The 72,089-nt window shown below is 36.8% G+C and overlaps 1 protein-coding gene across 6 annotated transcripts; it reads left to right on the forward strand.

The window, feature by feature from the left end:
• The first annotated feature begins 9,719 nt into the window (after positions 1 to 9,719).
• LOC148658529 (Fc receptor-like protein 5) lies at positions 9,720 to 46,777 on the forward strand. 6 transcript variants are annotated; one of them, XM_088639813.1, is made up of 18 exons: positions 9,722 to 10,046; positions 21,938 to 21,973; positions 24,281 to 24,571; positions 25,801 to 26,094; positions 26,624 to 26,917; positions 28,512 to 28,805; positions 30,862 to 31,155; positions 31,629 to 31,925; positions 32,053 to 32,346; positions 32,622 to 32,918; positions 33,112 to 33,411; positions 37,854 to 37,955; positions 38,234 to 38,299; positions 38,384 to 38,446; positions 38,815 to 38,901; positions 39,302 to 39,346; positions 43,363 to 43,407; positions 46,397 to 46,777. In XM_088639813.1, the coding sequence occupies exons 1-18, from the start codon at positions 10,016 to 10,018 to the stop codon at positions 46,435 to 46,437; spliced, it is 3,171 nt and encodes a 1,056-aa protein (XP_088495939.1). In that variant the 5' UTR covers positions 9,722 to 10,015; the 3' UTR covers positions 46,438 to 46,777. The 6 variants fall into 6 exon arrangements, with proteins under 6 accessions (XP_088495945.1, XP_088495942.1, XP_088495939.1 ...); XM_088639814.1 differs by having other exon boundaries at positions 9,724 to 10,046; positions 38,815 to 38,865; XM_088639819.1 differs by lacking the exon at positions 30,862 to 31,155 and having other exon boundaries at positions 9,720 to 10,046.
• The last annotated feature ends 25,312 nt before the right edge of the window (positions 46,778 to 72,089 follow it).

A 72,089-nucleotide genomic window follows, 5' to 3' on the forward strand; every position in this document is an offset into this window, starting at 1 on the left:
ATAATTAACCATATTAATTTTAAGTGCTTAATGTAAAATCTTGTAAAAATATATTTTCATTGTTCAAATATACATTAAGTCTGACTATCATATAATAAGTTAAATACAAAACTAAAGAAAAAATAGGGTTAAATATAATTCAAAATATTTTGCTAACAATGTTAACTGTTTATGAATAATAAAATGTATTAACTAAGGAGTAGGATGGCACAGTTGTTAGTATGTTTTTTGTTTTGTTTCTTTTTCATAAATACAACAGTAGTACCTGATGTCTCAGTGGCTTTCAAAATTAAATTATGCATGCAAACCTGTGAACTAGAAAGATAACTAAGATATCCATCCATTTATAATGGTGGCAAAGTGGTTAGCATTGCTATCTTGCAGCACTGGGGTCCTAGGTTCAATTCCTGCCATCCTGTGTGTGTGGGGTTTACATGTTCTCTCTGGGTTACATGGTTTTTCTCCATGTGTGATATGACTCCCTCTCGCACTCCAAAACATACTGGTAAGTTAATTGGTTTATGGGAAAACTGGCCCTGATGTGTGTGTGTTAGTGTCTGTCTGTCCTGTGATGGACTGGCGCTATGTTTACATAGATACTGAAATAAGGATTGTATTTTAGATTATGTGTAGTTGCTGGCATTGAACTGTGTGTTGGATGCACATGAATTGAAGGAATGGGCAAACATAGCTGATGCGGATCCACAGAGCCAGCATATTAAGATGTTTATAATTAGAGGCAATTTGCTTAAATAACTAGGTATGGATACTGATGTGCAAGAGAGGTGGAAAGGCTGTTTCCTTAAGCCAGCACTATAAAATGTTTTATTCTCAGTGAGATGCTGCCATTTCATAGTGGGTTTCTAACACTGTGTATAGTTCCATCCACACAGTGCCTTTACTTCCATCCATTTCTAATCTCTTTATCCAGTACAGAGGATTTGAAGCCTATCCCAGTAAGCGACGGACACAAGGCAGAATACACCCTGGACATAGCGCCAGTCCATCACAGGACAGACAGACACAAACACACACACACCAGGGCCAGTTTAAATCTAACCTCAGAACCTTTCTTTTCAGAAGACTTAGTGTCTATATCTGCTTCATTTTCTAATTTTGGTAGCACCTCTAACTGCTTGTCTTTCTTATATGCATTTACTTTGTAATCTGTGGTCCTTTTATCTGTTTTTATATCTACTGTATTGCTTTGAGATGCCACTTTTAAAGGTGATATATAAAATAAAGTTTTTTATTATTGTTATAGGGAAACATGATCAGATTTTCCCTGGTTCAGAAAAAAAGATCTAAAGTATACTAGTTTGTCACTCTTCTCATTCCCTTTGCTAAATGACTTTTCATACTAATCTGATCAATCTAACTGCCAGTTTTCTGTGCTTTCTCTATCCTGCTAGATTTGCAATTATTCTGAAAATTTTCATCTTGAAATAACTCATTTCTAAATACCTTTTTCACTGTTAACATCTTGCAGCAACTCTGCAACAAAATATACACTCTGACAGTTCATCCTGCTACCAACATTAAATAAAACAAATCTTAAGATTTCTATATTTATGTCTTTATTTAGTGGTTTCATTTGTGACAAAGGCTAAACTTTCTTGGAAAAATGTCTTTTATGTGTTGCGGAAAAAACTGACTTGCTTTAACAAAATATGTTTACAAATCCTTTGACCTGGCATTTTTGTAGTTAGAAATTATGGAACGTTCTGTTAAAAGCAAGGGAGTTTTTATGTCCGTTGCAGTTCTTTTGCAACCTGAATATAATTATATCGTTATTAATTTCTTGAGATACGCGATTCCATATTATATTCCCTTTTAATCAAATTCTAAAAGTATGCTTGTTGACTCCGGTATCGCGTTAGTTAAAGACTTCGATGCTTAAAATGTTTAGGGAGAAATGGAATACTGGTGTGTATGTTTTCTTTAAAGTACCGAGACCAGCCATATACTGTATGTTTAAGTTCCAAAATTAATATCGTTTATGGACTTCACACGCGTTGCAGTATGCTCCTATTCTTTTTATGCTCAGGCACTAAGTAAAAGGAGATGCTTCATATTGCTTGACTAATTTTAAAAACTAAGTTATAAATGCAGACGCTCCCTCGGTGCGCTGCTCTGGTGCGCCGGCTCTTACACAGTGCCTGTCTGCCGTAAGCGTTACAATATACATACCCAACACTGCTTGTACCCATCTGTCATGCAAATAAAACACCTTGAATTGAATTGAATTGAGGGGAGAGGGGGGGAATACTAAAGCCAATACTGGCTCAATACCCTCAATGGGCTTTGACGTGCTAATGCGTTGGTTTAACAGTCCGGGTGTGGCAGGCTTCCAATGTCAACTCGACTCGATTGGAAGACAATGAACGTATTTTAGCCCTAAATGAATTAATAGCAAACATGGTTTACATAAAATACATTTTTCCTAGAAAGTTTATAATAATACGATCTATAGTTGAAATCTGAGCCTACTTTAAAAATAAAGGAAAAGCATTTTCAGAGAGCAATCACGCTGTGTTTATGTAGAAAAAGCGATTAGGTTTATGAGCAATCTAATTACCTATTCGCTTAAAACGCTATATAAAATAAAGTTTATTTAGAGATGAATGATCAGTGTCGCAGTTTAAATAATGGGAGTCAGGGAACTAACACACAGCGCCACCAGATTTAATAACGCAATAAAAACGCTATAAAATAATGTGACTAGGCACAGAAAAAGTGTACAGCAAAGTACAATAATAAATGCTGACCATGACTTTAGAAGCATAAATTACCTTACACTCAATTTAAACACAAGCTGTCTTTCTGTATGAACCTCTAAGCTGGTTCATACAGAAAATGTAGAAATGCATTAGCCTGATTATGATTAAAAAACATATATAATTAAACAGGCGTTTGCGATTTAAATCAGAACACGATTTAAATCAATATAAATGTTTATATTGTAACGCATACTGTCCAGCCTCCATTTCTCTATAAAAATTTACTCTGTTGCACACACACACACAATAGAAGCAGGAACCGCTGTCAGAAGGGAAGATATGTTCAAAATATCGCAAATATCGATCATGTTGCGATATTTTGAAATATAAAAGTCAATTGATTGTCCATAATATCGCTTTGTTATGTTTGTTAAAAGGAAAGTCCAGCACCAGTCGGATTCGAACACACAACCTGCCCGTTGGTAGTCACACACCTAGACCAGTCGGCTACAAGACAGCTCGCATGAATAGGCAGGCGAAACAGCCCTACACAGCCCTGTCGCAGCACACGAATACCGTTATTAAATTCTTTAGATACACGATTCCATATTATATTCCCTTTTAATCAAATTCTAAAAGTATGCTTGTTGACTCCGGTATCACGTTAGTTAAAGACTTCGAAGCTTACAATGTTTAGGGAGAAATGGAATACTGGTGTGTATTTTTTTCTTTAAAGTAACAAGACCAGCTATATACTGTATGTTTATGTTCCAAAATTAATATCGTTTATGGCCTTCACACGCGTTACAGTATGCTCCTATTCTTTTTATGCTCAGCTACTAAGATTTCCCTTCAGAGGTAAAATTCAATATCTACAACAGGCACAGTAAAAACATTTACAGTAAGTCTTTCTACGACAGACCAACGGACCACGAGTGCCCCTGTCGGTCAACCAATCACGCACCGCGGTACCCCGTGTCATCTTACCTGTGGTACGTGTCTGTACCGCTCACTTTGAATGGCTGCATCTGTAGCTATGATCTATGATATGAACATTAGCAATTATGTTTTAAGATGAAAGATAACCCTTGGTAATTTGTATTTTGTAGAGCCTCCTTGGTCGATTGGACCAATTCAAATAACAATGAAACAAGCCAATAAATATGAAGGGATGGCATATTTTTAATACATTAGTTAAGAAACCCACTTGGCTGAGGAAATGATAGCATTGGCCAAGGGTCAGTGCTGCCACAATCGGCCTCACTTCCAAGGACTAAACCAGGGTATATCATGTAATGCTGAAGGTTGGGGTAGAGGGAGAGGTACTGGAAAAGATGTGCATAGAGCTCAATGTAGCAAGGGAGTACACATAATGGGTAAGTTGAGAACATCCCTGTGCAGGTAGCGAACAACTCCAATAGGGCTAGGTGAGGTTGGTGTCAGTGAGGCAGGCAGAGTCGGAATCCAAAGATGCACAGAAGATTGTCAACAAGATTGTAACTCGCGAAGGGAGACGGTGCATACGAATCCTCCGGAGGAACCCATCCTGTTAAATGGACAGCCCATCCAGGCCCTCATAGATTCCGGGAGCGCTCTCTGTTTGGTGACCCCTGATGTAGTGCGACCACACCAGGTTGAAAAAAACCACAAAATCACCGTAGGCTACATTCATGGGGAACAACGAAAACACTCGGTAGCGCGTCTACGGCTCCGTCTCAGAAGGCAGACGGTAGTTATTACAGCTGCCGTAGTACAGGGGCTGCCACACCCCCTCAGTCTCGGAAGAAATGTTCCTGTGTTCAGCGAGCTGTACTCTTTGACCAGCTCTAAAACTAACTAAGGCTTGGTAAAGAAACCAAAGCACCAACAAAATTCCAAGCCAGAGGTAGGCATTTGCGCCTTGGGAAAATGCAAAAGAAAAGGGGGCGCTACCCAAACTAAACTTAATGCGTCTACCTCTGCGCTCCCGAGATCTGAGCAAACCAGGCCGTCTACGGTACAAACAGACCCCCTTGACAACTGGGAGATGGGCATCCTCACAGCTGAGGACCCTACCCTGGCCCATGCCCGAGACCAGGTGAAGGAATTGAAAGGGCAACCAGTGGAGGCTCGCCAGGGATGTCCGAATTCTTTTATTATAAAGAACGACCTCTTATACCAATGCAATGGTCCCAAACAGGAGCGTCAGGACAGACCAAATCACGAATAAGCAAATTCAGTATTTTAAAATACAAGTTAAATATTTATCTTTTGCTGTTTGATATGTTGTTTTTAAGAACAACTCCTAGCAACCCAATATATTAAATTGTCCCTCAAATTTATTATTTTTCTTTGCGGGTAATACTGCTTATTAATGTAGTACTACTGTATGAGTTCATGTTATATACAATTTAAGCTGATTTAAGTAGTTCGTAGAACTGAATAATGGCTAATTAATGTATTTTATTGTGAAAGGAAATATCTATTTCACTAGCTGCATTCTGATTTCTGCATATTTTTAGAAGGTTTATGATTGACAGGAGATGTTTCATAACTTTGGAAAGCTAGAAACTCAGTTCTATTACCACTCAAACAATCTTAGTCCCATAATCCTGGAAATACAACAGAAGATAAAAAGAGAGTTGAAATAATGCTTCCACTATATTTTTACACTGAACTGTGCCTCACTTCAGCTAAATACACTCTATTCATTTATTATTTGACTAAAAAGAAATTTACAAACATTCTGTAGGAAGAAAATAAAACTACAGAGCTTAGTTCGAAGCTGCAATTCTGAGAAACTAAAACCATTGTAACCACAAATGCCTGTACAGCATGGTGGCAGAATAGTTAGCATTGCCTCCTCACAGTGCTGGAGCCCTGGGTGTGATTCTGGACGTAGTGTGGTTTGTATGTTCTACTTGTTTTTGCTGGGTGTTCCATTTTTCTCCCACAAGTCAAAGACATCATTTTAGGCTTCCCCTTGACCTTGAATTAATTGAACCAGTTAGAAAATAGCTAGTTATATTATTTTAATTCCAATGTGGATAACAATAGGACACTTAGTGTAACACTAAAATCATATGAATCCTATCATTAGGTTTGATTGTAAAAAAAGGACACATCTTTGAAAAAGTAAAAACAAAACAAAGCATGCCACATCATTCTGTTGTAAAGCAAAGATCTCTCTTTCCAACATAGGTAACAAATGACTTCTTTTGGGGACATTATATCTCAAATAAAACTACACCACTAGACTAATAATATTATTGCATGTTCAATTAACTTGGAAAACAGATTTTGATACTAGTGAATCGCCTTCACAATGATTTCTAAAGGTTAACTTCGCATGATAGGTTCACTTTTCACATGGTTTCAGAAACCTGTGGTTTCCTACACTTACAGACCACTCTAAAAGTAACATCTTCAGACAGCAGTCTTCATTTCCTGTTTGATTCATTTTGTTTATGTATAGATGCATCAAATTAAACAACAGCAAAAGATAATAAAAGTGAAAAACAACCTAATTACTCCCACTAAACGTGTTCTACAATCTGCTACAGCAAGTCTGGTACCATTTCATCAACTCCTGTTCATTTCTAAACTGACTCTCTATCAACCAGCCAGAATTATTTTCTATTTATTACAAACCCACTGATTCACACACCTGCCTCCAACTACTACTAAACACGAAAAACTCTTTCCCTTTTACACAATTCTTCAGATTTTGTCAATCATGCAATGATGAAAAGGCCTTCCACAATTAAGCCTTTAAAAAGTCCTTCTTTATTGACAGGACCCTTACCTAAGACCACAGAAAATAGTCACAGAAAATCAACACAAAATCACACCCACACCCAGAACTGGAATCACTGGTGCTTTCCTTCAACCCCTTACATCCTTCCTATTATTAGGATCAACAATATTAACCTCTCTATTTTATAGGATGAAACCACAACTAGAATCATCTCCCTGGATCCCCCTGTCATCTCATACTGCTGAACACCTAATATGCACAAACTTCATTTCCACAGTCCCTGTAACCTCCCATCCACTATCTGCATCAGGCACCTCTTGCTGTAACAAAAGTCACAGCCTCACCTGCAAGTATGTATACAGTATCACACATACAGTATACAGTACTCAGTGCCTCATACTTCAAATTCACCCATTGAATTTCATGTGTATCGGTAATGTGGTCAGTTATTTACTGACTTTTTGCAGAAAATTCTCTGTCATTTACATCAGTGAGACAGAAAGAAGACTGGCTGACTGTTTCAGGGAACATGTCTGAGAAATGAGGATCAAAGATCTCTCTAAACCTACAATTCCCCTGTCAGGGGGAATGTTCTATGTTCTAACCACTTCTTCCAATTCAGTGTTGCAGGCAAGCCAGAGCCTGTCCCAGCAAGCAAAAGGAGCAAGGCAGGATACACCCTGGAAAGAATGCCAGTCCAACAGACCTACTGTAAAGCCAATTTTCCCAGAAGCCAATTAAACTCCTAGTAAGTTTTTGGACCGGAGCACCCAGAGGAAACCAACACAAACATAGAGAGAAAATACAATCTGCATGCAGCATACTGCCTCAAAGGACCATATAAAGGGTAATTTTAATTAGGGGTTAAAGGATGCGGATGTGGTTAAAGGACCACATACATTTTCAAGTCTTTTCCTTTCAGTCTTACAAAATAACTCTAATACTGCACATGGGTTATACAAATTTATTTTGTATAATAGTCTCATGGTCTCCTCAAACAGCATTTTTTATATTTTTAATATTATGGTAGCCTTAGCACAGAAACGATAGCATTTAACCTAGGTTTTTATCTTTCTTTTCAGCACAGCAAAGTCATGTCATGATCAAAGTGTAACAAGTTGTTGTGGCAGAGATCCAAAGACTGGCTGAAATCTCAATCACCACTAGGTGATCTGGTAGAGCTTTGCCTTATTTACTTGTAGCATTCTCACTTCCAACTAGTTTAGGTGCAGATGGTAGCGTGAGCGTTTACTGCAAAAACACCTGCTGCAATAATAAATAATTCGAGCTGAACTTTCAGTTGAACCACAGAACTTGTTCCTCATTTCCTACTCAGACGCATCAGATGCATCACCTGAAAATACGTTCTGGTTCTTGGTGTTTAGAATCCAAAAAGCTTTAGCATATACAGTAGGAGCAACTGTGGAATTAAATGAAAAGAAAAGAAATGATCCTCAACCTTTAAAGTGCCACATTTAGAATAGTTTTGGTTACAATAACACAACACGTTTATGTCCTTAAAGATATAAAAAAGAGCAACAGAGCAACAAGAATGATCAAAAGATTGTAATATATAAAGAGATTAAAATAATTATATCTATTTCCTCTAGAACACAGGTCTAAACTACCAAATAAACAAGAGCCTAATGAAGTCCTCTCACTTTTTAAAAGTTTCTGGAAATCCATATAATTGGAGGTACGACTGAGTGCTGAAAAGAGGGTTTGGGATTTTCGAAAATCAAGCTTGATCATATATATATACATACAATACTTTACATTCCACTTAATAATAGATGCTATGGATTGTAGCCTTATTTGGCATGGAGTGCCATTCTCAGTGACCGCCTGCATTGTCTCTAACATACACTTGGACCATTTCATTGTGGTTATAACCCATAGGTTAGTATGGTTGACACCCCAGCTGGACGTACCGAAACAGAATCTTTTAAAACTGTCAGGTCCAGGATAACAGACACACCAGGTGATGTTATATGTTGTTACAGTATATAAAAGACATAAATGCAAAGCAAGCCAAACAAAATACAGGGCTATTTCCCTTTAGAGCTGCTTATTAGTCTTTTTCAGGTACCTCTGTATCACAGCGGGCAACTAATCTGCTTCCTGGGATCAAAATCAAACAAATGTAAAACTCCTGTCTCTCACTAAGACTACTCATAGAAATATCCAGCACATCCTTGAGACTCACAGTTCCACAGTTCCATAATTGTTCATTCTCCCCCTGGTGGAGCTGGTTTATATCCAGATGCAGAAAAGCATCTAGCAGACAATTTCAGCTAGCAAATTTTCAGGAGACTGAAGGGCAGCAGCTTGTTTGTACAGTTTTGTGGGGAATGTGATTCAGAGAAGGATAACCAGCAGTTGCTGCATTTCTACAACTAGTGATCACAGTTGATGTGTCAGAACTGAAAATACGGTCAGGTTTTACCTGGTAATGTAAACGTCCCCAGAAAAGGAACAGCCTGTGACGAATAAGAATAATTTAATAAACATGTCATTCAAATAATTAATGTGATTCAGATACAGTAGGTACCATTACTACTCAGAATATACTGTACAGTATCACACATTCTATAGGAGCCATAACCAGCTAAACAAATAATTCTCATTATCTCATTATCACAAAATTACAACAGGTGATCTGCTTCTACTTAGTATAAATTATTCTGGCACCAGATTGTGGTACAAACATGTTTGAAAAAGTTAAAACAAATTATGTTCAAACAAATCTTGCTTTATTATTATTTGCCTTGCCTCAATACTTTCACAACACACATCATCACTTGTAGATTTGTAAGGACTGTAAGCAGAAATACATCAATGTTACTCCAGATCCACTCATGAGTTTAAGCTATTTTGTTTTACTCTGAATGAGTACCAATTCAGAAAGAGCTAACCGTAATGCTTACAATATATGGAGTAAAACCTATGACTAAACAACAAGAGTGTATCCAGCAGAACACACAATGCATCATATTAAATCATAAAGTAATGAAAGAACAGGGAAATGCAGTGAAACTAATCATAAACTGCACACTAAAGACTGTAACAGTGGACATTCATCTCTTTGGGGCATTATATCAAGAACGTCTGTACAACCAAGCATCAGGTTCCCAGCACTGACAGTTTCACTACAATTGCTTTTACATCCTACTGTATGCATTCTCAGAAAGCTAGAAAGAAATGGTATAGTAATTCTTTAAAAAAATGGAAATGTTGTACAACTCAAAATCATTGTCCGTGTATTTAATTCCTGGTTTCTTCTATTGCATGTGTGTATTCTGGAAATGAATTGTTAGATTAAATAGTATTAAATAAATTTCCTATTTCTTCAAATGTGAATAAATTCATCTAGTATGTAAAAGAATATAAGCAGAATATGCAACAAAGAGCATAAGTAATGTGACAAAAAAACCTGCTGTTTTGAAAAAATAAACATAAATGACAAACTGCCTATAGTGGAGACTGCAACATAAAGCACTCAGGAAACTGAAGTAGATCTTATAATTATTGTTGCTGTTTGACCGCGTCGCACAGGAAAATGAAGTGGCGTGGATTACTCATAACAATAAGTAAGTATTAACAGCTTGTATATTGTTTAATTAACTTTATTGTGATCTGCTTAAATTCTGTTTTAATATTATTTTTCTTCAGCATATACTATATGTGCATATATGTGGATAGATGATTGTTTAGTATTATTATATGCACTATGTACTGGAGTTTATTCATGTTTAAATTGCTCCTTTCCACCTTTCCAAATAGCATGATTTTAATCAGTTGTTCTTTTCTTCTGCAAAACAATTGAAAAGGGGTATTTTATTATTATTATTATTATTATTATTATTATTATTATTATTATTATTATTATTATTATTATTTAATTAATATAGACGACAGGGAAATAGTTTTAGTAAATCTAAATGGGCAAAAGTTTTATTGTTTTGTAAATTTTACTTTTCATCTTGAGTTTCCATTTTGTGCTAACTTCATGAGGAAATACCTTATGTCAGGTTACATGATTGAGAATGGTCATTCATCTCTCAGTGCTGGTTCAGAGCACAAAGTTTTTGGGAAGAATAGTGGGTACAATAACTCTCAGGACAGTAGAATAGTGTATATCTTCATTTTGAATAAGTGCAGTTGTTATAGCAGCAGATTAACTGATGTTCACTTGGAGCAATTACTACATTGCAAGCTGCCTCCAAACATGAAGCTTTTAAAACTAAAGCTTGTTGGGAACACTGCAGCATGAAAGCTTAGTAAAGCTAAACCCAACTTCCTGTTACTTCCTGTAAATCTGGATTTCCTGGGGTGTGTTAGGGAATGTTTGTTACTGTTATCTGTCTGGGTATTGCAGTACCCTTCATTTGTTTCTCTGGCATCCATGCAGTAAATAGGTTCAACAGAACTGAAGCCCTCTATCACCTGCATCACTTCAGTATGTCTCTTTTATACATCAATTTAAACCTGTAATCTGAAAAGAAGGGTTATGTACTCCTTATGACTTTGCAGTTTTGCAGTTCTGCTGGTTTCTTTTGTATTAGTGTTTGGTGTTTTTTTACCTATTCTTGGAGATTTGTTTCAATGCTTTAAGTTGTTTTGTACAACACCTTGAGAAACCCTTTAACAAAAAGCTAGAGGAGAATGTAAGCTAAGAGGTTTTATGTTTTTTTCTCCATAAATATATACATTTAAAAAATTAAGAATTTAGTTTAAATTTACCTAGTTAAAGTGAATGTACTGTATGGTAGTCCAACACTCTTTCTATTAAAATGCCTATTTTTGAGACACAAAGTTACAGGTGTCAATAACTTTGCAAGCAAAACACATGGAAAATTTTCACAACTTTTATTTAAATAACATCTAGTATCTGTTTGCATTTTAAAAACCTTATTTTTAATTTTTTGTGTATGCGCAACTATGCATACGCTTGTATAAAGCGCATCCCTATTGTAAGTGAGAATTATTATTCAAAAGATACGTATGTATGCAAAAACCTCACCATATAAAGCAGAACAACACAAACTCAAAATCCTTTACAATTTTATGCATCTTGTATGAATATTGGGTTCAACCTCTCTTTAATTTGTGAAACTCTTTCTGTATTTTCTGTTTTTATTCAGATAATAATAAACTACATATGCAATTCTTCTTACAGATGATGTTCTATGTTCTATCTAGAAAGATGTTCTATGCTCAATAGCTTTTTTACTAAAGCTCGTATTATGTTACATTTTGTTACCCATTGATCGAGGCATTCTGAAGTCTCTAAAATATGTAAAAAAAAATAAAAAAATACTGTAGGTTGCACCCCTACCTTAACAAACCCAGTAATAACAGTGGACTATAAATGCAAAGCATGTAATGGCACTTTCATATACTGTATCTCTATGTCTTGCTATAACACACTAAAGTCACAAGAAGTCTGATCTTTTTTAAAAAAAGCTTTTTGAGTCTAGATTTAAAAGAGCTCAGGGAAGTTATCTCTCAGGTATCCTCAGGTAAACCAAGAGACTAGAAGAAACCTACTAAACCTGCATATATAAAATATATACCTTGTGACAATTCTCAAACTGCTCCAAAGTCTGGCACAGAGTAAAATCCTGTAAGCTGAATGCCATGACAGACACACCTGCAATTACCCTTACACAGCACCTGTAATACACAGGACCTCTAAAAACTAAAACAAGCCCAAGTGCACATGCGCCTAGAGATCCAGCACCAGCCCAGAAAATTGAAATCTCCACTATAGTTATGGCAAGGTGAAAGTGAGGAGCAACATAAAAAAGCAACATAAAAGCCAAATAAAACATGCAGACACAAACTCAAGGACAATACAAACTGTATTTGCAACAATAGCAATAGCAATTACAAACGTTTAATAAATGTTTAAAAAAGGCAAGATAAAGATCACAGTATACATTTATATATTAAAACTAACACTCTGTGGGCACTATACAGTAGTGTACACTGCCCACTAACTCTCTTTCCCAAAAACTTCACAGGGCCAGCTTCACATACAGTAGCTAATTCACAGCTGAATACAATTCAGTCTTGCCTCGTGAAACCAAAGATCAAGACTTTTGTCAATATATTTACTAATGTTATCCGGCTGAGTAATCTCACTGTTAAATACAGTAGCGCCCTGGTGCAAAAGTCTTCACATTTTGAGTGTCATTACAAATGTGTCATATCTTCCAAAAAAAAAAGTGATCTCATATGCAGGTGTGAAATACAGTAGGTTTAATAACTTATTTCTTAAAATATCTCAGATATGTTTTGTTTTCTGTATTGTATATTTAATTGTATTCTGTATCTTTTCTAACTGTTATAATAATAATAATAATAATAATAATAATAATAATAATAATAATAATAATAATAATTGCTTACACTTATATAGCGCTTTTCTGGACACTCCACTCAAAGTGCTTTACAGGTAATAGGGACTCCCCACCACCACCAATGTGTAGCATCCACCTGGATGATGTGACGTCAGCCATAGTGTGCCAGAACGTTTACCACACATCAGCTATCAGTGGGGAGGAGAGCAGAGTAATGAAGCCAATTCATAGAGGGGGATTATTAGGAGGCCATGATTGGTAAGGGCCAATGGGAAATGTGGCCAGGACGCCGGGGTTACACCCCTACTATTTTCAAGAAACATCCTTGGGATTTTTAATGACCACAGAGAGTCAGGACCTTGGTTTTACGTCTCATCTGAAGGATGGTGCCTGTTTGCAGTATAGTTTCCCGGTCACTATACTGGGGCATTAGGACCCACAAGGACCGCAGGGTGAGCGCCCCTTGCTGGCCCCACTAGCACCTCTTCCTCTTCTGTTAATACAATGGCAAACATAATTGTGATTCTCTCAAAATAAAATAATCTTCAAACTGTATTCACATTTCTGATAATTGCACATATCAGAGTAGGTCAAATATTAATAATAATATTCATAATCATATTTGAGTAAAAACATGAATAAGCCTACAGACTATCTCCAAGATGCTCATAAAGAGCAGGGAAATTTAAAGAAGCACTTAAACAGAAATGGCAATTGAGTATTTTACGTACATACAGCATTTAGAACAACTAAGTTGCACTTGTAGTGCACTTACTTCAGTTTAACTTTTCTAATGTACTGTAGCACAGGAACTGATCTCCTTGCAGTAGGAGGGAAACTGGGTGTGGGCTTTTATTTCCTCTCTCCATTAATACACATTACCAATAGTCACTAATGCAGATTTAGCTAAGTAATTTTTGGTTTTAATCTGCTCTTTAAAATACGAACATTTTAAAGTCACTGTCTAATATATTTCTATAATTAAAATCTTAAATAATTAAAAGTATTCCCTGATACTTGAATGAAATGAATACATACTGTATATTATATAGACATATTTATTAATTTTATATATCACAGTATTAAATATTAACTTTATATTCACAATCTCTTAAACCCCATGGCGATAATGGGGACATATCAGATGTTAAATTGAGGAAGGGAGACAATAGCCCCAACTCCCATCCCCAGAAAGTCTGAGAAAGATGTAATATCCAGTCAAAAGGGTGCAGTGTCAAGGAATTCAGCACATTTGTAAATTAATGTGTGTTTCGGCCATGGCTTCTTTCTTCTTTTATTCAGCATGGAATAAACCTATTACTTGTTCCTTTGCAGCCTACGCATGCTGACGCAGCTACCCACCTTAATATTATTGTAGATTTTTCTTTCCTATTCCCACTTTTAGCATCTGCTTTTTCTTCTCCTTCTCCTTTGTTTGCTCTATTTTTTTACTAACAAATTCTCGAATAACTCTCAAACATGTCACATACGTTCACTCTGTCTGCTTGTATGTGTGCCTGTAAAAATAATCAAATTTCAAACGATAGAAGAGGTCAAAATTATATCAACTTGGACCTGTATATTATAAAACCAGTTTCAGAAATAAAAATAAGAGTCAAATGTAGTAGTTTGACCACTGCATTCTGCAAGAAAAAGAAGACTGGACCCTGAAAGCAAAAATACAGGAACTACCAGTCATGTAGGCATGAGCTCAAAAACAGATCCAGCCATTCAGAATGCACGCAGGATAATGCAGTACTTTGCAGTGCAGGCACTGCGTTTTACTGCACCTTTACAAAAATATTCAGTTATGGGACTGCACTACAATGTAAAACCACCAGGTGGAGCAGTGAAAGCTTAACTTGGTGTGTAGAAACATTTGGTCTGTCGCCAGAAAATGCTTGATGACAATGCTGAGCGACAATCTTTTTATTAAAGAATTTAAGTTGTATAATGTTTAATGTTTCGACTTTTATCAATATTAAACTGTATAGTACAGTAGTAATTGTAACAGTAATGTTAAAAAAAACAAAATTACTCAGTTCAATATATGAAAAATAGTTTATTATTCTACTGTGGCTTGCTGTGAACAAATATGATTCTTTCAGGCTTACAGATGCAGCCATTCAAAGTGCGCGGTACACACACGTACCGGAGGTAATTGGCTACGGCATCGCGCATTGTGACGCACGATGACGCGCGGTACCGCGGTACGTGATTGGTTGACCGTCTTTACTGTGCCCGTTGTAGTATTGAATATTTATATGGAATTTTCCACTGAAGGGAAATCTTAGTGCCTAAGCATAAAAAGAATAGGAGCATACTGCAACGCGTGTGAAGGCCATAAATGATATTAGTTTTGGAACTTAAACATACAGTATATGGCTGGTCTCGGTACTTTAAAGAAAACATACAGTACACACCAGTATTCCATTTCTCCCTAAACATTTTAAGCATCGAAGTCTTAACTAACGTGATACCGGAGTCAACAAGCATACTTTTAGAATTTGATTAAAAGGGAATATAATATGGAATCGCATATCTAAAGAAATTAATAACGATATAATTATATTCATGTTGCAAAAAAACTGCAACGGACATAAAAACTCCCTTGCTTTTAACAGAGCGTTCCATAATTTCTAACTACGAAAATTATTTAAACTGCGACACTTATCATTCAACCAGAGCTCGAAATATCACAAGGATCCTCTAGAGCACAGCAAAGACTGTATTAAAAGAATTGTGTATCTCAAGAAATTAATAAGATATAATTATATTTGTGTACTGCGACAGGGCTGTGTAGGGCTGTTTCAACTCTGTCTTCATGTGACTCTATTCAAAAGCCATTTAGCAAAGAGGGGATGAGAAGAGTGACAAACTAGTATACAGTACAGTACTTTAGATCTTTTTTTTCAGAACCGGGGAAAATCTGATCATGTTTCTCTATAACAATAATAAAAAACATTGCCACACCCGGACTGTTAAACCAACGCATTAGCACGTCAAAGCCCATTGAGGAGCCGGCCGCAATAACTGTTTTGTCCCTTGATTTACTGATCTGCATTAATTACAGAAATTGAGTTCCTGCTCTTTGCAGACGACCTGGTCCTGCTGTCGCCCACAGAACAGAGGCTGCCGCAGAACCTGGCGCTGCTGGAGCAGCACTGTCAGACCTAAGCGCTGACAGTCAATCTGGACAAGACCAGAGTTATGGTTTTCCAGAAAAAAAGCCAGACCCCCATTAGTCTTCCTGAGATCGTCGGATTATGAACGAATAAAAGCATCTTATTAAAAACGCGTTTGCATTTGTCTGGGTATTTACTTTGTAATCTGTGGTTTACATCTACTGTATTGTTTTGAGATGCCACTTTTAAAGGTGATATGTAAAATAAAGTTTTTTATTATTGTTATAGAGAAACATGATCAGATTTTCCCTGGTTCAGAAAAAAGACGATTAAAATCTGCACTTGTAAGATGCGACACCAAAGATATGATTAATAACCTTTTAAATCCGAAGGGAGATCTGAAGGAATCCCCCCCACACACACACACACAATAGAAGCAGGAAGCGGACGCAGGGACCGTTGTCAGAAGTGAAGAAGCTATCAATTCAATGCTATCAAAAATGACTTAGAATCGATCATGTTGTGATATTTTGAAATATAAAAGTCAATTGATTGTCCATTATATTGCTATTCTATTTTTTCGAAGAAATGTTTGTTAAAAGAGTCCAGCACCAGCTGGATTTGAACGATTGGTAATCGGGCACGTAGACCAGTGGGCTACAAAGGAAGTCGCATGAAGAGAGAGGTGAAACAGCCCTACACAGCCCTGTCGCAGTACACGAATATAATCATATCGTTATTAATTTCTTGAGATACGCGATTCCATATTATATTCCCTTTTAATCAAATTCTAAAAGTATGCTTGTTGACTCCGGTATCACGTTAGTTAAAGACTTCGATGCTTAAAATGTTTAGGGAGAAATGGAATACTGGTGTGTATGTTTTCTTTAAAGTACTGAGACCAGCCATATACTGTATGTTTAAGTTCCAAAATTAATATCGTTTATGGCCTTCACATGCGTTGCAGTATGCTCCTATTCTTTTTATGCTCAGGCACTAAGATTTACCTTCAGTGGTAAAATTCCATATAAATATTCAATACTTAAACGGGCACAGTTAAGACATTAAATATACATATACATATACATACTGTATACAGTACAGTTTGCATACGGTAATATGTTTATGTTCCTAAATCAATCTCTTTTATGAGCATGTGAAAGGCATGGTGAATCGATTCTCAAAAATTACTGTACTTTGCATGATTGGAAACAAATGCGTGATTGCAAAATGCTGTGGTGTTACTTTTACAAAGACGGTCAATGAAAAAAAGAATGTGGACCAGGGCAATACTTTGAGTTTACACTTACAGCTTGTCCAAGGTCATTCATTATTGATACTATTAGTAATATCGTTAAAGACTTTGATGGCGACAGCTCAAAACATGAGAGGTTGAGCTTTATTAGCTCCACCTTGCGGAAATTCCGGATACTATTATTTTGCTTGCGGTATTATAGGAGAATTTACGGTAACTAGCGGTATTTACCGATAACTCGCGGTAGACTGCGTACAGCGCACCAGAAAATAATGCTGTATCGCCCGCGCATTTTGAATGGCTGTACATCCGCATTGAGATAATCTATATTGTGCCTTAATGTAAATTTCAGTAATGAGTAATCATGATAATTTAACTTAAAATTTCGATTGTGAAAAATATATTTCACACATACTGTACTGTAGTGGCTTTAAAGCCTTTAAAGGTCCCATCGGGAATATACCTAATGTACATACAGTAACTGGTAGCTAAATATAAAAAATACAAAGTACTGTATAAACAGTATTCTACCGTCTGCATAAACATTTTATGCATCGAAGTCTCTACCTCAGAAACTTGGGGTGGTTATTTTGGAAAAGTTTTGATGTGCTTGTTCTAACTGTACAAAGTTTATATACTTCATAAAAACCTGTTTTATACTTTTTGAAGAATATCTAATAAGAACACTTACCATTATTCTTGTAAAAAAGGTGCAATGCTAATTGAAATATTAATGTAAGCTTAGGTCCTGTTGTTGTTTTGTTCAGTTGAGCAGTTTGAAATGGTTTTGGTGGAGTTCTTTAGTTCAGCTGCTGGATAGGTTTATTGGGAGAACGGGACAGGGGGAGATCAGGAAGGCAGCAGAACATTGAACAGCAAAGGTGGCTGTTCAGTAATAAAGTGCAAAAAATATACAGTTGCAAGAAAAAGTTTGTGAACCCTTTGAAAGTACCTGGATTTCTGCATTAATTACTCATAAAAATGTGGTCTGATCTTCAACTAAGTCACAATAATAGACGAACACAATTGTCTATTATTTAACTAATAGCACACTTACAATTGTACTTCTTCTTTTCAGTACTGAACACACGGGGGAACTCTGTTTTGATTATGCTATAAATGAGTTCCTAAAGGCATACTGCTCAAGTTTAGAAATGATAAAACTAATAAACCTTTGATGTGTTTGCACGAGAGAAAAAAAGGTACCTTTAAGGAAGTTGTATACTGCTTGCAAAGTAGCTGATTTTTACAAACAGCTAATTTTTCTTGAATAATTTAAAATCTGTCTCCACTGCAGCTTTCAATCAATTGAGCAGAAAGTCACCTTGCTCTTACAAGCGGCTCTGTTTGCAGAGTCTGTGTTAACACTCCACACCCTTTTGAATGAATTTGTATCACCTTTATCACCTATGTTTTTCCGGGGGGTGGGGGTTGGGAATAGTGATGGAGAATGAAATAAAAGCCCACCAGTACTTTCCCTTATCCCTAGTGCGAGGGGATAATGTGCTGGGAACCAATCCCTCCAGAGCTCTTTCTGACCATCTTGGTCATGGTCAGGAGGTGCATTCATGTTATTATTAATATTAATATTTGATATGTACAATTATCAGAAATGTGAATATACAGCAGCTTGCGTAGTATTTTAGTGTGAGAGAATCACAATTATATTCGTCATTACATTAACAGTTACAACATATATCTCACACTTGAAAATACAGGGTTTTTATTGTACTGGGAGTGTGAAGACTGAGTGAGCACAGGAGCGCACAGTGAGATTGACACAATGAGATTACTGAGATGGATAATTCTAGTAAATATGTTGCCAAATGTCTGGATTTTCTGTTTCACGAGATAAAATTCTATCTAGCTGTGAATTAGCTGTGAATTAGCCCTGTGAAGTTTTGAGAAAGGGGGTTAGTCGGCAGCATTCCTCGCCCAAGGAGTGTTAGTTTTAATATAACAGTGCATTACTGTGATCTTGCAAGTACATTTTTTTAAACATTTGTAATAACTATTCTTGTAAATACATTTTATATTGTTATTTAATTTATGTCTGCTTTTTAGTTTGTGGGCAAACGTTTGAGGTAAAAATTCTTCTATTTTAGTCATAGTCATCTGGCTGCCTGACTTGTTCCCGTTTTTAACCATTCTGGTGTCAGAATTGCAGCGGGTGAGAGAGAAAAAAGTGAATCCTAGCTACAATGTATTATATATGTATATATACAATGTATTTAAAAAGCATGCTAACCACTATGTCACTTTATTCTTTATTATTGTTTAGTTAGTACAATATTTAAAATATATTTTACCTTCATTTTTTTATTTTATTATGTTTGTATTTTATTTATTTTCTAATAGATTTAACATATTTGAACAAAGTCTTGTAAATTAATATTTTAACAAGATGTGGAAGAAGTGCAACAATTTATTATGGTGCAAATTGGAATATTAATTATTGATTTACAATAGTTTATGCTAACACCTAACTTTCTTATTTAGATGTATATAAAATATTCAAGTAACTGTGACATAACATTCAGAAATACAATCGAGAATAGTTTGTGGTATTTGTGCAGATGGAACTTTTCTAAAATTTATAAAACATTTAAAACGATCAAAATGTATAATCTTTTCAAGTGTAATGTCATTAGGAAGTACAATAGGTGCATAGCGGTGGTTCTGTGTCTAAGGTTCAGCGTCTGTGGTTGTAGGGTTGTCGGTTTAAATCCTGTGGCCGGCAGAGGAATCCTACTCTGTTGTGCTCCTGAGCAAGGCCCTTAACCCCAACTGCTCCATATAAATGCCTGACCCTGCGCTCCGGCTCCAAGCTTCTCTATCCCCGTCTGTGTGTCTCATGGAGAGCAAGCTGGGGTATGCGAAAAAACAAATTCCTAATACAAGAAATTGTACATGGCTAATAAAGTGATCTTATCTTATCTAATAAATTCCTGCTTTGTTTAATGATGGTTTCAAAAATAAAAGTAACTGCTAAGAAAGATGTGTTAAATGATAATTAAAAGACTTGAAGTTAAACAAAATGATTTACATTGTTTGATTAGTTTAAAAGGCAGACGTTCTTGGTGCCCTTGGTGTGCCAGGCTTCTCTGACTGAGCTCAGTGGGCGGTGTGCTATTTTCTTAGTGACCTGCTGATCTGCTTCACACCACGGGAAGACTGGAGAATATGATTTTTTTCTGTACGAAACGCGTGTTGTGTTTACGAAATTAAACGTTTTAAATTAAAGGTTAAATTAAAAAGTAAACAAATATATACAGCTTACACAAAGATTCTAAACTGTTCACGACGAAGAAAAATCACCAGATTAACTTGCATAAAAGTGGGTTTTAAACTATCTAAACCCTTTTTCTTACGCAGGGGCATGTCACTGTTTCTTATTTTTGATTTTCTTTAAAAAAATAAAAGAATCAGTTACCCATCGTGCCATACAGTATTACAGGTACTGTATTTTACATTTTTTAAAGTTTTCAAGAGACTTCAGAACGCTTCGACTGATACATAAAAAAATTAGCATAATGTGTGCTGTTGTGAAAAAGCGATCACTCTGCTTTATATGGTCAGACGTTGCACATACATACATTTTATTCCATCCATTTTCTAATCTCTATCCAGTACATCTAAGCAAGCAACGGGTGCAGGACAGTTGAATAGTAATTTTCACGTTATGAACTCCCTTATACTTGGGACCCGCATTATTCAAACTAAGGTTTCTAAAAATGCAACCAGGTTGTAGATTTTGTTTAAATAAAAGTTTTAGTAATGCAATAAAAATTGCGATCTTTAAAATGCCTGTAGTCTGAAGGCTCTGTGTAATTTGTTAGCAAAGGTATTGACATCTGAAACATTGTGTCTCATAAATACTATTTAAAATAGGCATTTTAATAAGAAAGTGAAGTTTATGAAACCGGAGAAAACAAATGACCCTGAACAAAATACAAGAAGTTTGAAATTATTATTTATTAATAATAAATTGTTAATTATTATTGTTAATAATGATCAGTTTCAGTGATCTTTTTAATACCACTTTGTTATTCTCAATTATAATTATAATACATATATATGATTTCACTTTAAGGCTTGTTGTAAAGGCTTGTTTTTAATTGCCCTATGGCGATGAATAAAGTATTTTGAATTGAACAGAATTAAACTGGTTTTTACTCCCACTGTTGACAGTATTCACGTTTGCTCATTCATGTCTTTTAACACAATATCATTTAACACATTGTGATATATAAAAATAATAAAGCCATTCCGAATGGCTACATCTGGACATAGAAAGATAAGTGATACAGATGTGGTGCTTGTGCCATCTTCTGTTCAATTCTTGAATCACTGATTATTGTATGTAATAGAAAAACATATTTCTCCCTTTATGTATGAATAATAATACAGTGTAATGAAATATATCTTATTTTTTATTATGTTTGCATAAAGAAGTGGAATTTTATGACTATTTTTTCTTTTATTGAATAAGGAACTTCAATGATCTTAAGCAGATTGTTTTCCTGGAGTACACATGATAATCACTTAACTTTGAAAATTTAACCATGGTTTCACATACACAGTTTAATACTATTATTTAAATACTATTATTGGCTTGTCTAATTTACTAAAGAAAACAAGTCAATGTGTGTACATAGCTATTCCTGGTCTGTGTTAATATAAAGCTCACAGTGTATTAACAAATTGGTTCTTACTGTCTTATTTTTGCCTTTTAGTTCTGAGGGCATTGGCTTGCTCTACTCAAGAATCAGGTAAGGGAACATAAGAAACACAGCATCAAAAAATTCTAAAGCTTATCAGAGAAAAGGCAATGAGTGAGTTTGGAATGCACATTTACCCAAGAAAGTAATTTAAGCTCAGATATTACAGCAGTATGCTGCAACCGTAGCTTAATTAGTCTATCTCTTCAAAGAAAACAGAGCACAGAAGGGGGAGAGAACATCTGAGAGTCCAGTGGGATGAGCTCAAGACTATCAGAAGTGTCTTGGAAGGCTAGCAGTCACCTGTCTAGGTTAGATATGTTTCAGACTAAGAACTCATGTATTGCATAGGGTTAAAGAGATGGTAGTCTTCTAAGACAAGCCATCATATCTCTTTCTGATTAGATTCTAGACTTTATATCAGACAGGGACATTGAGAAGTGAAGTAATACAGTAGCTACAGTAGATTGGTTGTTGGAGTGAGGCCTGCCAGTCAGGTATAGAAGAAGGTAGAGCTGGCCTGGTCAAATGGTATTAACTGAGAAAGGTCTTGTACTGCTGCTACCAGAAATAATATGTTTCTATTTCCATATGACCTGATAGGGGTCCACAGATAGTTGCTGGGTATGGATATTGTTATAAATCCTGAGGGGATTTTATGTTCTCAAATAGGGGAAAATCAGAGACCGTAGGTTCTATAGGTTTATAAAATACAGGAGGGAGTTTGAGTAGGAGAGAAGAAATAGGTTAGGTCTCAAGAAACATGCTTGAGGAGACTTGTCTTGGCTCTAAGAGTTGAGAGGCTACTGTAGGTTGAGGGATATTCAGGAAGCCAGAGATAAGCAGCTGGGTGCACGGAATAGGGGTAGTGGTAGAGAAATTACCACTTTTTAAACAGGAGAGACATTTTATTAACCAACAGTTTATTAACCTTTTCAGCAACTTAAAGGGAATTTCCAAAAGCCAGCCACCACTTTAAAGACAAACAATTCCTAAACAAATCAGCAGCTAAAGGAAAATATATATATATTAAGAATAATTGGTGTTTGTAACAGTTCTCACAAAATGTGAACATTTTGAACAAAAGCAAACAGGTGACGGGCAATTAACCAGTTACAAGGTATTATTATGAAATAAGATGTGCAGAGCACAGAGTGGCTAGGTATGCTGAGGTATGCTGAGAGCACTGATCTAGGTGTCTCCCTGAGCCATTCATTAAATATGTGTTTAATTCAATAAAGTTTTAAAGACATTTTTGCATCCTAGACTTGATGCTTAAGTATTCAGCTCCAGCTGCAATTCTATCAGTTTTCATGGGTATACTATTCCAGAGGGGGAGGCTACTTTTGGAAATGAGAGGGAATATAGCCAACAGTATAACTGTGATTTTCTGAAAGTAAATAAAGTAGTCACCACAATCTTTTGTCCGCTTAGCAGTTCAAATGAAGCATGTTTCAGTTAAAGAGGAACTGGAAGAAACAGAAAGACTACTGTTAAGTATATACAGTATTCCCTCAGGAGACATGGTGGAGTCAGGGAATTTTGGTTTTGATTGGCACATTGACAGCACTGATATATTTAATAATCTGCACCTGGTCACAATAATGACTCTTCTTCTGTAGAGAATCATGGTTAAATTTAGTGACCTGATATTTTGTATCATATCTCCTTTCCTTTTTCCTACTCTTTGCTTTACAGTATTTGTTTAGCAGAAATAATATAGTGTATATACAGTACAGAAGCATTCTTTATATAGGCAAATGCAAATACATATGCTAAAATATTTATACAAGTAAATACTTATATTCTTATTTTATTTCTCAATTGAAAGTACTGTACTAATTGAAAATACTGGTTCATTTTAAATGATAATATCTAATTGTTTACTTGGCCCGTAACCCCCTCAACCAGTCAGCTATTTAGACAGTAAATGAATACTTAGAGATAATAGTGTTAACTGGACTGGCCAGTACCCCTGAAAGCCATTTACAGTACAGTATATACTGTATGATTTGAGATGATAGTAGGCCTTTGGGACATGATGTTAGGATTTTATAATAACACATTAAATATTAACATTGCAGTTAACAAAACTATGTATATGTTTGTTTGCTTCACTTAAAGTATGTGCATAGGAATGTGAACTATAGACTTGAAGCGCAAAAAACAGGACAGACAGCCTTACACATCACTGCTTCTCATGTTGCCATTGTAATAGTGAGTTTTTGGCTCATAATAGGAGCAAAAGATATGTGATGTTTTAAAAAAGACTTTAAAATGTTTCCTGTATGGATTAAATATAGAAAAGGGTGAAAACATTTTCAATAATAATAATAAAATTAACTTCTTCTTTTTCAGAAACCAATCATAAGCCCATCTTGACTCGTGAACCTTCCAGTAAAGACATATACACGGGAGACAGTGTCACCCTGACCTGTGCAATTGGGGAAGGTTCTGAAGGCTGGAATTATTTCCTGTTCAAAGACACACAGGCACTGCCCACAAGTGACAGTGGAAGTACTGCTGGATGCAGTTATACCATCAGCTCTGCTGCTCTGTCACACAGTGGAGAATACAGGTGTATCGCTCAGAATAGGAGTACAGGCTCTTATTCTGAATACAGTGATTCTTTAAAATTAAATATACATGGTAAGAATCTGTATAAATATTTAGATTTTATCTTCAATCTCTCGTAATGCTATAGAATAGAACTTCACTTCAGGCAGGAGAGTTTATGCAAATATATAGATATTCATTAAATATTCCCATTTCTCTGTTAGGTGATTTGCATTAGGCCTTGTTCTTAAGGTATCCCTGCCATCTTAGGGAATGTTTTGAAGCCTAGAGTGCTTGACAAGAAGTGGCCCCTACCTAGACAGAACGTCACCCCTCCAACAGGGATAAAAACCTTTTGAGATAAAGAGGAGAACTGGACTAAAATGCAACAAGGCTGATTTCTGTTTAACTGAATATGGATTGACAGAGGATTCCTTTTTCTGTGTTCATTGGATGTGTTTTAGTACTGATTATCAAATGTGTTATAGATAGTCTTCCCATGTAGTGATCATTTGTGGAAAAACAAAGTAAACTCATATGTTGTTTTCAGGAAGGAAATGTTTCGGCCAAATCATCATTTCTCTTTACATAAACATAAAACTCCTGTACTCGAAATTGGACTGTTGTTTTATAAAATCACATATTGGTAAAAATAGGAACAATACATAAAACATCAAATTGTACATTTTAGTCTGAAACTGTAGCATTCTTTAATCTTTTTTAGATAGTACTGTATTGCATGGTCTTCATTGGAGCATTTTTTACTGTAGATGAATCATCTGTAGTAATGTTTCGTTTCATTCAGTAATGTTTCATCTATGAATTGGCTTCATTACTCTGCTCTCCTCCCCACTGATAGCTGATGTGTGGTGAGCGTTCTGGCACATTATGGCTGCCATCGCATCATCCAGGTGGATGCTGCACATTGGTTTCTCCCATGGAGAAATATACACAGGAGACAGAATTACCCTGATATGTGACGCTGGGGGACGTTCTGTTGGCTGGAAGTATCTCTGGTATAAAGACACACAGGGAGCAGTCCTACTCAACACTGACAGCAGTAGGACTGATGGGTCCAGTTACACCATTAGCTCTGCTGCTCTGTCCCACAGTGGAGAGTACTGGTGTCGAGCTAGAAGGGGAAAAGTGTTCTATTACACTGATCACAGTGATTCTCTGCATATAGAAATCATAGGTAACAAATTAAATTAATAAAATGATTCATCCTTACATCTTGATGTTATCTTAATGTTTGATACTGTGGATGTTATTTCAATACACAACTGCTTTATTTGGTAGTTTCAATCTTGTCTTATGTGCAGCTCGACCACAGGCAGCACTGACCTTGGAGTCTGGATGGACAGAGATATTCATAACAGAAAGTGTGACTATGAAGTGTGAGATTGAGGGGGAGTCTACTGAGTGGACTTATAAATGGTACAGAAATGGACAGCAGTTTCCTGTAGACAAAACAGTCCCCAGTAAGAGAAATGGAGACACATACACAATCTTCTCTGCTGAGCAGTCACACAGTGGCAAATATACATGTATAGGGGAAAACAGAAAAAAATCACTTTTCTCTGAAACTAGCAATGCTTTTACAGTGAAGGTGTCCGGTAGGTATTTTCTGACACTGATTTATTTTACTGTGATCCTCCAACTATGTTTGTGCTGTTGTGTTTTTTTTTTAACTAATACTCTGGCTTTCTTCAAGAAATGGCTGTATGAGATGCAGTACTTGGGTCACTTGGATACTAACTACCTGATGGGTATTTTGTTTGGATATTTGTGATGTTTTTTTATGCAATCTGCATGTTCATATACTATATGATCCATAAAACCGTTGACAATATAAAAGACTTTTGAGATTAAAAATGGAAATGTTTAGGTTTACATTTGAAGTTCTAAACCTAAAAATCCTACAGTCCTAAAGTAAAAATGAATATAAGTGATATTTTGTCCTGTGTTCATGCATTACTTCACTGCCCTGTGTTTCTCTGCCAGAGAAAGAAAAAGAAAAAAAACACATGGACAGTAAGCTGTTCGAGGACTTTTTTTTGCATTTAGACAAAAAAAAACCAAATGTACTATAAAATCTGTATTAACATTAAAAAACACCTTTTCTGACTCTCTAATTATTCACAGCCCTACCTAAACCTGTACTGAATCTGGAGTCTGGGTGGACAGATATATTCACCGCAGAGAAAGTGGCTCTGAAGTGTGCGATTCAGATGGATTCTGCTGAGTGGATCTATAAATGGTACAGAGATGGACAGGAGCTTTCTTTAGACAAGGCCAGTTCCAGCAACAGTAACAGAAACAGATACACAATCACCTCTGCTGCTCAGTCAGACAGTGGAAAATATACCTGTAGAGGTCAACATAGAAGAAAATCACTTCCCTCTGAAAGCAGTGATGCTGTTACACTGCAGGTGTCTGGTAAGTATTTCTGACACATATTCATTCTAACTGAGATCCATCTCCCTAACTTGAAAGTGCTGAAATTTCAGTGGCTTTTCTGTTTGATTTCCCAAGTTAATCCCTGTATTTTCATACTTAATTTAAAAATGCCCTCCTGTTTTGCCATCCAGAATACACATTTCCTAGGAATAACAACACAATCACAAATTTGGCTCAACCTGCTTGACTGAGGATCAGCCCCCTGGCCATAGGATGAAGAGACTGAGCCCCTCATGTGGAGTGAGGAGTTAACAAGGGGTAGCTGCAAATGTGGAGATACGGAGGAGAAGTGATGAAAAAAGGGAGAGAGCAGGACTATGTATGGCATATAGAGTTTATATGAGTAAATTACTTCTGGAATTATTTTAAAATCCTGACAGCGGAGGTTAATTTTATTTGGCTGTTGTTATCCTTCACAAATGTTTGTTATCAAGTCCATTTTAAGCAAAAATGTCTAAAGTCTTTATTAACTGTTCTGTAAGGGATGAAGATTGATTATAAAATGGAGCTACAGTATTTTGGCCTATTGCATTGTTTGTAGTATTGTTTCATACTGAAATATTGAAGCACAGGCAACAATATAGGGAGTATGTTTCTTTTAACTCATTTTGTTTCCTTTATTTTTTATTTTATTCTGGTTTAAAGGATTATAGAAGTGCCCTTGTGTCCTGAGCAAAGATTAACTTTAAAACATTCAATTTATTTTTGTTTTTCATTTTTTTTTTCACATTTAAGAGACCAGAATTTAAAATCCAAGGAAGTTATATTCAAACTTTTCAATGCATTAGTAAGACCTTATATGGAATATTGTGTTCAATCTTGGTCATCATATCACATAACTACACTGAACCTTTAGAGAAAGATCATCATGAGTAACAGTAATAATTGCTTGGACAGATTGCCTTATACAGATATTACAAAACAACTTGAACTCTTAGGTCTAGAACGAATGAGATTGAGAGGAATTTAATCTAAGAATATGAAATATTACATTGGAAAGAAGTTTCATAGACACTTCCCTGTACAGAATCATGCTGATCTAACATGACTTATTAAACACCTACTGTACTGTACATTATGAACAATTACCTATTTGTTATTTGTTATGGTCTAATTTTTATATGCCTTATTCCCAGTGAATGAAATTTGTCATTGAATGTTTTCTCTCCCCTCTCACTGGTCATTTTAATTGATGTGATCAGACACAGGTAGGGGCATTGCTTCTCATATAACCTGCTTGCTCATAAAATATGCTATAACCAAAACTACACTAAATAAAAACACTTTAAAAGGTAAAATGTTTAAGATTAGAAATGAAATTAATATATTACTGTAATATTTTCAATTTAGTAGTTGGCATTTAATCCTGAGTTCCTGCATATCTTCAGTGGTCTCCAAAAGGGGAGAGAAAGAATAGGAATTTATGTTGGATATTTAGGTGGCTATGGAGTGTGTTCTAGGATTTCTTTACATTATGGCAAGATAAAACTCCAGTGCACTGAATTACAACTTAAATATCTATCTTGCCTCATATCTACATAACTCAACATTTCTGACCCTCTAATATTCACAGCTCTACCTAAACCTGTGCTGACATTGGAGTCTGGATGGACAGATATATTCACCACAGAGAAAGTGACTCTGAAGTGTGCGATTCAGATGGATTCTGCTGAGTGGATCTATAAATGGTACAGAGAGACACAGGAGCTTCCTGTAAACAAGGCCAGTTCCAGCAACAGTAACAGAAACAGATACACAATCCCCTCTGCTGCTCAGTCAGACGGTGGAAAATATACCTGTAGAGGTCAACATAGAAGAAAATCACTTCCCTCTGAAAGCAGTGATGCTGTTACACTGCAGGTGTCTGGTAAGTATTTCTGACACCTATTCATTCTAACTGAGATCTGACTACCAAAAATAAAGGTGCTAAAATTAATATGCTTCTGCATTTTAGTTTTTCAAACTGATTCCTCTTCCTTCATACTTTGTTTCAAATTTTCTTCGAGTTTTGCTACTAAAAAAAAAAAATTTAAGCAAAAAAGAATAAAGTATTTCTGATATCTATTCATTCCATGACTAATCTCCCAAAAATGAAGATGCTGATACTTCAGGTCTTTTCCATTTCATTTTTCAGTTTTGCTACATAAACATAAATTTAAGACAAATGACTGTAGTCTTCACAGAAGAACATGGGTCTGGAAAAAAGTGTTCATGCCCAGATTTATTTAGTATTTTCACACTGAAATGACTAGAAAGGTCATACAAATATCAACCATAAAAACTACAAAATAATTTCCACAATTAAAAATAAATTCTCTGTAAGGGTTGGAGACTGATTCTAAAGTGGAGTCATTTAGGACTTATTATATTGTTTAGAATATTGTTTTACAGTAGGATATTGAGAAGACAGCTATAGTGAGACTTTTACCTTACACTATTTTTATCCTTTATTTACTGTTTCAATTCTATTACGTGGGAATTGTGGCAACAGTTATAACTATGAAAAATATATTTATGTTTCTAATGTTTTACTTTAACATTTAAATGAGTGGCATTGGAAATCAAAGAAAGTTATTCTCACGATTTGCAATGCAGCAGGATCTTGACATTTGTAAGGGTTCTTTGCAGGGCACCTTCACAAATAGCTAAATTTGCTTATAACCAAGTCCACACCCATATTGTCGCATAATGAACTTCAGTATACAGTATTAAGTGTATAACTTAAATACAATCCTATAGCAATAAGCAAACAAAAACAACATGAATCCCTCCACTGTGTCCTGTGGATGTCTGCACTTTCTCTCTCTGCCTCTGTGATTAGCACACACCCTCATCCTAGTGTTAATCCCACATCAGCAGGGTCCGCTTGTCGGCACGCCCGTCTCCATTTGGTGGTTTGAACCAAGTCTTTGAGCCGACATTGCCATTAACTGCGACCGAGAATACTCCAACCGCCGCGTAGCTCCGCCTGCCGTCAGAGTGGGGTGAGGGGGGGGGAGGAGAGCAGAGTGATGTAGCCAGTTCATAGAGGGGGATTATTAGGAGGCCATGACTGGTAAGGGCCAATGGGAAATTTGGCCAGGACGCCGGGGTTACACCCCTACTCTTTTCAAGAAACACCCTGGGATTTTTAATGACCACAGAGAGCCAGGACCTCGGTTTTACGTCTCATCCGAAAGACGGCGCCTGTTTACAGTATAGTGGCCCCGTCTATTAGAATTACTGTCTAATTTTTATACCCCTTTTCCCAGGTAATGAAATGTATCATTGAATGTTTTTTTGCCCTCTCACTGTCTCATTTTAATGGATGTATCTTATAAGTTAAGTTCACTTTATTAGTCATATACTGTACAATTTCTTGCATTTGGAATTAATCTTTTCACATACCCCAGCTTGCTCTCCATGAGACACAGACAGGGAGAGAAGCTTGGGGTCAGAGTGCAGGGTCAGCCATTGTACAGCGCCCCTGGAGCAGTTGGGGTTAAGGGCCTTACTCAGGAGCCCAACAGAGTAGGATTCCTCTGCCAGCTGCAGGATTTGAACAGACAACCTTCAAGCTACAGGCAAAGATCCCTACCCACAGTGCTACTGCTCCACCCACAGTATATTATAATCAAAACAGCACTAAATAAAGCCTTTAAATGCTGGAATGAAATTTGTATAAAAGAATAAATTTAATGTACACATTTCATATTAATAGTTGACTTTTCATCCTGTGTTTCTGCGTATCCTCAGTGGTCTAGCATAAGGAAGAGAATGAAGACAAATTTATGTTGGACAATCAGCTGGAAATAAAGTCTGTTCAAGGATTTGCTCCCTTGACAACTTTAAACTCATGTGTACTGAATTAAACGTAAACATCTGTCTAGTCTCAAATCTGTGCACCCTGTAACACAACATTTCTGACCCTCTGATACACATAGCTTTACCGAAACCTGTGCTGACTCTGGAGTCTGGATGGACAGAGAAATTTACCACAGAGAAAGTGACTCTGAAGTGTACGATTCAAATGGATTCTACGGAGTGGATCTATAAATGGTACAGAGATGGACAGGAGCTTTCTTTAGACAAGGCCGGTTCCAGCAGTAGGAATGGAAACAGATACACAATCTCCTCTGCTGCTCAGTCAGACAGTGGAAAATATACCTGTAGAGGTCATCATAGAAGAAAATCACTTCCCTCTGAAAGTAGTGATGCTGTTACACTGCAGGTGTCTGGTAAGTATTTCTGACACATATTCATTCTAACTGTTATCCAACTACCCAAAATAAAGTTGCTGAAATATCAGCTTCTCCATTTTATTTTAAAAAAATGAACACTGTACTTCCATACTCAATTTAAAAATGTCTTCAAGTTTTGCAACAATAGTGTTTACTTTGCTTTAATCTTCTTTTTTCTTTATTTCTTGTTGCAGTTCTGCATTACAGAATTATAGAAAAAGCCCAGGGGCATCGGGAAATTTAGAACATGGATTTTTAACATGCAGTAGAGTAGAATTTAAAATTAAGTTAAGTTATTTTAAGGCTTTGTAATACATTAGTAAGGTCATAAAGACCATTTGGCAGCTTTAGAGAACATTCAGAGATGAATGATATAAATGATTTGAAGCTAATATACAGTAGACTAGACTTATTGTATACTAATGTCTTTTCAGCAAAACATAGCAATAACTGATTAACTTCTGTTGCAGATACAAAACCAAAGCCCACCCTGACCCTGGACCTCTTCTATGGAGAAATATACACAGGAGACAGAATTACCCTGATATGTGACGCTGGGGGACATTCTGTTGGCTGGAAGTATCTCTGGTATAAAGACACACAGGGAGCAGTCCTACTCAACACTGACAGCAGTAGGACTGATGGGTCCAGTTACACCATTAGCTCTGCTGCTCTGTCCCACAGTGGAGAGTACTGGTGTCGAGCTAGAAGGGGAAAAGTGTTCTATTACACTGATCACAGTGATTCTCTGCATATAGAAATCATAGGTAACAAATTAAATTAATAAAATGATTCATCCTTACATCTTGATGTTATCTTAATGTTTGATACTGTGGATGTTATTTCAATACACAACTGCTTTATTTGGTAGTTTCAATCTTGTCTTATGTGCAGCTCGACCACAGGCAGCACTGACCTTGGAGTCTGGATGGACAGAGATATTCATAACAGAAAGTGTGACAATGAGGTGTGAGATTGAGACGGGCTCTGCTAACTGGAGCTATAAATGGTACAGAAATGGACAGCAGTTTCCTGTAGACAAAACAGTCCCCAGTAAGGGAAATGGAGACACATGCACAATCCTCTCTGCTGCTCAGTTACATAATGGGCAATATACCTGTAGAGGAGAAAGTAATTTTAATCCATTTTACTCCAACAACAGTAATTCTGTGATACTGAAGGTATTTGGTAAGTATTATCTAATACTGCATAATTTTAACTGTGATATTTTTTCTTATAACAAAAGTAATGATGACATCTCTTCAAGTTCTTCTTGCTAGACCACTTTTCTAATTGTATTCCTTTCATAAGAACATAAGACTTTATAAAATGCTATAAATGAAAGGGAAGTAATCACCTTATTTTTCTTCTTGAAGGAATATTAACCCGGTGTTAATAACATTGTTTTAGAACAATGTGGTTGTGACAGAACCAGAACACATTATTTAACTTTCGTGTTTCAGAAACAAAGCCAAGGCCAATTATGACACAGGAACTCCCCATTGGAGAGATATACAGAGGAGATAGGGTCACCCTGACCTGTGGGCTTGTGGGAAATTCTGCTGGATGGGAGTATCTCTGGTACGAAGATAGACAAGGACTAGTTCTCCTCAACACAGACAGCAGCAGGACTGATGGGTCCAGTTACACCATTGAGTCTGCTACTATATCTAACAGTGGAGAGTACAGGTGTCAAGCCAGAAGGGGGACTGTGCCCTTTCATTCTCAAAACAGTGATACTCTTACATTAAACATATCAGGTATGTTACTGGAATATTTTGATTTACTTTTGAAATCTGATTTTTCTTTGTCAAAGGAGAACATAAAGAACTTCATTCTGTCATGATTTGAACCCCTTCCCCTTAAGGGTGCTCTGGCTCTTTCACATTTTACCTGATCTCCTGCATACAAATGTACAAGTTTAAAACAATATTTTTTTTCATCTCATTGTAGTAGAGGCTCGACCTCAGGCTGTGCTCATCCTGGAGACTGTATGGACAGAGATTTTCACTACAAACTATGTGACAATAAAATGTGAAGTTAAGGACAGCTCTCTTGAGTGGAACTACACATGGTACAGAGATGGACAGGAGGTTCCACAAAATGCAAGTGACTTTGGTAGAGGATATGCAGAGAGATTCACATTTAATTCTGCAACTGAATCACAGAGATCTAATTTCAGCTGCAGAGGGAAGAGGGAAATGAAACCCACCTACTCCTTTGAGAGTGATGTTCTTATACCGAAGGATATCAGTGAGTCATCTTTTTTTCCTTTTAAATAAATACAATAATAAATAGCAACTATAATTTTCCCTGTATGCTAATATAATAATTAAGTCAAATAAACTCGTCAAATAACATAAGTATATACTTAAGACTTACACAAATTATAAAAGTGTCATCAAAACAGATTATTAAACCATAGTATTTTCAGCGTGAATATTGTAAAAACTTTACATATACAGTATAGTGTTGGGTATGATCTTCATGAGCATTAACACAACATTTACCTTATCGACCTTTGTAGGTCAGGACTGTGAGTTAGACTTTCCTCTGGAACTGGGAGGTCAGCAATCTGATTTTGACCCTGCATTGTGGTACTGTAGCTGCATAATGTAGATCATTAATTACAGTAACACCTAACAGTGAAGCACTAACCGGGCATTTGCTGTTCTCCTGTCCTAACTGAGGGTTGTTGACCTCTTCTGTTTTACTCAGAATAGCCTCAGTGGTAGAAGAATTTGAGGTGGTCACTTTAGTAAGGTCAGATCACAGATCAATGGCCAGTGTTACACGAGCACCTGCTTTTTCAACTGTCTATAATCAATTATTAACCCATTGGGTTTCAGCACTGGAAGGTGTGGGAACTTACAGTATGAGTGATTTACCAATGAAATTCATTCACTCACGCATAAGTTATTGTTCTGTGAGAGAGTGCAGTGTGTCTGTGATTGAGTCACGCATAGCAGAAGAAATATTGTACTGCTTCTCAACAGCTGGCTGGGATTCAGGAACTGTGGTGTCACGCTCACTACACCTAGAGGGTGCTCTATTTTCCTTCTGTTCCTAGTTCCCTGTGATTATTCATGTCTTTCTGGTGTGTCTTGTTGTGTAGCCTATTTATTTCCTGCTTCTGCTCTGCCACTTGCTCAGCATTGATGTTCAGTATCTGCCCTGAGACCCGCCTAGCACCAGGTCACTCCTGTCCTTGGGCTGAGGGCATTGGTTTCTATACAGCTTCTCCTGAACAGCTGAGCCCGGGCTAGCCCCCGTCTCGTCGCTACGCATAGGGTCTTAATCGCTCTCCTGTCTCTCCACGGTTCGTCCTTTCGGACATATGTGACAGTGGTGCTACACACAGTGTGCAGTTCAGTTAGGCTGCAATCACAAGCCTCCTTTGTGAAAACATCTTGGAAACCTTGAAAGTTTAGAAGTTCAGTTTCCAGAGATTAGATTTGTGTAGCTATTTTATCTGCTCTATTTATTCTATTTATCTGCTTTACACAACTGTCTGGTAGTTGTATAGCTGCTGCATCTACCCTGAAGTCTGTGGAAAGATTTTCCTGAGCACCTGTGTGAGCTGCACTCTTATCATTAAGGTGCACTCTGCCTAACCCAGCTTTGAAGAAACCCTTTACCAGTAGGACAGTTGTCATCCACTTGGACTTAGAGTGGTACCTGTTCGCTACCCCCTTTCTTCACCGGGGGACTGGGAAACTTGTGAAGCTGGAGTAGTGACTTAATGGTTAGAGCATTTGGCAGACCCATTCTGTGTGAGTAGAGACCCTGCCACGCCCTCTTCGCTCTGTGCCAGCAATTAGAGGACTTGATCCTTTTGTTCAGGTTAAGGGTGCTGCAGACCATCAGGTTTGATGTTACAACCTGTGTTGACGGATGAGAAAATACTGTTCTCCCTGCTTACTCGGTCCCCTGCTCTATTTGAGGTAGAGAGCGACATCTCCAGTTAATGTGGGGACCACCATGTCACCCTCATTTACTACCTAGCAGGTCTGAGGAACAGTTTTCCCTATGATGTTTCTCTAGGTCATCATGCAGGGAGTTGTCACCTTGGGCTCACATGTGTCTGTAACATGTGGCTTATGGTATCCAACTGGACACTAGGTCTCAATATCAGGTCTGCACCTACTCGGGCTGGGTGAGACAGCTGGGGTGCTACCGGAGGGTAGTGAACTAACTGGTTCTTACTGATATGGCTAGAAACTGAGAAGGTTCCATAGATCCATATTGGTTTGTTAGCAGAAGAGTCTCATTGGAGCATGGTTTCAGGACAGGTGTTCAATGAATTGGTCACTAGCATCTGATTTATTCAGAACTTTCAGTCCCTGCACATCAGGGAGGCAAAAACAAACTATTTCTCCAGAAGTGTCAGCTTGAAGCTAAACAGCATTTACTAAGTCTGGCATCTTTTGCTTGACTACTGCACATTAATTCTTCCCTTTTTCCTGTGTAAAACAACTCTGGCAGACTTGACTTGAGCCCACCACTATAGCTGGTGGCAATCCAGTAAAGGTGGCAGCCTATATAGCCCATTCTGTCCAATAAGCAATGGCTCTGAAAATCTGGAAATATACAGTAGATGGGATGTTTTACAATTTTTTTGCCAAATTTTAAACTTTTACCCTGTGTGTTATTCTGGAAGTGTCTTACATGCTATTAGTAGTTGTTATATTACAAGTTTCCACTCTGAGAAAGTTTCCAAAATTTTGTATGTTTTGTTTAATCTTTGTGAACTGGCTGGATGAGACTAAACATACTGCAGTCCCGGTGTCTAGCAATGCTTTACAGTGCGTAGTATTTTTAATGGTGACATTGACATATAAGTGATTTGCTTAGCTTTTCTGTACCAAACTGCCTAGAGCCAATTTGAAGACAGTTTTCTTTTCACTGAACTTGGGTTGGTCTGTGTCCAAAGTTCCAAGCTGCGATCTACATGCCTCACCCTTCCTGGGGTTCTCCCACCCAATCAGATGGGATGTCAGAGGAGGAGGAAGAAGGTCCTGACTTGTTGACACATGTGTGGGGCATGCACTGCAATGCCGAGGGAGTGGCCCTGACCTCATTCACACTACCAGGAGCCAAGCGAGTGGCATTGGAGTCTCCTTGGTTACTCCTAGGCTTGGACGTCGTGCGGGGCTCTGTCAATATTGACCGCTGCATGGTTAACCCTACTTTGATGGCTTTTACCCACCTCAGGGCTAAATCGGCCAGGGTTGCTTTTATAGCGTGAATATGCTTTTTGCGCCATATTTCTGATAGCGGATGATCTCATTGTCTTTGCATCTGCATGCAGTACAATCGCGTCTCTGACCGATGGGTGAAGGATTTGCAATGAATAAACTATTAAAGTTAACATCCTCATCAGATTCCTGATAAGTCTGCCATGCAAAGTATATCAACCTAAATGTTTCGCAAAATACAAGAGGAGACTTGGTTTTCACCTGTGGTTCTGGGAAGAAATCAGCTTGGAGACTTGATGGAGCCCATCGACACTATATATTGTTAAATGTACATCATTGATAAAGTTTTACAACATATTTTATCAGAGGGGCCTTTTTAGCTGCATCCCTCTGCATTTGGAGAGAGGCACCAGCTACTTGGTCAAGACACACCAAGATTATTAGATAGATTTAATAACTTTAATAACATTTAATTCTAAATGAAGTCTGGTCTCTACACATTAAAACTCATCTGTAATTCGGTAAACAATGTTTTGTGGCATTGCACTGTAACTGCTTGAGAATGTAAGAGGGCTTATTTAAATATACTGTACCTCTCTTGCCCCTTACTTGGATAGCTTTCTGGGATATGAAAGCATTTCCAGGAGAATGCTTACATTAATAATAATGATAATTATTATTTACACTTACTGTATATAGAGCTTTTTCTGGACACTCCACTCAAAGTGCTTAACAAGTAATGGGGACTCCCCTCCACCACCACCAATGTGCAGCATCCACCTGGATGATGCGATGGCAGCCATAGTGCACCAGAACGCTCACCACACATCAGCTATCAGTGGGGAGGAGAGCATAGTAATGAAGCCAATTCATAGATGGGGATTATTAGGAGGCCATGATTGGTAAGGGCCAATGGGAAATTCGGCCAGGACGCCGGGGTTACACCCCTACTCTTTTCGAGAAACACCCTGAGATTTTTAATGACCACAGAGAGTCAGGACCTCAGTTTTACGTCTCATCCGAAGGACGGCGCCTGTTTACAGTATAGTGTCCCCGTCACTATACTGGGGCATTAGGACGCACATGGACCGCAGGGTGAGCGCCCCCTGCTGGCCCCACTAACACCTCTTCCAGCAGCAACCTTAGTTTTTCCCAGGAGGTCTCCAATCCAAGTACTGACCAGGCTCACACCTGCTTAGCTTCAGTGGGTTCCCAGTTGTGAGTTGCAGGGTGATATGGCTGCTGGCATTAGATCGTTTGCATGTAAATGTAAAAAGATACAAAGTCCATGTTTATTTATGAGATTTCTTGGTTAATTGAAAACATGTTAAATCAAAGTCAATGCATAGGTGATGAAAAAGCAAACTGAATGCAAATTAAAATGAGATAAAATATAATGTTCCTTTCCCTAAATGTTTGTACTATAAGTGCGTTATGATATTTGAACCATAATACCATCTAAAATTTATATTTCTCCTTTTGTCTTTCTTCTTGCAGTTCAGAAATGGAAGGTCATTGTGGGTTTTTCTTGTACTCTGAGTCTGATTGTGTTTCTTGTAGTCTTGTTCTTGTTTTGTATGAGGATCTGCAAAACATCAGGTGAGATCTGATGAAAATTCAAATGACATCTGTGGCATTGTTTGCATTATCCAATTTATTTTTTGTACTGAATTTGAACAATGACAGCTGTTGAGATTTGAAGATACTCTACCTGCATCAATTTGTCTTAGTGTTTTTTCTGTGGTCTGTTGATACAGTACTTATATATCTGCTTAAAAAAGACACTAACTGCTATATATTAAACATTATATTAAATGTTTTTGACTTGCTGTTTTCTCTACCTTTTCTGTCTCATTGTATGTTGTTATTTTTCACAGGTCAGAGCACTAAAAATCAAGAAGATATGTTTATTTCAATGAACGACCAAAAATCCAAAAACTCAGGTAAAAAATAATGTTTCGGTCTACTCCATGATCCATTATTCACTCTCTTTGACTTGTCCAATAATGTAGTCTTCTCTACTCCAGGTAATCCCATAATTCAGAATCTTTACAAAATAAAAGACTGTTCTCTTGAAAACATATATGCAGGTAAGTAAAAAATTCAGCACTGTTTCTCAGTTCGTCATGAACATGTTCAGAAAAAACAAGTTAATCTATTCATTTATTATTTCTGTGTGAATCTTCAAACTTTAAGATAATTACAAGACTCATTCGCCCTACAAAAGCATTTGTAGAAATAATTAAATAAAGCTGTAGCATTAGACATATTATGTAATCTAGGATTTTACTTATTAAAATGTGTGCTTAACTTAATATGAAACCATAGATAGTTTTTAAGAAATCAAATTAATCTGACTGCATTTAAGCATTTTTTTTCAGATGTATTACTCTTTCTTTTTCTCTTCCTTTCTAGTACACTTACTATATTTCACGTTTCTTATTTTCATATCCTTTAGGAAACTCTATGGAAGAGACTACCAGTTTAAATTTTCTCAACAGAGATACTAGTGAGTCTATGAGACAACCCCTTCATGTAATATCATGTAATTATTTGTTTCAACCATCTGTGATCTGTCTGCTTTCAAATATGTTTTTAACTATGTCATTGATTCTCAGGCAGCGGGTGTGATTTGCTTATTTGTTGTATTTTATTATGTTTTTGTTTGTATATGATTATTATTGTCCTCATTTAAAATTCAAAAACATATGTGTCTGAATATTAACGAGCTCTTTCTGCAGTCAAAAGATGGGTGTTACTGGTCAATGTTATCAATGACTAATGAGGAGAAAACTGCTGTACATGGTGAAAAATTTGAAAGCTCTTTCCACCCTAACCTAGAAGGATGTTCATTGTAGTATAATTTTCATATACAGTATGAATTTGAATTGCCCAAGGTAAGGGTTTCTGCTAAGCAAACAAATAAAACGTATTTATGCTTGCAGGTCAACTCACAGAAAAAAATATAGGTATACTCTCTTCTTTTAAAGGTAAGTGCCCCTTTTCTCTCAATCAAAAAAATAACAAATTGCTATTTACGTAAACCATATTGATATTGACATGTCATCAGTTCATTTAGTTGACAGTTCCTAGACTATAAATGCTGACAAAAATTTGTATAATAAAAAACAAGAATATTAATACATGTGTGCGAGGTGCACCGGGTTAGAAATAACATGAAAGCATTATATTAGATTTTCATCTTTAACAGTTAAATGTCTGCAGTAGAGCTCTTAACACAATACAAATGTGAGCTATTACAAATATTAAATAGGTTTTAAAATTGAAAGAGAAAACTAAAGAATATATTATTAAAGTTTATTTTTGCAGCTTAGTGTATGTAGTATTTATTGGTGAGAAACAATTGGAGTTTCTCTTATTTACAAGTTCCTCTTCACAAGTCATTTCATGAAAGGCTTGTCAGTGATGCCTTTTATAGAATTCTTCTGAACTGTTCTGAACGTTTGAGTTTCTATCAGCACAGAGAAAACTTTCCCTTTAAAAAGACCCTTTAAATCACTACCTGTCATGAACCTCTCCAGAGGTCTCACCCTTACTTTCTGTCTATAACTAGATCTTAATATTCACTGCTTGTATTCCTTTTACTCAAACTGACTTTCCACTGGTACTAACACCACTTTATACAATCACTAGCCCAGCCAGCTTTAGCTACGGTAAATTAATTCTATTTAGTTGTTAATTTGTTTGGCACAGCAGTCTTTACTGAATCCAAATCACTAAATTTAATCTATTGAGCGTGGCCACTGAGGTTATGGAGTTTAGGACTTAATCCAAACCTAATCCACTTTAAGAACGCTTACATATACCAAAGGGTACAACCTATGGTCTTAGATTTTTCTTACCAGAGTTCTTGTGATAATAGCTCTCACTTTGTGATGCTCACTCAAACCACGATACCAGATACAAGTTCTCTTTCGATGTACAGTGCAGAAAATTTACCATTGATAAAGACAACACTTCTCCACATACAGTAGTAGTGCTGTAGAATTAAAGCATTCAGATAAAGTAAAATAATCTTTCTGTTGTATTTAATTTGGTAAGTATGATGAACTTCCAATAAACAAAATGCATTGGAATTCTGACACAAACTAGGACCTCATAAACTTGGTCAATTATGACACCCTCAGTAATGAACTGTCCATATCCATACCTTTTTTTCTACCATTCCAAGAAGGGTATTGAGTAAGGAAGAAAACTACATGACCTCACAACCAATAACTGCTTGTGATGACTTGTCTTAAAAGATACTGCACAGCAACTGGGATTTGCTTTCTCATTCTCTTAACGTCTGATATCTCACAGCAAAAAGAATCCTATAATTGTTACTGTTGTTGTCAGATTGGCAACTCAAACAGCTTAGCCTCAAGTGATTGCCAGACTGAGAAAGACTGGCATAAACCAGAACTCTGCCAAAGAGTTTGTCTGCAACAAGAGAAGTTTGGACGAGCTTCGAATTGTAATTTTGCCTGATCAACAAAATGATAAAATTGGATGTTTGTCAACACCACTGAGTAGCTACTGGCTATTCATCATAACAGCAACAACCATGAGTACCAGACTAACTCATTCCTTACTTGTGAATAGACCTCAGAGACTCTTTGCATTCCAGGAAAGCTGACTGCAGGAAATAGCAAAGTAGGAAATACTTTCTTTTGTATGTGCCACTGGACTTCATTGCCACAGAGCCAACAAAGATTGGACTGTTGTGACTTGATCCGGTATTCCACTCTCTCTAGGACATTCAAATACAGTATATCTTACAAAAAAATGCCCAGCTATTTATAGGAGACTAGGAGACTGCTTCAGAGAACATGTTAGGGCTGTGAAGATTAAAGATTATTCCAAGCCCATAGTTTCTCATTTCACCTCAGACAGCCATGATCACACTGATCTGTCTCTGTTCTCAAAGAAGGGTTTCTCAACTCCCACAGCAGAAAGACAACAGAAATTAAACTCATCCTGAAACTACTGTAGGTTCACACCTTCCCCCTTCTCTCAATGATAGACTTATTTTCCTGTAATCGTCTTTATTCTCATGCAGGTTTTGACTTCACAACTTTCTCCACCCCTCTCCACTTTGCAATTTCTGACTGGTCTCTCTTCCTTACCCCTCTCCATCCTCCTACACTTTTCCAGCTTTTGTTCTCCTGTGCCATTTTAATCTTTGCCGTCTACCCTGTCTTTCTCACACCTGAAGGAGGCTCCACGGCCGAAATGTTATGTTTCCTTTCTTTTCTTTTCAGCATGAAATAAACCCTTTACCAGTTGCTTTGAAGCCTGTGCATGCTGACACAGCTACCTACTTGAACAATAACAAACAGTTTGACTACTAATCTAGTTAGAGTCAATGTATAGTCAATTAAACCTCTTGCTATTATATCTTGTAATCCCTGAATAATGGATCAGCAATTTTTATGTATCATGGCATATTGCATCATATATAGTCACTTTTCTCTTGATTAATTTTGCACATTTAATTATTCAATTAAAGAAAATTCTGATCTGTTTCCTTTGAATTTTATGTCACCATTTATGATGATTTATTCATACTTCCCATGAAGTACTCACAGAATTTATTGTTCTAATTTCTAATTGTTTTCTTTCATTATGACAGCAGTCTTTTAATGCATTGTTCCAATTTAATAGAAAATCCTTCTACATTGTCCTGATGAAGAAAATGATGTGTTGACAGAGTTGCATTTTCAAGCACTATTTTTCTTAACTTACATTTATATTTTTAAGCTACCTGCATGTAACTGCCTGCACTTGTACTGTATATTGTGGGTGTGTTTTACATCTCAGTTTGAAACAATGGGCGCTATTTTTAGTTTTTGGTCTTTCAGTGCTGGTCAGAACAGACCAGTACTATAAACTGCTGATTATCACAGCTAGTCTGTGTAATTAAAATTGTTCAGATTTTGTTCTTGTGTTTTAGATTGAATTTATACTTAGTGTCCAAGCATTAAGGAGTGTTTTGTATATTTCACATTTTGTATATCCCAGACTCTGCTCAACCCTTCATGCCCATGGGGTATTATATTTTCTTACCCAGTGGCTGATATAATAATTTCAACAGTCATTATAAGAGGTCTGATGACTTCTCTATATTATTTTTATATGCTAAAATCATATCTGCACTCAATTAACATTTTTATTAAAAATCAACAATACATTCATTGCAGTTTAACAATATTTTTTCATCTCTTTCTGGCCTAAACCACATTGGTTTTACTCAAAGCAGTCCTTCAGAATTAGCAACAATTTGAACCTACAGTAAGTAAAAAAAGTACAAAAATCATCTTTTACACTGCAATAGACTAGATACAGTCAGTATACATTCATAAACCTGATAGCAGATTGAAAATTTAATATATGGAGATACAACAAAATGCCCTTTCATTCAGACTGCATGTTCCTCAGAGCAGCACAATATTTACACGAAATGTGGGTTTAATTCTCATCAAAGCATGCATCTGGTTGGGCCCTATGTATAGCAGCTTCCAGTATATCACTTCCTTATCTGTACTAACCAGAAACCACCTAAAACTCTCTTGTCCATTGATACACTCAGAATGCATTGTGAACCTCCCAAGACAAGTTTTGTTTGTGTTCTGTAACACAATAGTTTTAGAAAGATGTACTCTCTGATAAGACTGGTTTGACAATGGCTCTAAGCCCCAGATGCCACTGTACTGTAACTGCTCCATCTCAGTGATGACAGTGAAGCTAGTTGCATTGATTTTCTGAAATCTGTTTTATGAAAAACACAGTTACATTATAGTATATATACAGTATATTGCTACCACATGAACTGTGAAACTTTTCTTTTTCTGCAGAGCTCCCTTTTTAATGTTTATTTTTCATGCTTAACCTTTAATCTGTTAATTAAAATTCCTAGTCTTTCTGTATGATTTTATAATATATATAAATTAAAAATTCAATTAAAAATAGTTTTTCAAATAGTATCACTTTTTTGTACTTGCAGAGCAACCAGTAAAAGATGAAATGGGTGGACTCTCTTCATTCATAGGTAATAATTTACATTTTCTTTCTTTGTAAAACTGAACAAAATATAGAGCCCCCAATATACTTGAAAAAAATAAAGTCTCAGGATCAATTTGTTTACAGGTAAACAAATTCAAATCTCTATCTACTAATTCAGGTAAACCATTACTAATATTTACTAATATGTTTGCTGAGTTTACTAATTCATGTACACAGCTCAGTAAGTTGTACATGGATTATGTAACATGCACATTTCAATCATCTAATAATTGACTGATCATGAAAAGTATGGACTCATATTAGTGCAGTTAAGTTTAAATTGATTTAGTAAACAATATTGTCTTAATAAAAATGCAAACTATTGTCTTGAGTATTGGCAGGGTGTGTCAAGTGCTTTCACAAAAGATGAAAAGGCAGGGACCTATATTTGCACAGGAAATATGTGTGGGGTTAAAAATCTCAACATGGAACAGGAAAATGTTACAGCAATATATTTTTTTTAAAGGCATATTTTTAACGTCCACTGCAGGATACAATGTATAAAGAACGTGTGAGTTGATGTTGAATATAAACAACTACTTTAAATGTTTCTTAGAACATTTTGAAAATACCACAGTATATGACATTCAGTATATAGATCCAAACCTACAACAGTTGGCTTATCTTTCATACATGAAAGAACTAAATCAATTTGAATTCTGCAGTCCTGCAAAAACTGTTGAGAGAGTTAAATTTGAAAGAATAAGCATACATGTTGATTCATATATGAAACCTAAATAATATTTACTGTAGATATTGTACATACTGTAGATACATACTGTTAGAAATACTGTATGTGACACAGTATGTGATGTGAGAAGTGATACAGGAAAAATATTAAATATATTATTTTCACTCTGCCAATAATACCACATATGGATGAATCATAAATAATTTAAATTAAAAAAAAATATTGTCTTAGAAAATAACTTTTCAGAAGTTTTTCCAAAGTCTAAAATGAAAAAAAAAAGAATGTAATGATCTATAGAACCTAGGCACTGTTACAGTATGCGTGAAGCAGGGTGAATGCTGGGCTTCTGGAGCCCTCTTCAGGTGTGACATTGTCATTGTTATCTAACAATGTTATCTGACAATTTTGATAACAAAACTACACATTGACATTCTTTTGATGTTGCTTTTAATGACATTGATTTTCTTAATGTTGTCATGGCAACGTTAGGTTAGATATCAGCTCAGTAATATTTTGTCATATTTTCTCTTAATGCAAAATAGATTTCAAGGCTTGGAAAAGGATAACTCAGTACTGTTTTCAGCTCAGCAGTATGTTCTCTTAATGCTAACTACATTTCAAGGCTTAGAAAAGGATAACTTGGGAGTGAAAGACTGGCATATCTAAAACTGCAGTTCCACATGTATTAGGTAGTTAATGCCACATCCACACCGTCATATTGCTGGTCTAAAAAATAAGCCATCTTAGTGCGCTATCCTATGATAGGATCAATGTCTTCCACTTCTACAGAAAAGTGTTATGACATATTCCCAATGCAGAGTACAGCAATAAAAAATGGAGGAAACACTAGTACTTGGTTACAAACAGTATAAGAGGGCAAAAATACTCCCTATTCATGGGTTTCATTTTGGGCGATCCATCCTACAGTATAATGTTCAATAGTCCTACCTTTATTTAGGAGTTAGTTGTACTGTACGTTAACATGGATTATTACAAGTTCATAAATATGATAAATAATAACTGGTAGACAATATAAGGCTCTGGCTGTCCTGTGACCAAGTATCGGATAAAGCTGTTAGAAAATAGACAGATGGATAGATAAATAACGTAGACAATACATTATATATTATTGTGCTGGGCTCAGAGATATACCACCATGTGATGTTGTCACATATCAGAAATAATACTATGTTGACTGTTGCCTCATTTTTGTTTTATTTGTTAACCGTACTATTTTTGGAGACATGGTTTAACTGAATCGCATTTTACTGTAGTTGTTGTCACTTTCTGGTCAGCAGGTAATAGAGAATAAAATGACAGCCTCCTCATTGTGGGATATTCGCAGTTCAATTATTTTTAATATAGTACTCAGTGCTGTACTTCAGTTCACATGCGTTGTTTAAGACTCTGAGTTGTAGTGTGAGACATTTTAAATAATACTGTATACGCTTAATTATATTAATATCGAGATACACAGTATATATAGCATGTATGAGTTTTTGAATGCATTGCTACTATTGCCTTTGTATCTATACTTAAATCTCTGAAAAATCTTTTACTATCATCATGTTTTTATTCCTTTCTCTTCTCTGGACAAATCCCTTGCCTAAAAGATTACTCCCGTTGAGTCCTACTTTAACTGCATCTATTTTTACTGCAGAAGGGGTTTGCATACACTGAGAGGCTGAGAATTATTGATTAACTGCTTTACTAGGACAGGAAACAGGTCATATGTGTTCCACAGTGGTACAGGTACAGTACACACATTTGCATTTCATATACAGTACTTCACAACACATTGCTACAAATGCCCGTGTACAAGCATTTTCCCTTTCTTGTTGAATTATGGAGATATTATAGCATATACAATTACTATACAATGGCCTAATACAGTATGTTCCTAACTCACAATAAGGATAGTCAGTTTTTCTGCTAGGTTTATGCTATGTAATACACATTTTTCTTTTCTTTTACACTTCCACACATTAACCTAAATTTCTCAGCTTCTTAGAATATATTTTAACTTCTTAGAATAAATTAGAATACATTTACTCTGCAACAGTTGTGAACTTAATAAACATTGTACAGTATATACAGCAAACACTGTTCGTGTTAGTAGAATCCACTAAAGTAGAACATTGAAATATACATTATACATTAGTATTCAGGCTTACTGAAGAAAATATGTATTTGCCAATTTTTTTTATTGTAATCCTAATACTAGTCACAATTTAATTTCTGAATCTTTATTTTCTTTAATTTTTCCTCTCTTTTGATTTAACAGGGCGAAAGACAAGCAATGAAAGTCAGAGTTTCATACAGTGAAATGTGCATGGAGAAGAAAAAAAGGTTTTGTTTTAATTCAGAGATAGTATTTTTGTTTTTTTTGTATATTTGTATTAACTCTACATAGAACTCAGACAATTATAAGGACATTGACTAAATTGAGAAACGATACAGCATCTAAACAGTGCCATGAATATACTGTATATCATTAATGTGAGTACACGCTTAATTTAATTAAATTAATTAGCAATGGTGTGAGGTGTGGGACTAAAATTATCATAAGTGGCTACTAGTCTTCAACTGATTATCTCCTGTGCTTTTTAGCTTTTAAATATTATTTTTAATGTATATCATTCATATCTTGTATTTTCTGTTTAGTCTGTTCACATCTCACATCTATTGTCCTATATAGAACTTCAGGGTATTATTGTATAGAATTTATTTAAGGGAACACCTTGGAGTGTTCCCTTAAATCATAAATTAATCATAAATTAATACCTATACTGTATAACAAGAATATAAGTTTAGACTGTGTTTAAAAATGTTTTAAAAATAAAAAAAATAAAATACTAATTCTTAGTTTCAATTTTATTTTTTGGTTTCATAATTCACTGTTGATTCTGAAGGTTAAATCTGTCAGTGCCACTAAAAGATTAAGATTAAAAAAAGATTGACCTTAACCTGTTTTTGTTTATGCTTTGACATGCTTTTTGCATGCATGACCTGTTAATGGTCTTCAATAAAGCATGTTCTAGATCTCCTTCCGTGGAACTCATTTGTTTTTACTCAGTTAACCTGTGTAAGTAGATATTATTTTGCACTCTAAGCTGCCTTTTTCTGTCATTACAAAACTGTGAGCACTTGACAGAGACTTGTATTTTCAATAGTTTCATTTTGAAAGTGACTCTCAAAAGGGTGTTGAGTACCCTCTACTGGCATCAGATGGAACTGTGCATCTTTTCTGGCAAAACATAATATCATAATCATAATAGAACAAAATCATAATAGAATATAAGCAGATATAATATCCAAAAACTGTTAATTACTCAAGGATAATGTGCATCGAAACTGTTTTGTAGTTCTTCTTTTTGTTTTAACTTGTAATTTTGACATAAATTCACAGATTTGAGTATACTTTAAATAAATACACTTTTTCAAGTATCCCTTTACAGATGAAACTACTGTAAGTCATGCAAGTTTTTCCATTGTGCCATTTGTCTAGTAACAAGGAAGCATAAAATTAGATATACCATAACCAAGAACCGAGAATCCCAACACCGGAAATATACCTCAACATAATACAATGATGCATTTCTGTCTTAAAGAATAGCGGAGTTACTAATAGAAATGTGATTATAGGTCACAACATAATCTTACAGGCTCAAGTGGAGATCAGAAGGAAGATAACAATTCTCTGCACCAAATCCTTGTAAATGTAGAGCTGAAGAAAAATATTATAATTGGCAAGAGAGGGAAAGTGAATATTGCAACATAGGCAAAAAATAATGTGAAGCATTTTTTCTAGCACATCAAACAATAGTAAAAGTGCAAATAAATCGTTTTTGAGTTTTTGAGAGCTGATAAAGATATGGCTATCATACAGGGACAGTTAGAAACAAATAATAATAATAATAATAATAATAATAATAATAATAATAATAATAATAATAATAATAATAATAATAATAAGCAGCAATAGAAAAACAAGGTAATCAAAAGTCTGAGATTAAGTCCTAGATAAAGAGAGCAAAGCATGTTTTAAATCTCTTCCCTTGGAACTAATTTGTTTTTGTACTCAGCTAGCCTCTATTCAGCTATGGAAGTATTATAATAATAAACTTTATTTTATATAGCGCCTTTAAAGGTGGCTTCTCAAAGCGCTTTACAGAATGACAACAACAATAAATAAAAAGAATACACAAGATAAAACACAATTACAATACACAGAGGAGACCTTGGATGGTGGTACTAAGGAAAGCAGAGGGGTAAAGAATGGAACCAGTTAGGTAAAGACTTTTCTAAAGAAGAAGGTTTTGAGTCTGGATTTCTAGGAGTTAACAGAAGGTGACTCTCTGATATCCTTGGGCAGAGAGTTCCAGAGCTTGGGGGCATGACAGGAGAAGGCCCTGTCGCCCATACAATGTAGACGGGCTTGGGGGACAGTTAGGAGACCAACTACAACTGAACAGAACCTATGGGAGTTCAGAGATGTACTGTATGATGGAGCCAGATTATTTAAAGCCTTAAAAGTCAGTAACAAGATCTTGTATTAAATATGTGACTTTATAGGCAACCAATGTAGAGATTTAAGTGTGAGAGTGATATGCTGTCAAGGTCTGGTGTGATTTAAAAAATCTAGCTGCAGAGTTTTAAACCTAGTAAAGAGGTTATGAATTTGACGTTATAAATTCAGGCTATCTGCATCACACACTAATAATGTAGGCTATGTTTATAGATGAAAGATAAATAAATCACTTAAATAAATCACTGATGGTATATATTATTGATATATAAATGTGGCCATTCAAAATGCGTGGTAAAAATCCATACTGCAGGAAATAATCTACAGCCTACCACAGTACATGCTTCGCTGGCCAAAATGACCGACAGGTGGCACTTGTGGTGCATTAGGTGTTAGGGAAATAATTGCTTCAAAAGTTAAAGTTGGCAAACATTCCTCCATTTTTGTTCATCTGGGCAAACCTGTGTCTTCCCATGACCTCCTCAATACCATTGCTATCACATCCAATTTCAGCATAGAAGGTGCTTATAATTACAGTGATGTCCTTTGTCTTTGAGGTCCTTTATATTGCTTTTGTTTTGTAGTCTATAGTAGAATTCATCTTTAGTTTTCAAGTCTCAAGTCTCATGTCTTAAGTGAATGCATATCACTGGTGGATGTTTGGCTTTATATTCCTGGCATTGGCTCTAAGACAAGCCTGGATGATTCTTGGGCCTGCTGCCTCCCAGCTGATAAGTGTTCACTGTGCAACTTTGTCATCTCACCTGACAAGAGCCTCAACTGGCCTGCTTGCAACGGTCTGGTCTCACTCAATCCAAGCACTTCAATGTTGTAGTTGGGCACAGTAGGAGTGTATGTTTTTCAAGGAGATGTAATTGAGTGAAGTGGAATTGAGACAGGGTGCCTCACAACAATCTGCTTATATTTGTCTACAATGAAGGAGGCAATTTAAGAACAAAAAGGCACTTGATGCAGAAAAGTCTAACATGATTTCAAGTATTCAATTTTCTTTGTAAATATTATTGAGCTTAAATACAGAGAACAATTAATTTCTGACAGATGTTAATTTAAAAAGTACACTACATATATTAGTTATATACAAATTATCATGTTTTGATGTACAGTAAATGATGTAAGTAAATGTTGCCTCTAAAATGCACTCCAGGTCTGGAGTTGGGGAAAAAAACAAGATATACTGCAATGTTTGTTTTCAATTTTATGTTCTGATCACACAGACACTTCTTGCTTGGAATGCCTGAACATTTTTAGCAACAGCTATTACTGTACTCCAGTGATTCTGAAAGAGACTACAATTAAAGCAAAGACTTACTTAAACACTTATCTAACTAAATACCCTAGCACAGTGTTTCTTGATCAGAGTATTAGATTTAATGGAGTCAATATTATCAGCTTATAGTAAACATATTGTTGGACTGAGAAACAAAAAAAGTCCTCTTACTAGAGCTGACTCTCCTAACAGGCACCGATAAATGCAAACACTGTTATAGAACTTATATTGTGTCCAGTGAAGGCTATTTCTGATAGGTTGTGATCGATGTACCCTCTGATTCTTTAAAAACTGAGCAAACGGGAGCATTTTGTGTGCACAAACATCACTGCTATTAGTAACTTGAGGGTTTGCTAAATGTATTGAAGTTTTTTGGCATACCCAAAATGAATCTAAACTAGTATAATATATTTTAATATGGTAATCCATCCAGTTTCTTTTTCTTTATCAAATACAGAGTCAAAGGGTAGCCATAGCCTATACCAGCAAACAAAGGATGCAAGGCAGCATACACCCTGGACATGATGCCAGTCAGGCACAGGGAACACACAAGAGGCCAGTTAACCTACCAGTATACTGTATGTTTGGACTTTGGAGGGAAAGCAGCACGATTGGTGAACACACTTGGCCATGCCCCTCGGACCGCACCTACACCATCTACCTCATTATGATTTCTTATTTACTGCACATCTGCAGTCACTGTTCACATGTCTGCATTGTTTACATTCAAGCTGTTTACTTGTTTACTTGTACATTGTCTACTGTTTGTTTGTATATTGTCTTGATGCACTGTCTGCACTTTGTGTTTTACACTTTTTGACCAATCGAGAAACTTTCTGTAAGAATTCCATTGTACCAGTACATGTACTGGTTACATATGGCAATAATGTTCAAGTTCAACAGGAGCACCCATAGGAAACCCGCATTAACACAGGGAGAACGTTAAAGCGTCACACAAGTAGCACCCCAAGAACTGAACCTTGTACCGCAGTGCTGCAAGGCAGCTATTCTAACCACTGCACATGTCACCCCATTACCTAATTATATAATAGAAAATTGTATGATTTAAATATACCATTTTTACTATAAGTAAAACATTAAAGGTTTGATTCCCTTGTTAATGCTGTCCCGGGTTTGGCACCTTTAAGAGGCAGAGCCCTTATTGAGATGGGCATGTAAATCAGTTAATCAGACTCAGCTGAGTTCATGCTTTAAGAACAGAATGACTATTTCCCTCAGCAGAGATTAAGCTAGGCTCTCAGTCCTATGCTAGTCGCAGACAAGTGAAAAAGTATGATCATGTCTCCTGCATACCGAGACCTGGCTTTGAGAGGACCAGGCTGAAGTAATGCTAGAAGTGAGTGTGAGATGTGTCTAAGCTGCGAGTGTCTACCTTCTGAAAAAGAGAGAGAAGGCTGACTAGTGAAGCTGTAGTTTTAACCCTTTACGGGGAGAGTACTTGAGTGACAGTCCCAGAGGGGATTGTGCAGAAAAATATGTACGTTATTGAAACCAGGAAGCAGCTGGGAAGAGTGGCAGTCACAGAGGGAAATGTGTAATTGTAATTCAGAGAGAAGCTGAAAAGTTCAAGAGAGTTGGAGAGATTTAAAGAGAAGGCAGCTTGTTTTAGTGTGAGAATAGGGCTGTCCAGTAAGTCCACTGTGTGAGAGTTGATGTGAGTTAGTTTGTGTTAAGTTGTAAGAGAGGGAAGTGAGGCAGAGGGAGCTGGCCATACTGTATGTGGTACTGGGGGACAGAGCAGGGTAACCACTGACCTCTCCCCAAAATGGACCAACTAGAAGGCATGTGACAGGTGAAGCTCAACAAGTCTGGGAATCCACAGAGAAGGGCTTGGTGATGCCCAGAACCTAAAATGATCTTGGAGAAGATCACAAAGGACAGTGGAATGAGTTGGAGACTCTGGGCCTGAGACTCTGCAAGCCCAGGGCCCAGACGTCTCTGACTATGTGCGCCATATGTCCTAGTACCCAGAAAAGGGGGCTATGTTCTTTACCATTCTTGAAGGATGTGCAAAAGTAGAAATAAAAGTGCAAAAAAGTTCCCCGGGAGGCTATAGGGCTTGTGTTGGCCCTATAGTGGTGGCATCACAATGTTGCCATGCCCTGCACTCTGCCTTGCAAACGCCGTTACATTCCCAAACCCACTGTTTCACTATCTCATTCCTAACTGAACCCATCGCATTCTCACAGGCACCAGATTCCACAAATTCTCACTTCCGGACCAATTATCCAACCACGTCCCTCTCCCTTCAGTATTTAAAGTTCCTTCACGCACCAACACATGCTCACTATTGAGAAGCCTCCCTTGGTATTCTCTTGTGCCACGATCTATGGATTTTGTTTTTCAGATTGTCTTTCTCTGATTTTCCTGGTTAGGGACTCATGGCTTCTCTAATCGACCAAGCCCCTGGATTACGTGTTTTGGATATTGTCACTGTGCTACTCTACATTCTGCAGGATTCACGGCTAGGTCTCTTACAATATTACAATGTCTCTTACAATATTCTTTCACATCACATAATGTTTCGAGGAAGGTTAATTCAGTAATGTTGTCTTGGACCCTATGTTTGAAAAATGCAGGTAACTTCTGTTTATCTATTAAAGTTCTCAAAAGATATGGCTCCAAAAAGATTGTTTAGTGGGGATGATAGAGAAGGTGTGGAGAATTACTTTGAACAGGTAAACTAGAAAGGTGGTGTCAGTCAAATATATTAATTTTAATAAAACTAAATAACTAGCTTTTGAATTGTACTGTAATTCTGGCGTTATGAACTCCCTTACACCTGGGATCTGCTTTATTCAAACTGTTTCTTAAAATGATGTTGTTTAGATAAAAGTTGTGAAAATTTTCACAAATCATGATCTTTAAAATGCCTGTGGTCTGAAGGCTCTGTGTCATTTATTCTCAAAGTTATTGACATCTGAAACATCGTGTCTCATAAATAGGTGCTTTAATAAGAAAACAAAGGTTATGAAAACCGGAGAAAACAAATAACCCTGAACAAAATACAAGATGTTTGGAATTATTATTTATCCTTAATAAATTAATACTGTTAATATTGATCAGAAACATTATTACAGTTCCAGTGGTCTTTTTAATACCTCTTTGTTCTTCTTGAATATAATTATAATATATACGGTTTTGTTTTAAGGCTTGTTGTAAAGGCTTGTGTTAAATTGCCCCACTGAGTAAAGTGTTTTGAATTTAATTAAACCAGTTGAACTGGTTTTTACTCCCACTGTTGACAATATTCATGTTTGCTCATTCATGTTTTTATTTCATTATTAATCTCATTAAACATTGAATACTTTGTGATATATAAAAAACAATAAATAATTGTTAATATAGTGTACATAATATTTACTATTTTATTTTTTAAAAGGAGTCTTTCTGTTATAGAAGAAAAACTTGCACTCTTAGCAAGTATTAAACCATGATCCCCCTAGATGGAGCCCTATTGACAAACCCACTGCACCAATGGGCCACTCAGATACACAGCTGAAACAAACAGCTTAAAATATTTTGAAAGTAATCATGAGTGAATGAGTAAGAAAAAATAAAACATGTTTGCAAAGAAAGTGGACTATGGTTATACTACCAGCTATTTAAATACAGTATTGATATATTTAGATTCTTAAATTAATATAATTATTAATTCATTTAATTACATAATTCCATATTAATATTCCCTATTAAGTGGATTCTAAACAGTACACATTTGTTATACAAAATAACGACAGCAAGTATTCATAGAAAAGGTTAAAACATTATAGTTTTTTGCAAAGTATATAAACTTAATATAGTCAGAACAAGCACGCCAAACCTTTTCCAAAATAACCACAGTAAGTGATTAAGTTAAAGACTTTGATGCATAAAATGTTTGGGAAGAAAGTGGAATACTGTTGTGTATGCTTTATTTAAGCTACCACTACCCGCCATATACAGTATGTATAATATATTTATATTCCTAAATTAATGTCATTTATGACGATATGATGTTCAGAGATGTTATGCTCCTATTTTTATGCTCAGCTTCCAACATTTCCCTGCCTGGAAATGGTTGTAAAATTCCATATTAATATTCCATATAAAGCGGTTTTAAACATGCACAGTAGAAAGATTAAATGAAGCACTAACATCTAATGCCCCACAAGCGCCACCTATTGATCATCTTTGGCCTGTGAATCACATGCCGTGGTAAAACACAGACGCTGTAGTGCGTTATAGACTTTTAATGCGCATTCTGAATGGCTACAGTTGTAGCATGACATAAGATTGATAGTCGAATCAACATAACCATTAGAAGAGAAGTAACCACTACCCAACAAAGCACATTCTTGCAGACAATACACACAAAATTAATAAAGGGGCTGTGTGTTTATATGGCATTTTAGTCTATGGCAACAAATTAATTGTGCCATAGACTAGGATCGTGAAACAAAAGTAGCTAGTGAGTTAGCTTTCTGTAAAAAAGCTTTCTGTGTTAGACCCTCAATGTCTGTCATTACCTATGACAGACAAACACTTTTAAACCTGAGGAAAGACTCCTTAGGGTCATCAAACAACTTTTTTCACGTATCGGACCCCAACTGCCGGATTGGACAAAGATGCAACATACTCGCGCGACTACGGACGCGTCCGCACAGACCACCGCTGCCGTCTATTTTGTTAGCTAATGTTCTGTCACTGGACAATAAGATAGATGAGCTACATTGTCGGATCCATGCGGAAAGGGACCTGAGGGAATGCTGTGTATACGCCCTCACTGAAACCTGGCTGAATGCATGCGTCCCGGATACCGTCATTCAGCCAAAGGGGTTCACCGTTTACCGCATGGACAGAAACCACCAAGCAACCGGCAAACACAAAAGTCAACAGCAAATGCACCAATGTGGAGGTAATCTCTAAATCCTGCTCACCGAATCTAGAATACCTGACCATAAAATGTTGACCCTTTTATTTGCCGAGGGAGTTTTCCATCACCATTATTACAGCCGTTTACATTCAACCTCAAGCCTGCGTGGAAGCAGCACACAGCGAACTCCACGACATTATCAACAAGCACTAAAACTCCCACCCTTAAGCCGTCTCAATTGTAGTCAGGGACTTCAACCACTGCAATCTGAGGAAAGTACTGCAAAAATACATTCAGCATGTCACTGTACCGACAAGAAGAGGCAATATTTTGGACCACTGCTACACAACAATAAAAGGAGAATACAAAGCGCTTCCCAAACCGAGTTTCGATAAGTCGGAACACATCGCTCTCCTGTTGCTTCCTGGGTACAAACAGAAGCTGAAGACCTCCCCCGTTGCGAACAGGTCAGTGCGTTGTTGGTCTGAGGAGGCGGAAAGCAAGTTAATAGACTGCTTTGATAGTACAGGCTAGGACGCATTCAGAGCTCCCGACACAGATTTAAATGAGGATATGGACGCAGTCACCATCTATATTAAATACTGCACCGACATTTGTGTACCAGAAATGAAAATTAGGTCATTTCTCAATCAGAAACCGTGGTTCAACAACAACATTCGCAATAAAATAAAAGATAGTTCCACCGCCTTCAAATCGGGGGACAAACAGCTGTACAGGAAATCACAGTATGCATTAGAGGAAGCCATAAATCGCGGTAAACGGAGCTACAGAGTGCGGCTTGAAACGTAGTGCGCTGACAACCGGAGGCTGTGGCAGGGATTACAGTCAATCACAGGCTACAAGGGCTGCAGCCAGGAGATTGACACGAACAACGCTTCCCTGCCTGACGAGCTGAACCATTTCTATGCCCGCTTTGATGCTCTGAACACGGGCACTGCTGAGAAGACCCCAAGTGTGCAGGGAGAGTTTGTTCAGAAACTCTCAGAGCAGGACGTGCAGAAGACTCTGAGCAGGGTGAAAATCCGTAAGGCTGCAGGGCCTGATGGGATACCACCTCGCATCCTGAGGACATGTGCAGCCCAGCTGACCACAGTGTTTACGGGCATCTTTAACTCCTCCCTGTCACAGTCCATTGTCCCCATCTGCTTCATAAAAAACACTATTGTTCCACTCCCCAAAAAGGCAAAAGTGACGTGCCTGAACGATTACCGCCCAGTAGCATTAACATCTGTGGTGATGAAATGCCTGGAGAAGCTGGTGTTGTCACACATCAACTCCTCCACCAAGGAGTCCCTGGACCCCTTGCAGTTCGCCTACCAGAACAACAGATCAGTGGATGATGCTGTCTCTCTGGCTCGTAGAACAAAGAACTCATATGTGAGAATGCTGTTTGTGGACTACAGTTCAGTATTCAATTCCATCATACCCAGTCAACTGGTGACAAAGCTCAGGGGATTAGGTCTGTGCAACTCTGTCTGCAACTGGCTGCTGGACCTTCTAATCAAGAGACCACAGGTGGTGCGGACAGGCAATAAAACATCAACACCACTCACCCTGAGCACTGGAACCCCACAAGGCTGCTGTCTGAGTCCAAGGTTGTACTCCCTGTTCACTCACGACTGCACAGCAAGACAGCAACAACCTCATCATTAAGTTTGCAGATGACACCACTATAATAGGCCTGATCAGTGATGATAACGAGTCCACTTACAGGGATTAAGTCATACAGCTGCTTAGCTGGTGTCATAGCAATAACCTCGACTTGAACGTAAATAAAACGAAAGAGCTAATAGTGGACTTTCAGAGACACAGGCCACACACTCACAGTCCACTCAGTATTGGAACGGAAGTGGAAACAGTCACCAGCTTTAGGTTTTTGGGAAGATCTAACCTGGACTGTGAACGCTGACTCTGTCTTGAAGAAGGCTCAGCAGTGCCTTTATTTCTTGAGGTGCCTCAAGCGATGGGGGATGCCAGTACCTGTGTTGGTGACTTCTACTGCTGCACCATCGAGTGCATCCTCACTAATGGGATCACCGTGTGGTACGACAACACCTCTTCTCGAGAGAGAAAGGCACTGCAAAGAATGGTCAATATGGCCCAGAAGATCATCGGCTGTGGTCTCACCGAGATTAAACAGCTCTATGAGGACCGCTGCCATGGTAGAATTCTGGCCATCACAGGGGACAGTCACCACCCCGGGCATGAGCTCTTCACCCCATTGCCCTCAGTCAAGAGATACAAAAGCATACGGACACTTACTGTACCACCAGATTCCTCAATATCTTCTATCCACAAGCAGTACGATTGGTGAAGTCATTTAGCCATGCCCTTCAGATCACACCTACACCATCTACCTCATTATGATTTCTTATTTACTGCACATCTACAGTCATTGTTTACACGTCTGCATTGTTTACATTCAAACTGTTTACTTGTTTATAATAATAATAATAATTGCTTACACTTATATAGCGCTTTTTCTGGACACTCCACTCAAAGCGCTTTACAGGTAATGGGGACTCCCCTCCACCACCACCTGGATGATGCGACGGCAGCCATAGTGCGCCAGAACGCTCACCACACATCAGCTATCAGTGGGGAGGAGAGCAGAGTAATGTAGCCAATTCATAGAGGGGGATTATTAGGAGGCCATGATTAGTAAGGGCCAATTGGAAATTTGGCCAGGACACCGGGGTTACACCCCTACTCTTTTCGAGAAGCGCCCTGGGATTTTTAATGACCACAGAGAGTCAGGACCTCAGTTTTACGTCTCATCCGAAGGACGGCGCCTGTTTACAGTATAGTGTCCCCGTCACTATACTGGGGCATTAGAACCCACATGGACCGCAGGGTGAGCGCCCCCCGCTGGCCCCACTAACACCTCTTCCAGCAGCAACCTTAGTTTTTCCCAGGAGGTCTCCCATCCAGGTACTGACCAGGCTCACACCTGCTTAGCTTCAGTGGGTTGCCAGTTGTGAGTTGCAGGGTGATATGGCTGCTGGCTGCTGTATTACTTGAACATTGTCTACTGTTTGTATATTGTCTTGATGCACTGTTTGCACTTTGTGTTTTTACACTTGTTTTAACAAACGAGAGACTTTCTGTAAGTAAGAATTCCATTGTACCAGTACGTGTACCGGTTACATATGGCAATAAAGTTGAAGTTCAAGTTCAAGCTTCTCCTTGCACCTTGTCCAAGCCCAGTATCTGCATTTCAATGGGTTTTCATTTTTATATTATAACACTTTTTTGTTCATTAGTTCTGATGTATCACTTGTTGTTAAAGATCCACAAAAATGTCTTGCCTATCCAGTTGTCTGATTAGAAACCCTGAATCATCCCTGGCAGATTCTTACTTGTCCATCAGGGGAATCTGGAGGAGGAGCTTAACTGCTTCCTCACACTAATGTGGTAGCAATCACTGATTTGTCCACAGTTTTATGTTATGTAAGTGGTACATCCACAAAAAAAGCAAGACCAGAAAGCAATGTAGGATTAGAAAAACAAGGAAAAGCTTTGGTGGGGCAGTTAAATACACACAAGTGTCACGCAGAGCTAAGTCTAATGTACACATGCAGCCATTCAAAGTTCGCGGTACAAACCCGTACCGCACGAACCTACGCACGAGCCACCGCGCCGTAACACGGTATGTGATTGGCTGGCCAAAATGACCGACAGGGGCACTCGTAGTGCTTTGGTCAGTAGTGAAAAGATGTAATCATTTAATCTCTTTACTATGCACATTTTAATCTGCTTAGTATTGAACATTTATATGGAATTTTACAACTAAAGGGAAATTTTGGTAGCTGAGCATAAAAAGAATAGGAGCTTAATGCATCTGAAGGTCATAAACGATATTAATTTAGAAACATAAACATATGATGTAAACTGTATATTGCTGGTATTGGTAGTTTAAAGAAAAAATACACACCTGTATTCCATTTCTCCCTAAACATTTTAAGCATCAAAGTCTAACGTGGTTATTTCAGAAATGTTTTTATGTGCTCCTTCTGACCATGTTACTGTACATTTATATACAGTACTTTGTGAGAAAAGTGATAGTTTTAAGCTTTTCTGTGAATACACTGGATATTGGAGTAAACAAAAGCATACTTTTAGAATTTGATTAATAGGGAATATAATATGGAACCGCGTATCTAAAGAGAAAAGGGTCTTGCAAGTTTCAGGCCTGTTTTCATGACCTGTCAAGAGCAGGAAATATAATCCAGAATTTGTAATCAAACCCATACTGTCACAAATGTAGCACCTGTGTGTGGAATAAGAAGCAGCCACAGAAAATGATATGCAATGACAGACTGTTTTCTGTGATAGAATTAGTGTATTATGGCAATATTATTGACAGTGTCAAGTTCTCTTGAATTGATGACTGTTTAACTCTGGTTCAGTTCCCACAGTGAGGGGAGTTTGGCAGACCAGGGCTGTCACTTCGCCAGTCAATGTTAAAAGTTATCCCCTTATATTTGTTGACTTGTCTAAATTTAAGTTCCAGTATTTTTCAAGTTATGTCAAGTATACTCTAAGTTATAAGTTATGTTTTTTGTTGGTTTCTGTTTTATCTCCACACTAAATGGTTGGATTCTTTTGTGTATTTGTCATATTTTCAATGCTTGTGTTTTGCATAGAGTGATGCATACTGTACTTTGGTACCACAAGAACTTGAAAAGATATTAAACATATGGTATTGATGTAGAATATACTGTGTTTGTAATAGTAATATGATTACTAATTTTTGTGTTAGGACACACACTTCTTCATTGTTAGAAAAAGCTATTTTTTTAATGTATTGTCATTTTCTTCAGTTTGTCAACCAGAGGGGTGGGGGAAATATTAAAATATACTAATTTCTTGTTTGTGATTTAGTATAACGTGCTTTCTGAATTTTATTTTTAGAAGTAATAAATATTTTAGCAAAATGAGAAAAAATAGCATACCACGAGAGATAAGCAGAAAGAGCTAAAGATAAATATCAGAGATAAGATGTGTAGAACATCAGTAATAAAACTAGCATTTTTTTAAGAAAGCAGACCTCAGTGACAATAGCGCAAACCACTCAGGAAACTGAAGTTATTTTATTACACTTGGTTGTGTCTGACAGATTTATATAAAAAAATGAAGCAGAGGGGAATACGCAGAACAATGAGTAAGTGTTTTAAACTTTATATTAAAATAATTGTTTTAATATGTTGTACTTAATTTACCAATGTTTTGCTAAATTTACAAAGCTGTATTTTGCTTCAGATAGTGTGAGAGTTACGGTATTTGAATATTTTAAACTGCCATATTTGATTAACCAGAATTTATGTACATACTTTATTTTGGCTAATACCTTATGTAAAACTCATAAATGAATGAATTAAAAAAAACGTTCTAATGTATAGTCAATAGTCATAGTTTTTGTAGTTATCCATGTGTTAATATGGGTGTTTATATTCTGTTTGTCAATAATAAGCTGCTAGGATTGTGGGACAGAAATTTAAAGTTTGTAGTTAAGGTATCCTAATATTAGGAAATGAAAGACCATAGTTTGAAGAGGCCAAACCTTGTCTAGTTGTAAAGGGGGTTAACAATTAATTGTCAGGAGCCAAAATATTCAAACCATTGAAAGCTAGTGCACAGAGAGTTACAGTAGCCGTTAAAATGGTCTAGCCTTTTAGTTTTTAGGTAAATATGAGGTGCTAAGGAAGCATATTAAGAACAGGTTTGGGTACACCAGTAAATCTGCAGATTTAGAACAGCCATTTTTCTGCAGAGCTTTAGAACAGCCATTTTTCTACAATACCTTCAGAAAGTATTTATTCTTCCAACTTGAATTTCTTCACAATTTGTTATGTTGCAAATGCGAACAGAAACACAATTTGATGGGGTTTTCTCAGTGATCTGCATAAATTTACAGAAATTTAAAGTTTGTAGTTAAGGTATCCTAATATTAGGAAATGAAAGACCATAGTTTGAAGAGGCCAAACCTTGTCTAGTTGTAAAGGGAGTTAACAATTAATTGTCAGGAGCCAAAATATTCAAACCATTAAAAGCTAGTGCACAGAGAGTTACAGTACCCGTTAAAATGGTCTAGCCTTTTAGTTTTTAGGTAAATATTAGGTGCTAAGGAAGCATATTAAGAACAGGTTTGGGTACACCAGTAAATCTGCAGATTTAGAACAGCCATTTTTCTGCAGAGCTTTAGAACAGCCATTATTCTACAATACCTTCAGAAAGTATTTATTCTTCCCCCTTGAATTTCTTCACAATTTGTTATGTTGCAGATGCGAACAGAAACACAATTTGATGGGGTTTTCTCAGTGATCTGCATAAATTTACAGAAATTTAAAGTTTGTAGTTAAGGTATCCTAATATTAGGAAATGAAAGACCATAGTTTGAAGAGGCCAAACCCTGTCTAGTTGTAAAGGGGGTTAACAATTAATTGTCAGGAGCCAAAATATTCAAACCATTAAAAGCTAGTGCACAGAGAGTTACAGTAGCCGTTAAAATGGTCTAGCCTTTTAGTTTTTAGGTAAATATGAGGTGCTAAGGAAGCATATTAAGAACAGGTTTGGGTACACCAGTAAATCTGGATTACAATGATCGGATCAGGAAAAGACAAAAGCATGCTTCTGCATAAAACTAGAACAAAAGGTTTTCTTTATCTAGTGTATGGAAATGAAGAATTTTCTAAATATGAATAGTAAAAGTTAAAAAATATCCTGTTTTAAAAGTTAAATATCCTGTTTTCAATACATTATTGAGTTCAGAATATTTTCTATAGAGAAAAACATATGGACATATTTAACAATACAAATAAAGTGTCTTCTTTTAGCTAATGAAGTTGCCAAGAGCCTTAGAACAGCCATTTTTCAACAATACCTTCAGAAAGTATTTATTCTTCCCCCTTGAATTTCTTCACAATTTGTTATGTTGCAAATGCGAACAGAAACACAATTTGATGGGGTTTTCTCAGTGATCTGCATAAATTTACAGAAATTTAAAGTTTGTAGTTAAGGTATCCTAATATTAGGAAATGAAAGACCATAGTTTGAAGAGGCCAAACCCTGTCTAGTTGTAAAGGGGGTTAACAATTAATTGTCAGGAGCCAAAATATTCAAACCATTAAAAGCTAGTGCACAGAGAGTTACAGTAGCCGTTACAATGGTCTAGCATAGTGCATAGCTAGTGATCTGCATAAATTATATTATCAAAGTGGAGTGAAAGTTCTGGAAATAGTTTACATGCTTTATAATCTAAAAGAAAAAACTGTAGAGTGTGAATTTACTGGCACAATTTAGACATTGTAACAGCAGTGAATTACATAAGCTTTTAACTGCTATAGGAATCAATCGCTAGAATAAGAAGAATTCTGCATTCTCAAAATACATAATATACTGTTTTACTACATGAGCAAGACACTCCTGTGTTAGATCAGAAAGAATTCACTGAAAGGTGCTACATGTGAAAGTGCTTTAATGTCTTTAGTGTTGAAAGCCAAATGATTCTAAAAACTATAAATACATCCTCTATCATAAGACCATATGAAACAAAAAACTCCAAACTCAAAATTGGTTACAATTGTGCATCTAGTGTGAGTATTGGGTTCAACATTTCTTTTTCCTGAAACTTTTCATTGAGATAAGAATCAACTGAACATGCAATACCCTTGGCACGAGGAAAGATGATCTGTACTCAATATTTCATTTTAATGAGAGCACCCATGATGTTCAAACCAAGTGTTCTACAACCAACAGACAACCACTCTGGAGCTTCAACAAGCTTTCTTTGATTTGTGAAACTTTCATTTAGGTTTTTTTAATATGGAAGAGGAAGAGGACAGAGGAAGGCTCGTCCACAGTCAACATTTTCACTTTTTTTTCACCTTTTAGTACTTAGTAATGGGGGGGGGGGCTTTTTCACAGTTAAAAGCTTTTGTTTGCCAGATAAACCATGTTTTTTGTAGTACACATATTGCATATAAAACAGCGACATATTAAAAAATAAAAAAGTAAAGCTTCACAAATCAAAGAAAGATTGTGGAAGTAAACCAGTTCTGTGTACTTTGTACAACATTTGACTTGAACCTCATGATTGCGCTGGTCCAAATTCTATTGAAGAACATCTTTCTTCCTTACAAAAATATAACTTATGTAGATGCAATACTACAGACCCTTATCTGAAAGAAAACAGAACATAAAGGGTTTGAGTAATCAAAAAACAACTTGAATCCAATACTCACACAAGATGCATGATTGTAACTATTTTGAATTTATAATTAAGCAAATATCTCAGTATGGAGTCCATGCAAAATTGCACATAAACAAAACTTACAAATAGTGATTAAATTACAAATAGTGATTAGAAAAAAAATAAAAAACCCTAGCAGAGATCTGAGAAAACGCTGGACCTTGAGCGCGAGCAGGCGGTACAAGTGCACAATCTTGGTTCAACATATACTGTACAATAATTAATTTACTGCCAGATTCCCACAATAAGCTTTCCTCTTATAGCTGATCACCCCTATTTCAAAGGGCAAGCACATTACCAGACGAGAAAAAAAATGTTCAAACTGATTATTAGGAGTCATCTAGCAGTGTTTCTCAAATATTCAGTTATAAATACTATTGCCATTGTAGAATGCCTTCATCTACAGTAGATTAAATTATCAACACCACTGTTTTGCAAGCGATCATTAAAATAACAATAACATGTTTCGAGCAGTGTATACATCATCAATATATTGTCAAGATTCAATATTAACAGTGTCACTCCAGACACCCCATGAAATTCCTTTGTCTTATGAGAATTTCAGTGAGACAAAGCACATAAAAAAATCAAGGTTTGCTTCAATTTCCATTCATGGAATTCATGACACTGTACAGCCACTCTCGTAGTTAAGAGTGCAGTTTTGGCACGGCTGATCTAGAGTTACTGTACCGAGTTAAAAAGTGTGATCTTTGTGAATCAGGGTTGTCTGATGCTTTTTTAATTGTCATAAATATCTGACAATGTTGCAACTTTGGAATGGCTATTTCAATTATGCAGATTTAGGTTTTGCCACTTCAAGAGATTATTTTAATTCTTTGCTGTAAAAATACGCTTCACTAAATATCCTTTCAGACTTACTGTAGTTCTTTGCATCACAATTTATATCTAAGTGGTTAGCATTAATGTGTTGCAGTGCTAAGGCACTGGGTTCAATTCCTGTGGTGCTGTCTGCGTGGAGTTTGTATGTTCTCCCTTTAGTGGTGTGCATTTTCTCCAGTTGCTTGAGTTTCTTCCAACCCACAATTATACTGGTAGGTTATTTGGCTTCTGGGTAAATTGCCTTTGGTGTGTGTGTATCTGTGTTGGAATCAGTCTGCCCTGTGATGGATTTGTTTCCTGTCCATGGTATACACTGCCTTGGACCCATTTTCTGCTGGGTTAAGCTCTAGCTCCCCTGCAACCCTGAATTGGAAGAAGTAGTTAGAAATGGATGGATGGATTCGCAAGCAGCAGATTATAAGAAGAACAGTTACCATAAAAAACAAAATTGATGCCCCTTGTTTCCTTTATGGTATTATACTTGTTTTAATGAAAATGTTGTGTGAAAAGGATAACCTGCTATGGTGGCACAGTGACACAGTAATTAGCATTACTGTCTCTCATCACTGGGGCCTTGCTTTCAATTCATGCATGTCATGACTGCTTTTGCTGGAGGGCTGCAGATTTCGCTAGTTCTATCATGGCAGCCAGCCGAGCTCATTCCACTTGTGAGGCTGGTTGCCATGGTAACTCCATTAAACAGGAAGCTTGCTTCACCTGTAGATAATCACATCCTCCCCTGTCTCTTGGTGAAAGTCTGACCTAGCAGTGCTCTGTGTTCCATTATAGATTTTCATCATTGCTTTGCTCCCAATCTTTATATGTATTTGCTTTAGACTTTTGCATGCTTTAACTCTGGCTTTGGATTTCTCGTGTTCTGCTTGGCTACAGTATGTAACTGGAATACTTCGTTGGAGATTGGTTTTCAGATATTTTCTTGTGCATCCATCGAGTCTATCCGGCTTTGAACTATGTCTCATTTGCTGACTATGATTCTGGATGTGTTTTGTCTGTTTTCTGCATCCGCCTATTGAGAGAGAGAGAGAGAGAGAGAGAGAGAGAGAGAGAGAGAGAGAGAGAGAGAGAGAGAGAGAGAGAGAGAGAGAGAGAGAGAGAGAGAGAGAGAGAGAGAGAGAGAGAGAGAGAGAGAGAGAGAGATGCGATAACCGTGCAGTGCCAGGCGAATGTGTAACATTAATGTAGGGCTTTTGGGCTCACGTGGATATGCGCCCTACACTCTGCGGTACCGTGGTGCACATACAATACAAACATGTTGTGATATTTAGAAATATAAAAAATGTCAATATAATGCCAATAATATTTGCTTTTTTCGTTTTTCAAACAAGTGCTTATTTGTTAAAAGAAAACTGATGGCGACATCTGAGTTTGAACACTCAACCTCATGGTTATAAGTCAGTCACTTAAGCTATTACACCACCAAGGCATTCATGTAACATATGAATACATATCAATGGAAAGTCTTATAGTACTGTTTGTGCAACAGTACATGAATATAGTTATACCGTTATTAATTTATTCAGATACGCGAATCCATATTATATTCCCTATTAATCCAATTCTAAAAGTATGGTTTTGTTTAATCTGATAACGAGCGTATTCGCAGAAAAGGTTAAAACTATCACTTTTCACAAAGTATATAAACGTACAGTAATATGGTCAGAAGGAGCACGTAAAAACGTTTCCGAAATAACCACATGACTTTGATGTTTAAAATGTTTATGGAGAAATGGAATACTAGTGTGTATTTTTTCTTTAAACTACCAAGACCAGCAGTATACAGTACAGTTTACATAATATGTTTATGTTCCTAAATTAATATCGTTTATGAGCATGTGAAAGGCATGGTGAATCGGAGATTCTCAACACTTACTTTGTATGATTGGAAACGAATACGTGATCGGATCAACTAAAAGCTGTGGTGTTACTTTTTGTCAATGAAAAAAATAAAGTATTTTCGCTTACAAAGACGGTTACAAAGAATGTGGACCAGGGTAATACTTTGAGTTTACAGCTTGTCCAAGGTCATTCATTATTAATACTATTAGTGATATCTTCGTTAAAGACTTTGATGCATAAAATATTTCTGCACAATTAAAATATGTATGATAAAGGTGTTAGGTTGTGTATTTTTGTCCAACTGAGCAATCTTGCTTTCATAAAATATACCAACTTTTTAATGTATAATGATTAACATGCTGTAATACACAGTTTAAATTTAAAAGTCTAAAGAGTATACAACTTAAATTCTTAATTTGAATAAAGATTGTCCCTCAGCAGTGATTGGGATTTGAATCCAGGTGTTTTCTGGTGACAGCTCCACCTGCCGGTTTTACAAGGTGATTCTGTATACTATTAACGCCCACCAACATGTACCGCAGCATACCCCACTTGTTTTGAATGGCTGCATCTGTAAACGAGAAAGGTACATGTGAGATGTTAAAATGGAATGGTACAACATCTTCAAAATCTTGTTTTGTAAGCTAAATGGTTTTCTAATGTTATTAAGGCAGCTTGTATCTCGTGTTGTTGAATAGTCTATAAGCTTTCTGGACATAATTTAGATGTTGATATCATTGATTGGCTCTCCCTTTTATCTGGTACTTTTTAATTTATTGTATGACTTCATATGTCCTAAATATAATAGAATAACTTATTTTGTGTAGTTTATATTCATATCGTTTTTTGTCTTATTTTGTTTAAAAAATCACACAAAATCTTAAATTATACGATGAAGGGAACCAAATAGAATAACTGTATTACTTCACTCTAGAATGAAATGGAGGATAAGGTATTTTCTCATTTTAATTTTAACTCTTTTTCTTTCACGGTAAGATCTACAATCTGTTAATTCACCTAGGCATCAGTGGGGCTTGAGTTCAGGTAGGAACATTTTTAATTATGTTTTTTTAATTTCTCCTTTGATACGTATTTATTATTAAGTTAAGAATTCATTTAATCAGATAAGTTAATTTAAATTCTCATTTATAATGAGGATCTGAAAACTAATTTAAATGGTGGAGCGTTTACTGGAGCAATTTAAATAAAATAGCCCCTAGCTTAATTGTGCAACTTTAACATCCACCATAGGATTTAACCCCCTGACCTATGTAGGAGTTGTGTGAATTTAATGCCGCAGTTGTTTAATTGTAATTGTAAATTATATTAGCTTTTCGGGCATTTCTTGGCTATTAGGGACAAATCTAAAGAATAACAAGTAGTCTGCATAAAAAACACAGTATACTTTTTTAATACATAAATTATATTAATAATTCAAAATAAATACATGAAACAGTCTACCAACAGTAGACAGACAAATACAATTTAATTTAAAATGTAATTAATTTCTTACACTTACAGTATATAGTGCTTTTCTGGTCAATCCACTGAAAGCATTTTACAGACAATGGGGCTCCCCTCCACCACTGCCAATGTGCAGCCCCACCTGGATGATGCAACAGCAATTAAGCTAAAATTCATGCACATAGGTGACTACTCACTAATGGGTAAGAAACTCAGTTTGCTTCCTGAATAGTGGCTACTTCTGGATATTAAAATATCCGGGTGAACAAAATCTATCCCTATTGCAGCAAGCACATGCACAGTGGTACAGTAGCTAGCTGGTCATGAGGTCATGCTGCAGGCTATACTTTTGGCAGAATTCTCTCTTACTCACCCTCAGATTTGGAGGCGTCAACCGTCATTACGGTCACATCACACTCGACTGCAAATTTCTAAATTGCACACCAGAAATCGCAGCTAGCTGAAGCAATGAGCATACAGCAGAGGTGCAACCTTCAGATCCCAAATCCCAAACAGGAGAGGATATAAGATGCTCCATTGGCAGACTCTGATGCCCATGGGCTCAACTTAACACTGAGAATGCAGACACAACTCTTGCTCTCCAAATAATAATAATAATAATAATAATAATAATAATAATAATAAACTGTATTTTATATAGCGTCTTTAAAGGTGGCTTCTCAAAGCGGTTTACAGGATGACAATAACAATAAATGAGAAGACTACAACAATAAATAGGAAGATTTCACAAGATAAGACACAATTACAATTACAACAATAACAATAGAGGAGACCGTGGAAGGTGGTACTAAGAAGAGCAGAGGGGTGAAGAATGGAACCAGTTAAGTAAAGGCTTTTCTGAAGAAGAAGGTTTTGAGTCTGGATTTGAAAATATATATTTGAATATAGGGAACAGGTGGCAAGCACCACTGGCCCTGGCATCCCATACAACAGGTCGCACCTCCTACAAGATACCCAGGAGTACACCGTTCTAAGTCTTCTCCAAGTCCACAAAATAGTAGACAGAGGGGGCAAACTCCCATGCCCTCTCACATGTCTGTGCAAGGATGAAGAGTAATTGGAACAAAACCTCTGGTACTCCTTTTTTACAAAATAAGACCACCACCTTTGTCTGCCAATCAAGATGCAACGTCTGCAACATCCAAGCAAAATTGAAGGGGCACATTAGCCATAGCACTAAAGATCTGTTTAATTACCATGGTGACTTCAGCTATAGAATTGCACCCAGTCCCACCAGAATAATCCAGCACTGCCTCTTTAAAGGATTGTATGTCCACGGGATTCAGGAGGTCCTCAAAGTGTTCCTCCCACCTGATATTGCCATTGCTGCATCTGCAGCCCTCTGGGCCTACCAGTACATCTCAGCCAAATCAAATAATGCATAGAAGGCTTCCTTGATGCTTCAGTAACTGTTGGTGTCCACCAGTGGGTCCTAGGATTCCTGTCATAACAGGCTCCAACCACCTTCTGGCAACAGCTCTTTATATTGCCTTAATAACAAAGGCTTGAACATGTTCTTTTCAGACTCAATGTCCCCAGCCTCCCCCAGGATAGAGAAGAAGCTCTTCCAGAGGTGGGAGTTGAACTTATCCCACACGCACGCATGCACAAGGCCTTTGCAGGACACACTGTTTGGGCATTCTGAGTCTGTCCAGACAACACCCCATCCATCTGCCCCAGCTCAACACCAAATGGAGATCGGTTGATAGCTCTGCCACTCTGTTTAACCATGTGTCTAAAATATATGGCCTTAGATCCAATAATACAACCAAAAAGTTAATGATTGACCTTCGGCCCAAGCTCTGGTACACTTATGTACAACTTTAAACATAGTGGTAATTATGGACAATCCATGACTAGCACAAAAGTCCAATAACAACTCTCCTCTTGGGTAAAGATCCAGAAGGTCTTTCTTCCCAGTCATGCATATCCAGGTTTCCCCTTCGTTCAGTAGGCAGCACTGCTCAAGCACTGTATCCCCTATTTCTATGAAGACCAAATAATCTTAACAGTTGTTAAGTGCATTAGCACAAACAACAGTCAGAGTTTTCCTTGCTGCAAGTTACATTGAGGTGACCCTCTTGTCCACCGTGAAAAACTTCAATTGTACGGCATCTAGCTGGGTACTTGTGAGTAACCCCGCACTTGTCCCTGGACCTTCATGTTGGGGAACTTCTGAGATAGGGAAAGAATACTACCAATCAAGAAGTCTCATTCAACCTCACATACTAGCTCCTCCTCCACAGAGTAGTGATGTTCCATGGCTCAAGACCCAGTGTCCTTTGCCAAAGTCTAGTCTATCCAGATCTGTCCCGCTCATGCCCTTCACCCAGCTGGCATCTCACTCTGCCCCCATCCTTCATCTTGTAGGTGGATAACCCAGACGACAGCCCCACACAACCGTTCTGGGCTGGGGTCGGCATGGTTAAGTGGGTGGCCTAGCTACCAGGGCATGCCAGCAAATAACATCCCCATTACCTGGCTCCGGATCAAACTCAAACAAAGCACCTGCCAAAACAAGGTAGCCAAATTAAAAAAGAACCATTTCCATAAAGCTTAAGAAAAAATATAAATAAAGATCTTCTTTTAGTTCTCAGTACAGAACTACTTCAACCATCAGTGAATATTTGGTAAAACATCTCTTCTGCCAATAAACCATCATGGGAATTTAGTTTACATCATTTTCTGTGTGGCCCTTCACCTTTTTTCAATGTGAAAAGGGTAACCCTTCTAGGAGCACAAAGCTCCCAACAATATACAGTAGCTCTAAGGCTCCCTGGGGCATTCAACCCACTCCACCACGACAAGGTCACAATCCCAGGAAAAGGAGATACTGGCTAATCTATGCAAAATTAACATCATTATAGTCCCTGATAACTATTGTCCCACACACATTTCTTTCACTGATCTGATACCTAGTGACTGATTACTGTATATTCACTTTGTCCAAGGGATGATTTAATGATCTTCAATAAGCAAATCTTGCTTTGATCACAATTCATGTCATACTCATACAGTCTACATTATCCCTTTTGTCAATCAGTATCTGTTTATCATCTGTTTGATCTTGTGATGTTTGTATTTTAATCTTATGCCGTATTGACACTGGAGTCTGGATAAGAAGTGCTATTCCTCACAGATCAATCACAGGCCAATTTTAAATAATTAACAATAAACCAAATGACCCAGAAGATATGAATAAAAACGTTGAATGAAAGCTTACAAAATTACTGAAAAACACAGTAAAAAACAACATATAAATAAAAAATATTTTGTTTTAGTTATTGCAGCACTGTTATGCCAGAAATGTGGTTTCTGCTCTTTAAAGAAAAACCCTTTATGTAGTGCTGACAGCTACACTGTATCAGCTACAATGCAACTAAGTAATTCTTTGAAAGTTATTCAAAAGTTATTTTTATGTGTTATTTTGTTCTTAAATACAAATGTTCACTATACATAATAATATTTATAATCAAAATCTAAAATAAAATTGTTTTCTAATTAGTATTCATATACAATTATTAATAATTTTATATATACAGTTGCAGCCATTCAAAATGCGCGGTAAAAACCCGCGGTACAGTAACCTACCCACAAGCCACCGCGGGGCACCGGAGGGTACCGCAGGGCAAATGATTGGCTGGCCAAAATGACCGACAGGGGCACTCGTGGTGCATTGGTTGGTAGTGCAAAGATTTAATCATTTAATGTCTTTACTGTGCACATTTTAATCCGCTTAGTTTTGAATATTTATATGGATTTTACCACTAAAGGGAAATTTTAGTAGCTGAGCATAAAAAGAAGAGGAGCATAACGCATCTGAAGGTCATAAACAATATTAATTTAGGAACATAAACATTACTGTATGTATGTAAACTGTACTGTGTATGGCTGGTCTTGGTAGTTTAAAGAAAAAATACACACCAGTCTTCCATTTCTCCCTAAACATTTTAAGCATGAAAGTTTTATGAAACGGTACCCAAATATGCGATTGCTGTATAGAATGAATTTTAATTTAAAAAAATTATTTAACACGAACATTAAGCTGTTTACATCTTCCGCCTGAGAACAGTCACCCGTTGCTACCCAACGCAGAATGGTGATTGGCTGACACCATCTGACACCCCTCTGATTGGAGAAAAAAGACGTGCTGGTTTGCTATACATACTGTACCAGGAAGAGGATTTCTTTCTATTCAAAACTTGTATTTTAAAAGTTTAAGAAGTAAAAACCTTACAGCGTACATAGATTTCTAAACTGATCAGGATCGTTATCTTTGTCTTATGCATAATAATGTTCACCGTCCAGCAAATTAATAATAAACTTTATTTTATATAGCTTTTTAAACGAATAAGTAATTAGATTGCTCATAAACCTAATCACTTGCTTTTTCTTTTTATTTAGGCTCAGATTTCAACTATAGATTGTATTATTAATAACCATAATAACAACCAACCGACAAAAACAACCATATAAACATAATACCAACCAAAAACATAGATAACGACCACAATACAAAATCAAATAATCAAACCATTTTACTCTCGCAAAGTCCTCCAATTATCATAATCCCGCCCCTTATGCAAAACCAAACCTTCCTCCCATCCCAGTTTATCCTGTTTATCATAAACAAAATCCACCTCAATTTTCAACATAAAGCATTACACAAAATCAATACCTCAACACTCCATACTCAACAACGATAATTCACAAACAGCCAGAACATGTAACTACACATTCCCAAACAGACCTAATTTCCATAGCCCCGCCCCTTATGCAAAACCAACATCCCTCCCCTGTTCTCTCTCTCCCCTGGCGGTTGTAATTGTTT

This window comes from Lepisosteus platostomus, chromosome 7, assembly GCF_059453375.1.
Source record: "Lepisosteus platostomus isolate fLepPlt1 chromosome 7, fLepPlt1.hap1, whole genome shotgun sequence".
Classification (NCBI taxonomy): Eukaryota; Metazoa; Chordata; class Actinopteri; order Semionotiformes; family Lepisosteidae; genus Lepisosteus; species Lepisosteus platostomus.

Bases quoted from the DNA above. Each gene is read 5' to 3' on its own strand.
- LOC148658529 (XM_088639813.1), top strand. From the start codon at position 10,016: ATGAAGTGGCGTGGATTACTCATAACAATAA. The intron at 26,095-26,623 runs GTAGGTATTTTC...AATTATTCACAG, and splicing joins TTTTACAGTGAAGGTGTCCG to CCCTACCTAAACCTGTACTG. The intron at 26,918-28,511 runs GTAAGTATTTCT...TAATATTCACAG, and splicing joins TGTTACACTGCAGGTGTCTG to CTCTACCTAAACCTGTGCTG.